Source organism: Phoenix dactylifera, chromosome 1 (assembly GCF_009389715.1).
Source record: "Phoenix dactylifera cultivar Barhee BC4 chromosome 1, palm_55x_up_171113_PBpolish2nd_filt_p, whole genome shotgun sequence".
Lineage (NCBI taxonomy): Eukaryota > Viridiplantae > Streptophyta > Magnoliopsida > Arecales > Arecaceae > Phoenix > Phoenix dactylifera.
The window spans coordinates 39,277,782-39,330,799 of record NC_052392.1 but is presented as its reverse complement, the minus strand read 5'-3'; the positions used below and the strand labels follow the sequence as shown (position 1 = coordinate 39,330,799).

The 53,018-nt window shown below is 37.8% G+C and overlaps 3 protein-coding genes and 2 long non-coding RNA genes across 13 annotated transcripts; 4 read left to right on the top strand and 1 right to left on the bottom strand.

Moving 5' to 3' along the window:
• The first annotated feature begins 7,409 nt into the window (after nt 1-7,409).
• On the top strand, nt 7,410-13,221 carry LOC103706122 (inactive glucose-1-phosphate adenylyltransferase small subunit 2, chloroplastic). The gene is made up of 9 exons (XM_039133251.1): nt 7,410-7,443; nt 7,591-7,895; nt 8,728-9,001; nt 9,197-9,420; nt 9,612-9,715; nt 9,809-9,920; nt 11,280-11,378; nt 11,811-11,933; nt 12,450-13,221. Exons 1-9 carry the CDS (start codon nt 7,410-7,412, stop codon nt 12,564-12,566), a joined length of 1,392 nt encoding a protein of 463 aa, XP_038989179.1. The 3' UTR covers nt 12,567-13,221.
• Nucleotides 13,222-15,873: 2,652 nt separating this feature from the next.
• On the top strand, nt 15,874-16,582 carry LOC103706080. Its single transcript, XR_005507895.1, has 2 exons — nt 15,874-16,025; nt 16,109-16,582. It is a non-coding gene; the product is annotated as an uncharacterized LOC103706080 (long non-coding RNA).
• Nucleotides 16,583-22,507: 5,925 nt separating this feature from the next.
• Nucleotides 22,508-23,576, top strand: LOC113462659. The gene is made up of 2 exons (XR_005515238.1): nt 22,508-22,914; nt 23,402-23,576. It is a non-coding gene; the product is annotated as an uncharacterized LOC113462659 (long non-coding RNA).
• A 3,686-nt stretch (nt 23,577-27,262) lies between these two features.
• Nucleotides 27,263-37,025, bottom strand: LOC103706081 (ankyrin repeat protein SKIP35-like). Of its 9 annotated transcripts, none has more exons than XM_026804284.2 (6): nt 36,947-37,025; nt 36,248-36,460; nt 36,003-36,122; nt 32,240-33,577; nt 31,423-31,852; nt 27,263-28,260 (listed from the first exon to the last, which is right to left on the bottom strand). In XM_026804284.2, the coding sequence occupies exons 4-6, from the start codon at nt 32,734-32,736 to the stop codon at nt 27,478-27,480; spliced, it is 1,710 nt and encodes a 569-aa protein (XP_026660085.1). In that variant the 5' UTR covers nt 32,737-33,577; nt 36,003-36,122; nt 36,248-36,460; nt 36,947-37,025; the 3' UTR covers nt 27,263-27,477. The 9 variants fall into 9 exon arrangements, with proteins under 9 accessions (XP_026660085.1, XP_008788288.1, XP_026660087.1 ...); XM_008790066.4 differs by lacking the exon at nt 36,947-37,025 and having other exon boundaries at nt 32,240-32,432; nt 33,503-33,577; nt 36,248-36,904; XM_026804286.2 differs by lacking the exon at nt 36,947-37,025 and having other exon boundaries at nt 32,240-32,432; nt 33,503-33,572; nt 36,248-36,904.
• A 4,342-nt stretch (nt 37,026-41,367) lies between these two features.
• Nucleotides 41,368-52,114, top strand: LOC103706083 (guanosine nucleotide diphosphate dissociation inhibitor 2). The gene is made up of 13 exons (XM_008790071.4): nt 41,368-41,650; nt 43,036-43,098; nt 43,846-43,929; nt 46,242-46,349; nt 46,482-46,654; nt 47,950-48,061; nt 49,227-49,307; nt 49,385-49,447; nt 49,783-49,884; nt 50,136-50,260; nt 50,385-50,595; nt 50,665-50,739; nt 51,798-52,114. Exons 1-13 carry the CDS (start codon nt 41,564-41,566, stop codon nt 51,846-51,848), a joined length of 1,335 nt encoding a protein of 444 aa, XP_008788293.2. The 5' UTR covers nt 41,368-41,563; the 3' UTR covers nt 51,849-52,114.
• The last annotated feature ends 904 nt before the right edge of the window (nt 52,115-53,018 follow it).

Below are 53,018 nucleotides of genomic sequence, written 5' to 3'. Positions count from 1 at the left end.
GTAGAAATATCTCACACAATGTTTTGTTGGCTCAGGAGATGATGTGGGACCTTCAGAGAGCATCGAAGCGGCGCAGCTTGATGGCCATCAAGCTGGACATGGAGAGGGCCTATGATAGGGTCAGGTGGAGTTTCCTTGAGCAGGCGCTGGAGGCATATGGTTTTCACAGACAGTGGATTGGATGGGTCATGGGGTGTGTACGGGGACCACAGTTCTCTCTCTTGGTCAATGGCACGCCCTCACTGTTCTTCGAGTCCACATTGGGGCTACGGCAGGGATGCCCTTTATCCCCTTATTTGTTTATCATTTGTGCTGACATCTTGTCACGAGCTTTGCAGAGAGTTTGTGCTAGCCGGGAGCTGGTGCCGTATAGTCCGGCACCGGGTGCCCGACCCCTTTTCCACTTAATTTTTGCTGATGATTGCCTTCTTTTGACCAGGGCACGAGTGGCTGATGCACGGGTTCTCCGCAGGTTGGTGACGGACTACTGCATGGCGTCTGGCCAGAGAGTGAATTTCCGGAAGTCAGCTATTACTTTCAGTCCCAGTACGGAGACCAGGGTTCGTCAGGAGATCCGGGGGATTCTACAGATATCTGAGCAGGAGGGGACGCTGACTTACCTGGGAGTTCCCATCAGTGGCCGGCGGCCGCGAGTGGCAGAGTGCTCGGGCCTGGTGCAGCGGGTACAGAGCAGGCTTGAGGGATGGAGAGCATCTTCCCTATCCATGATGGGGAGATTGACCTTGATTAGATCAGTGTTGGGATCCATACCTTTGTATCTCATGGCCAACACTGTTATGCCAAAGACGCCCCTGTTGAGGATTGAGCGTCTTCTTCGGAGTTTCTTGTGGGGCTCACACGGTGGGGCCATGGAGTGCATTTGGTGGCTTGGGAGCAGGTTTGCCGCCCTATTAGTGAGGGTGGTCTCGGGGTGCAGTCTCTGATGGAGAGGCGCGAGGCTCTCATCGCTCGGCATGCAGTACGGTTCCTACTTGAGCCACAGAGCCTTTGGAGTCAGGTGATGGTAGCCCGATATGGCCGAGGGGGCCTAGAGGGGGCATGGAGGGGCCGCCGAGTCTCTTTCATGTGGCGTGAGATTGGGAGACACCTACCGACTGCATTATCGAGCACCAGATGGCTGATCGGCGACGGGCGGAGCATTGATGTGACCAGTGAGCCATGGGTGGACACCTTGCCATTGAGGAGTTGGCCGACCATGGTTGATGTAGAGGTAGTAGAGGGACTACGGGTCAGTGACCTTTTGGCAGGAGGTGGAGCAGAGTGGGATGATGCTAGACTTCGACAGCTATTTGGGGTACATCTTGCAGCGAGGATCCGGTCCCTTCCGTTACCAGGATGTGGGGGGCGGGATGTCCGGGTATGGGGCACATCGAGCCAGGCCAGAGTCAGGCTAGGCGACCTCTCCCGTGTCCTCCAGTCAGAGCAGGAGAGGGGGCCGGATTGCACATGGATCTGGAGGCATGGTCTCCACCCGCGTTTAGCACTCTTCTTATGGAAGGTGTTCTGGGATCGCCTTCCGACGAGAGCAGCGCTGAGCAGGCGTGGTTGGGGGATCCCTGCAGAGTGTGGGACGTGTGGGGCCGTGGAGTCGGCAGACCACGTGCTCTTTCAGTGTATATGGGCGAGATTGACATGGCAGTGGGCCGGGATCCCGCAGGAGGCCCGGAGTGACAGGCCACAGTTTCTTCATATGATACGGCAGGGGCTACCTAGTTCGTGGACGTGTCAGGAGGCCATTAGAGCGACTTGCACAGCATACCAGATTTGGCTGGCAAGAAACGCTCGTACTCTCGGTGAGCGCAGGGTGTCACCGAGGTTTGCTGCGGAGCTTGCTCGTGTTCAGGCTTCTGAGTTTGTACCTACCACCTCTTCAGATAGACCTTTGATAGCTCGGGATACCTGGGGCCCCCCTTCTGCTTCGGCAGCCCACCAGATGGTGTTTTTCACCTGGGAGCCCCCACCCCCGAGTTTCCTCAAGGTTAATTTTGACGGGTCGGTGCTGGACAGTGGCATGCGGGGTGGTGCTGGCTTTATTATACGAGGCCCGCACTCCAGGGTAGTTGCAGCAGGTGGCTGTCAGCTGTTCGACACGTCGGTTCCGGAGGCAGAGCTTCGCGCAGCCTGGGCGGGTGTGCGCCATGCGAGGATGATCCTGCGGGCCAGGTCGATCATTTTGGAGGGCGACTCCACCACGGTTATCGGATGGATTCGGAGGGGGTCGACGGGTGATGGTACAGACCACCCCTTGATCCGCGACATAGGGAGTATGATGAGAGATGTGAGAGCCTTTCAGGCTCAGCATGTATTTAGAGAGGCCAATGGGGCAGCCGACTGGGTGGCGGCCCATGCGGCCCATCACTCAGGGTACACCCTTTGGTCAGGGGAGGAGGAGCTGCCACATGCGCTCCGCGAGTTGCTTTATTTTGATTTTCTTGGATGTATTCGTACACGTATTGTATGAAATACACGCTTTCAGCAAAAAAAAAAAAAAAAAAAAAAAAAACCTAACCTTTGCTTTGAGATATCTGAATAATATCAAGAGATGGAGGAATCTTTCAAGCTAAGCATATTTTTTAAAAAGCCAACAGAACTGCGGATTGGATGGTTACTTATATGGCCGGTCACTCCGACAATACTATGTAGGTTGAAAATGAAAAGTTGTTCTGGGTACTCTAAAATATTTTATTTTCTGGTTTTATTAGATTTATCTATAGTATAATTTACACACTTTATTATAAAAAAAATGGATGAAAACTCGACCAATGCACGACCTTGCCCGGCCTGAGTTTGGGAGACCCTGTATCCAAATCCGAGGTCAGTTCGTCGGACCTGACCTTTTTGGCTCGAGTCACTTTTGCCTAGCCCGTCTTTTAGATATGTATGTATGTATATAAGCCCGATTTGTCCTGAGCTACGCCTACTTTAATTTGGTGTCCCTCGTAAGGAACGAAAACGGTGATAATAACAAAATTAAAAAACTTGCAGGTGCAAACTTACGATAAGTTTCTTGGAGGTTGTGACACCCTATTAGGTGAATTTCAACGGTCTTAAAGAGGGCTCTCCTCCATTTATGATAGGTTTGATTATTTCTGAGAAAGGTCTTGAATTTTTTTCTAAAAAAATAAAACTAATTTTCTAGTTGTGATTTGAATTAACGCAATTTACTCCTAACCACCAGAGTACTTTATGGTGCCGTTTGGTATGAGAATGTATTATCCATGTATATCTTCTTAATTTATTATTTATAATATTTGTTTATTTAATTTATGATTTTATGGGCTATTAGGTTAATCTTTGTTTTTTTTTTTGGAGGTGGGTCAACAAGTCATTTGGTTGGTGGAAAAATCATAAAATATTACACCCCAAATTTAGGACATAATATGGCCATGCTGCCGAGGGACACAATCCATGGTAATATGAAGCCAAACATTTCGTTTAGCTTCCATATCTATTTCAAACAAAATATAGATATCCAAATTCAGCATCTTATTCAAATAATAAAGTCAACATCCGTTAAAAGCATCTATATTTAAACATAAATGCCTGACCCATAAATTGCAATATTTAGAAAACTACTAAGTCACAAATTTATAACTAAATAAGGAACTAAAAATTTACTACAAATCGCCAAGCTTGCTAGCACGATCTCCAACCAGGACAATAAAACCAGGACAATCCTTTGTTCTTGCTAATCCTAAACGTCTGAAGAGAAAAAAATAAAAAAGTAAAGATATGTAAGCGGCATAGGTCGATAAAAAAATAGAATAAAACTTTCTAGATTTAACTAGAATTTTTTCTTTTCTTTGGAAATTAATTTTCTTTTTCTTTTCTTTTTTTCATGTTTGGAGACCCCTAAATACTCTTATTAGACACTAGAATCCAACATGTGAAATTCAAGTATAGAAGAGGCATAATTATGCCAAAGACTCTGAACTTTTTGGGAGTTTTTATTTTTATCCTGAACTTCAATTCTTTGCAATTAGGTCATGTAACTTTCAAAATGTTGTAGTTACTTCTATTTGATGACCGTGATGAAAATGGTCATATGCGACACATAATAGACGTTAATGTAGTATGGAATTGGCTGATGCGGAAAAGATTGCCTTCAACTCCTTCTTTCCCCTTGTCCCCCTCTTCTAGCCAAGATTTTTTACTTCCCATTTTCCTCCTTCCCAGTCGGTGACTGGAGACCCTGCAAAATCTTTCTTAATGGTCTTCAAGCTTCATAATAAAACTTAAAAGACCAATTAATTGAGAAGATTATTCCGATCTTTGATGTTCCTTTGATCTCCAACTAAGCCACATTTTTAATATGCGAGGACCGGGAAGGGGGTGGACGATCTAATACCCATCCTCGTCATCTTTATATATTATCCATATCAAATTAGTGAATAAATTTTTGAGGAAAACATGCTCTGATTTAGTACATACTTCTATTTATAAGGAAAACAGGATCACCTAAACTGAGCCAATATAGGGATGTTTTAGCATTTTCAGAGTTTCTGGGAGCAAAACATATGGAAAGCAACTTTCTAAAATATTAACAATAGAATCAGTTTAGGCTTCCTAATAGTCCAATAGATTGTCTCTTCAGGAAAAGAGAGATGATGCAAAACCCATGCATTATGCTGGAGCTAACAAGAGAGGGATAGCCTTGAAAATTTAAGAGCAAGAAGTTATTGAGTATTCCTTTTTTATACTAACTTAGAAGTTTGTAAGTGAACTGTCAGATGGAAGTGACATTCAGGAAAGTAATTGCAATATTTGAATGATTTGATTACAACAAATTGAAGTTTAGGATAAAAATAAATATCTCAAAAAAGTTTAGAATTTTTGGCATGAATAAGCTTATTAAAAAACTCAATAATTTTAATTTCTTGAACAAGACAAAATATAGTGGAAAAAAAGTTTTTTTAGGAGAAAACATAAGAAAGCAACACTAACCTTTGTCCATGCAAGCTCCAAAACACAACCGGTCCGTTTATTTCTTGGGTTAAAAAAATCTACTCAAACCCAATCAGGACTGTAAACACCTGAACCAGACCTTGGCCAAACAAGGTCTGGTCAGATCAGTTTTGCCACGCTTTTTTGAGAGCTTTTATAGGCCACCAATGTTTCTCTTTGAATCAACGACGTCGCTCCAATTCAGTCTTTTCATTTCTTCGTAGGATATGTTCTTTGCGTAGCCTGCATCCTTAAAGATGCTTCTGAAGGACAGAAGGATAAATAAAAAAAAAGGGAGAGAAAGATAGAGGATATTAATTCATTTTGAGATCTTGTTAAAGCTGTAAACTATGAGAACTTATGAAGGCATGCTTAACTTGGTAAACACTCAATTCCATCTTCCACTTCTCTTCCAAGTAGCAATGTCACATAAAAGAGTCGTGAACCCCCTTGCAATTCAGTACATTCTTCTCCTGGTCCTTGTTCCCCTTAAAGTTGGCACAACTTTTTTTTTTCCCTTTATTCTCGGAAAAATGAAATAAGCTACGGCCTAGAGAGAAGTTTCACCGTTTTTGGGATAACCGCAAAGGAGCTCCAGTGAAGAAGAAGGAAAGCAACATATTCTCTTACACCTTTCTCCCTAGCTTGATGCATTGCACCACACAGTGAAAGATAAATTATGGAAGAACGCAGAGTTGATCATATTGTCCTCACCAACTAGTTTGCCATGGTGTTGCTGCATCCAGCTCTTTCCTTTCCTTTGATATCTCCAGCTAGTGCTTTCTCCATTCGACCTTCAGAGCTTAACTTCCATGGCGCATCATGGAAGCAGCCACGTACTTTCCATGGTTTTCACATTTGCAACTCAGGCCAGTCTCGGAAAGAAATGCCATTGAACCCTCCACTAAATCAGGCACGTATCAGTATTCTCTGTTTTTTCTCTGCTTTCTAAATTTTGGGTTCCCCCCAACGAGTTTCTTCACTGCTGTCTCATAACTGGAGTTATCAGATATGATTAGGTTAAGTTTAAATCCTTTTTCTTTTCTTTTCTTTTCCTTTCTTTTTGTTTGGAGAACCATAATGGACAGGAGCTCAGGAAAAAAGAAACTAAGCTAACTGGCGATCACAAATCCTTCTACCGACGTCAACAAGAGACTCCATCAACTCTCCTTGAATGAAATTTACGTCTTAATACTGCCATTTACTTGGCAGATGTTGACATCAATTTTTTTTTTTTTTATAATCCTTAAACATTAAGAAGTCTAAATTTGTCACAAGAGTTAAGGATTGATGCTATAAATTAAGCTACTATGTGGGCATGCAACAATTTTTCCGCATCCTTGAGATAAGGGAATTGTAATCAGCATATGAGTACAAACTTAGGACTCATTCGGTATTACTTTGTTTTCAAAAAGACATGAAGAAAAATGGGCTACACCGAACAACGTACACGAGAAACTTTTTTTTTTTTATTTGTTTGCAGAATCATTAGAGTTTTGGATAGCAAATAAGTATTGTTTAAAAAAAAAATGAAAATAAAAGCAAAAAGAAGCATAAATTTTATGCAAATGCTATATTCAACATCAATCTCTTTTGCCTCGTAGCTTTCAGAAACACTCCTGCTTTCTCATACCCACATAATTTCTACTTGCAATAATAGAAGTTTCGTTGCGTTGTGTCATCACACTGAGAGGTCTTTAGATGTTGAAAACATGTATATGAAATTCGAAATATGATGCCCTTAGATATATTGTTGCATTCTATGGTGATATTTTTTCCATATGATCAATAACCTTTTCACACTTTCAGGTGCCGGTTTGTTATTGCATGCTTTCACTTGTGAAACTACCAAATAACAATCAAGGAAAAGCAAAATAGATTAAACCTGCCAGAAAATGTGCTAGCTGAAATAGCTGTGAAAACAAGATATTCACCATCATTGTAATAACACCACATCTATATGTGGGTATAGTGATGGCGCATGGCCTGACTATATAGACACAATATCTAATTATTGCAACCAAGAAGCTGCAGCAAATCACTTTATTACATGGCAACCAACAAAACACTCAGTGCAATGTGTATTCTATGCATTTATAAGTTGATATACACAATATATGAAAAACAATAGCATTCGCAAAAAATGCAAATTATGAACTCTGTGTTGACCTCAAACATATTAGATAAAGCAGCTGGTTGTGGTAATTAATTTAATTATTGAGAAAGGTCAAGGATGATGAAGTTTAAAGTTACAACAACTGGCATCCAAAAGTTTGATGATCTAGAATTCAAAACATATATTTCAGTTGAATTAAGACATAATATGGTGCAGGGATTTGAATTTTGCTTTAAGTATTTTTGGACACTTGAAAAACTAAATATAGTTCAGTTAAAATATAAAGAAGTTAGGGGTTATGTACAAGTCAATCTCAAGGACTTCGACCATGGAAGGAGTAAAGAAGCTGCATATAGTTAGAGGTTGATCAATATCAACAATCCTTCCATAAAGTAAGTGGAATAAATTCAAGGATATACAATTTGTTTCACAATCCAATGCAATCCATTCATCTTACGATATACAGCTAAGACTGTTCCATATGTTGAAATATGAGCTAATTTTATAAGAAATTTGGTTACAGAGTGTTCTGGCCATCATACTTGATGATGGCTCGGAGACAAAGCTGTATCCCCTGACGAAGAGAATATCAAAAGGAGCTATTCCAATAGCAGCAAACTACAGGCTCATTGACATTGTGGTGAGCAACTGCATCAACAGTAACATTATCAGGATATATGCTCTAACTCAGTTCAACTCCACCTCCCTATATTCTCATCTGTCAAGAGCCTATTCTAACATTGGGCTTGGGAAGGATGGTTTTATAGAAATTTTGACCGCATGCCAAAGCCCTGAAGAGCAAGGTTGGTTTAAGGTCTGTACCATCATCAAGCCCAATTCTTCTCTTTTTCCTCTTCTATTTTAAAGCACTAAGATTGACTAATATTCCCCTAAAAATCTGTAAACTTTTATCTGGCACTTCTGATTTTGCATGCCAATTGCTGTAATTTGCTAACAACAACCATAAATGTAAATATTGTCCCACAAGACCTACATGAATCAATAAAGTTGCACCATCCTATAATTTTTTATCATTTTCGAGATCCCTATAATTTCCAAGAACTCAATCTTCTGCAGTACCACCTGCTCGTTTTCAAGCTACTAAGGTTCTAGGATTTCAAAAATCTTTCATTCAAACTGATACATCAAATTGTTGTTTGTTTTCATAACATGGAATATCTTGTTGAATTTCGTACTTCTATTTCAAATCTCAATATTTTCACAAAGAACTTCAGAATGTCTTGGCCAAATTTTGAGTACTAGCAGCGTGATTCTTATACAGCAGTTTAGGCACAACTTTCATATAATTCATGAAAAGGTTCCAATTTATACCAAAGAATAGCAAGATACCAACATCCTTTTTATGTTTCTATATCTGTAGAGTAATATTCTTGAACAAGACCGTGTCCCTATTTTTTGCCAAGACAATTTCTTCAAACCAACTCTTGGACAGCTCTTTTTAATCTCAGCTTGCATCTAAAAGTGTTTAGGCAATAATACTGACATCTAGAGTTGAATTGTTGTTCGCAGTGTAGTAGTTGCACTCATACTTAATGGAAAAACAAGTTGTTATTATCATTTTTGATATACTTGTATGACTTTTCTATGTTCTTAAAAATTACTGAAATGGATGTATGGGTTTTTAGGGAAATGCAGATGCTGTTAGGAGATGGTTGTGGGTATTAAAAGATCATCCAGTGGAGGAGTTTTTGGTTCTTTCCAGTCACCATATTTATGAAATGGACTATGCAAAACTTATTAAAGGACATAGAGATAGCAGAGCAGATATCACAGTTGCTGTTTCATGTAACAGAAGGAACAATAATCCCAGTTATGATTTCTTAATACAGAATCACCGAAAGAAATTTCTTGAAGTCAAACATGCACCAGATATGGATGAAGATAAATTTGCAGCAGTGAGTTTTCCATCCTTACTTTCATAGAAAGAGGCAAATTTAAGATCACTCTAGTTATAATTTACCGATAAGAAGTACAAGGAATCTTTTTTTTTTTTTCTGTTATCCACATCCTATTAAAAAGAAATAATTCTTCAGCTTTCATACTCCATGTATGCAACTAGATTGGAACGATTCTGAATTTTTCTTTAATAACAAGTAGCCAAAATTGACAATCTAGTTCCTATAAGTTACACCATAAGGATCTTTATGCATGGAATGCAGATAGGAATTTCTACAAAAGAAGAAGTTTGTGGTGCCAGAAGCATGGGAATCTTTGTCATCAAGAGAGACATGATGATCAAACTCTTAGAAAAAGTCCTACCTAAAGCCAATGATTTCAGAAGTGAAGTTATCCAAGGCGCAATTTCCATGGGATTGAAGGTTAGAATATTATTTGTTTATCTGCAGCTGAATTTCCTATCCAGATTTCCCTGTCTCTTTAATTTTACGGCGAAGCATTCAAATTTCTTTATTATTCATGTGCCCCTATAGCGTTGACCTTAATTTTTTTCTTTTATTGACCATGTCATGAGGGCTGGTAGTACCATTATTCTAAGTTTCTCATGTATCAGGTCCATGCTTATATGTTTGATGGACAATGGGAGGACATCGAAACAATTGAAGCCTTCTACCATGCCAACATTGAAAGTGCGAGGAGAACATCTCACGGCTTCAAGTCAGTACATAACTTAGATGACTAACAGCATCATTCAATGACAAATTTAGATACATCTCTCTCTACTAAATAACACCTACATCTTTGTTGTAGTTTCCATGACAGAAACTCTCCTATCTACACCATGCCACATTGCCTACCACCTACTGTAGTTACCAATGCTCTCATAAGAGGGAGCATTATTGGTGATGGTTGCATTCTACGTGTAGGTAACTTGGTACTATCATCATTTAAAATTCTGAACAAACATGACGTGTTTATGGATATTATATACATAGAACACACTTAATTCATTTTTCTGATATTACCTTATATCCTATGTACAAAGAAAGAAGAAGGCAGAATAACTGATATGATTTCATAGATGACATACTCAAATTTGAAATATACAACATTGTGCTCCTTCCAAATGAAGTGTTCTCCACTAAGCATGCATAGATATATGTCATTGAAGACATATAAGTTTAACATAGGGTTAACATAATGCATGTCCATTAGATAAGAGATGCACTGCCATAAATGTTAGTATGTAAATACATCAATCATAGACCAAAACATCATCTGTGACAATACCTACAAATATATTACCAAGGCCAAACATGAAGTTAATTGAAGATAATGCCCCAACAGTAAAACTGATTTTGTCTTATAATCTGCTCAAGCAGGTGGGTGAATTAGATAAAGAAAGAAAAGAAGCTTTTTTTTCTTGTGGCCCCTTTAACTATTAGAGGCCTATGAAAGAAGCAAACTTTACTCGTAACAAATGTTTACCTAGCTTGTTCTGTCTGGTCATTTACAAAAAATTGGTTTGGTGGATGTCTAAGAATGGTTTAGCTTTTGCTGAATGCAAACCATTTTCTTTGACTAGAATTAGAAAATTTTGCACTGAAAGAAGAAAGAACATTTTTACAAAAAAATAATACATTGGAATAAAGACTGGATATATTTTTCTTTCCTTTTTCCTGAAATAGTTAAGAGAGGGACTAAAGAGCATCAAGAAACAAAGGAGAGGTAAGATGGTGAATAGAACTTTAACCCACAGCAAAAAAGATTTTGCAATGAAATCTGTATGCCTGCCTTGACACTAGAAAAAAGAAAGACTATAGAAGAGATGGAGGCAGCTGAGCTGGTTGGCTAACTGAGCGTCCAGGTATAAACTGGTCAAAGGGGACGAGGTTACTTGATGACAGTCTAACAGCATGATATAAACTTTCTGTCCTAGTTTTGCACTGCTTAAATAACAATACACAATGCAGTTATTTTATAATGATGCAATATCCTAGCAGTATGATTTTATTAAATGAAATTGTCATAATGCTAAAAAGTTTCAGAGCTTTGCTTGAGTTTAAGTAGTGATCCACATCATGGATAATTGGCACATATTCATGCATTGCCTAAGAAGTCTGATATTTTAAAATAAATTACAATCTTGCTCTGTCTTTATAAATTTTCCATTACATCATCTATGATAATTGAATGTTGACAAAGTACCATAATATCATATTCAGCCATCTATTTGATGCTAAGTAGGCTCTGTTTCTATTCTTTATTGTTTTAAGAGTAGAGGTGCAAGATCACTGATTCCGTGATTGGCATGCGAACATATATCGGAGAAGAAGCAGTGATCGAGGATTCTGTGATCATGGGTAGTGACTTTTACCAAGTATGAAGTCTTCACACAACATTTCTTATATCTTTTATTTTCTTGTGATATATAAAAGAAACATGGTCACTTTGGTCCAGCACATGACCACCCTTGAAATTATATTCCACAAGTTGTATTTGCATTTATCCATAATCTATGTTGATGCCCAACATACATTGTGTCATATTGATTACACTTGGGACACGTCAAATAGGGCTTTTATACCATACACTTTTAAAACTACACCTAGTGCTAGAGGGTTTTGCAGTTTTTTTATCAATACACACCTGTAGTTTGGTAACTTAACCTGTTAATCTTGTCCTTCAGCTTACCTAGACAAATCTGAAATGTTGCTAATTGTTATCCGATATTAATGATGTTTACTAGACCTCAACCATCTGTACATGTTCTCACTTTCTCTTTCTAAGTTTTCCTTTTGTGATCAAATAGACAGATGTGCAATGGAGCTGGACAAAATTGCAAGGCTTCAATGTCCCAGTTGGGATTGGAGAACAAACTCATATTCGAAGGGCTATAATTGATAAGAATGCAAGGATAGGGAGAAATGTCAGGGTACTGAAATATTTGAAAAATTATACTATGCATATTATTGAGGTTCTTAGTATTCTCCTTGTTGCACTAATCAATTTGATCAATATTCATATTATTTCTCGTACTTCCAGATCAAGCTTGTTGCAGTTAACATTGACATAGACCAGAGTTTAGTGCCAACATTTTTAACTCATCCGTTGCACTTAATAGAAATTATCTTGCTTGTTGTTTTAACTTCATAATTATTACAAAATGGCGTTCTCATTTTATGGATGAACGAACATAATCTTTAAAAAAAATGGATTTTTTAAAGGGAGGAAATACATAGTTACAGTTCAATCAATAGCATATTAAAACAAGACTGTTCACCCAAAAAAAATGCCAAAATAAATGTATGGACATATTTAGCTGACAACAGAAGCACAAAACTAAGAGCTGTCACAAGAAAATGGCAGAAGTTACATAAATGGTTGCTACAAATGGCAATGCATCTCATTGTGTCTCTCTGATTATTTGATTTCGTTTTGATGATTGTAGATTGTTAACACACATGGGGTCCAAGAATGTGACAGGGAGGCTCATGGATACATCATTTCTGGGGGCATAGTTGTTGTTTTGAGTAATGCAGTAATTCCAGATGGCAGCATGCTCTAACTGGCCCATGATGCAGGGTAGGATTCTCTTATTATTTTACTTTTACAAGGAAGACTAAAAACAAGATTTGAAGATGATGTGAACAAGAGATTTATATACAGAATTACAATTTTCATCCATGTTTTTGTTTTTTTTTTCATCTACTTTTCCTTTTCTCTTTTTACAGAATAGGCAGAAAGCACCAGATCAACTCCCATAAGCAAACACACCGTCCAGTTAGCCCCATCACCATCCCTTGCATCCAAATTGAGTGTTGTCATGCCCATAGTCCCCTAAAATATTTTCAACTAAATCAAACTACTTGGATCATGAATGACTTGATGCTATAAATACAGCCACTGCTCATACAAGTGGTGGAAACAAAACGAGCTCATGTCCCAATTGATCCCTGCTCTCGCATTCAGCAGTTTTAGCAATAACCACTCTCACAAAAACTCCCGTCTCCACCAATCCTAAAGCCCTCTCTCTCTCTCTGTCATCCGACCAGCATCTGCTCTCTTATTTCCACCCCATTAAACAACAATAATAATTATTATAATTGAAGAAGAATCAACTATAAAAGTCCCCGAGATAAAAGACAGATCAACGGTCATGCAAACAAAAAAACTCAATCAAAAATAAATCAAATTGGCGATTTTAGGTACTAAAACTAGAAGAAAGCAGACGATGCCCTTACCTATGTCGCCCGATTTCCGATCTCCGGTCTATATTTTCCTGAAAAAACGGCAAGAAAAAAGGGGGAAAAGAATTTTCCAGAGGAAAGAAATGAATCAAAAGGGAGGAAAATATACAAAAAAAAACCAAGCGAAGATCGTCCCGAATTCCAAAGGGGAAGCGGACGAGGCTCTGAGAGATCTCTCGCGAGCTCTCTTTTGGCGAACGGAAGAAAAATAGGAAAAGATTGAGGAAGAGATGAAAGCCTGCTCGCCTGAGAGCATCACGTCGCGTATGTGCCACCGAAACGTGAGTAGAATTTTGGATGATAGGCACGAGTAGCGGCGCGGGTTTTGTCATTCGGAACCGAATATCTGATCGCTGGGGCCGTCAATTATCCGACACTTCAATTTCCGGTGCAAAGCTGAGAGCTGCATGATGCATGACAGACCTTCGTAAAACCTAACATGGCTTACAAGCCAGCCCTATCATCCTAGGAGGCCCTAGGGGTGACCATCTACTGCGCCGTAATATCTGAACTGTGGCGAAAAATGATGGGGGTTGAGGGGCGGGGACACAGACCACCCCTTGATCCGTGATATTGTGGCGATGATGAGAGATGGGATGGCCATCCAGGCCGAGCATGTATTTAGGGAGGCCAACGGGGCAGCCGACTGGGTAGCTGCCTACGTGGCCCACCATTCTGGTTATGCTCTTTGGTCAGGGAAGGGGGAGTTGCCATTGGCACTCCGTGAGTTACTGTATTTTGATCTTATTGGGTGTATTCACACACGCACTGTATGAAGCACCCGTTTTAAGCAAAAAAAAAAAAAAAAAATGATGGCTTTCAGGCTAAATATGTTTTTCGAAAAGCTAATGGTGTTGCAAATTGGATGACTGCTTACGTGGTTAGAAGATACTCTGTAGGCCGGTGACGGTGAGGTACTCGAGCACTTCAGGGCATTTTATTTTTCGATTTTATTGATTGCATTCATACTTGTCAGATATAAATCCACCCGCTCTAGCAAAAAAAAAAAAAAAAACAACAAACAACAAACGAGAGTTAAATTTTGAACTAATTGCGCGATCTAAGATCCCGCAACTATTTACCTCAAAAAAAAACTCAAAAGGGAGAAAAGCTAAAATATTGATCGATAGTATTTGACAAACGTTGGAAAATTCGAAAGTATAAAAATATTTTTAAATATTTGACAAACGTTGGTATTTAAAAAGTAATATTTGTATTATTATATTTTAGAACTATTTATTTAGTTATTTATTATATACTCAAAGTAGGGGGGGGGGGAGTCCTAAGGGTTTGAGGAGAAAAAAACCACATGAAATAAGAAAAAGGCTTTTGCAAGTATAATCCTAAAATCTTTCGTATTAGTGTTAGTTCCTATTTTTTCTTGTATACCATATAGGGAGGCAATCAATGCAAGAAAATATAAATAAAAAATATTTAAAATCTAACAAAATAATAGCTGTAAGCATTGCAACCAACAGCATAGCCCACTTAGAAGAATTAAACACTAAACCCTATCTTTTCATTATATATATATATTTTTCTAAAATTATTCTTGCATGAATCGATCCTTCCACTAATTTTCATTGTCCAAATCTTAGTTATAGTTAACTAGAACTGTAGAAGGACAAAATTACCTTCACTGTTAGGTGAATGAGTAGAATATTCAGTTGGATTAAGGATAACAATATCTAGAATATGTGAAATTAATATTAGTAAGAGAATATTAGTAGAATATCTAGTTATCACTTAGTTAACTTAATCTCAGTGATATATAAGTGAAAAAATATAAGATTTGATTAAAATATAAATATAGAAAATTTTAGCAATTAATATATAAATATAAAAAATATTAAGGATTAATCTAAAAAAATAATAAGAAAATGGTAGAAACTTGGGAAAACAACAAAGGAGGGGAATGATAGACAAGAATCCCAGGATTCGACTTAATGCCTCGAGTTAATTTCATGAATTAATTAAAAAATTTAAATTTTTGCAGCTAAAATATGTTTCATTCAAAGCTAAGGACTGTATTTTTTACTGCTAAAAAATACATAATATAGGCATATAATAATATATTGCATCATTTTAAGCATATTCTGTGCCACAAAATGGTCAACACTAATAAACTAATATCGATAAATCACAAATACTAACTATAAAGATACATTTCAGCAATATGCGCTCCTGACATACAAGTCTGTATATATACCATATAGACTTCATCGTATCTACAATGAAGTGACAAAGATAACCTTTTCGAGTTGAATCAAACTTACAATGAAACTTATGCATTTCATGGCTGCTTCTACTAATTAGGAAAATTCCACAAGGCGGCGTAGCAATGGATCCCCCTCGACTTGATCAAGAACATGAACCTTGTGGTCTCTCTCTCTCTCTCTCTCTCTCTCTCTCCACTTTTTACCTATTTCGTACTGGATTCCAACCGCGCCACAGGGGATGTCTTCTATCTTTTGATCCAATGGCCAAAGTGGTAGCTCTTAGCTTCCCTTGTCGGATCGGTAACTAGAAGTTAGGTCGGGCTAAACTAGATATGGATCGGGTTAGATATAGAATAATAGGTCAAAATTTATCAATCTGGACTTCTGGAGTTGACATATTTCGTTTTGGTTGGCAGTGTTTCGTGTCAGGTGTTTGACCTGGGTAATTCTCATTTCTTCGACACAATTAAGTCGAAGCCAAGATGAAACATAAAAGAAAATGCCATAGAGTGCAAGCCCAACTTTCCAATTATTCAATGGGTTTCTAAGCTAATCATAGTGAGATTGCCAAAGCTCTTCCATGCGATTAGATACATTTTAAGTGATGAAAGGATGCTTGTGTTTTAACCTATTGTTTACAGATTGTTTTACTCAGCTCATGGTAGAGCTACATTTTGCTGGGAACTAGGAGCTGTTCTGAAAACAAGCTAGCATGGGCTTATGACATGACCAATGAACAACAAAGAGGTTGATGATCTGAAGAGTTCCCGGCGGAAGCTTTTCTCCTTCAAGGCCTCTTCGTTCAGCAGCCTTCGCTTCAAAACCTTTGAGCTGCATTCTCGGCATATGCATTAGAACAGAATGCCACTGCATAGGCCATGGTATTAGTCACGCCATCTCTTATGTCCACGCGAGCACAGGTTATGGAAGTGTTCCCGGGACACAGCAGGCCAAAAAATTTCTATTAAATCCATGCATCAAGCATTTTGGTTCGCAGGATCAGCAAGGCAAAACACGAATTTTTTTTTTTCCTTTTTGGAATTCACCTCTTACATGCATCACGTATCTCTGGCTTTAGTAATTTAACTGGGAGCAGTATTCCTGCGTAAACATCATGCGAATTGACGTTTGTAATGATTTCATTTCTTACTCTCTTGTTAAGAATGCATTTGGTGTTAGTTAAGTATTAGTTTTGTTTTAGGAGAATAGTTTAAGTTGGAAACTTCGCCTACTCCCGAAACAACTATAACTCACTAAACTTAGTTGCAACATAGGTTAGAAAGAGAGGCTCCAGGAAATCGCTTGCGCTGCTTGGCCCCTGCCCCCTGGCCGCTTCGGGCCGGAGCCCTCTCCTCTTCTGGCTCGTTTCTACACTAAACCTTAGGTTAAGGCCTCTCTCCTTGCCAACGTACGGTTCTTGGAGGTGTTCCATTGCTTGGAGGCCCTAGGTTCTCTTGGCCCTGCTTCGAAGCGAATGAGCCACGAATATCTCTCATATTGGGTAGTATTGCCGCCGAAACTGAGTTAAGGCCGGAGTGTAGCTCAGATGACTCTAAGGCTGTCTGGAGATGAGCTGAGTAGGTTGACCAAGGTGCAAAAAGTTTACTTACCAGAGAGTTTTTGGTGGGAAACCCTCCAATGTCAAAATCGAGAGACAATCGTATAGAAGGAAGAGAATTTTAGCATAGTGTAGACTCTATGAATAATATTGCTTGTATACCTGAGGTCTTCTAAGCTGTTCCTTTATATAAGAAAGCTAGCTTTGTCATTATCTGGCCTGACGTGGCATACAATAATAGTCAGGCGACAGCCGGTAGTACAGTTGAGGCGTGAATGCCAGTCCGCGTGGGTGACGGGTAACGTCGGTGCGAAACAGGCCATAGTGCTGCCGCGAATGCGGGCTGCTAAAGCTGTCAGTTGCTAGGACTGTTAGTATTTGCTAATACGTATTTATTGTTCTCCTCGGCTGATCCACTTTTCGGTCGAAGCCGAAGTCGCTCATCTCGGTTAGTCAACTACTCAGCCGAGGCCGAGACCGTTCTCCTCTATTTACGTCCAGGGTTGAGGGGGCAGGTCTGGTCCGAAGTCGAGGTATCTAACATTTCTCCCAACAGATAGTAACCGGGTTGGGTTGGAGTGGATACGAATCGGTTTTGGATACAAAATAGATCAAAAATATATTAACGGAAACTCAACTTGTTTATTAATGGATCAAAAATTTGAAACTAAATCAGACTATTTTATAAAACAGGTAACCTAATCCGACTAACAACGAGTCGAATCAGGTTAAACAGGTTAAAATGAGAAGTACTGCCACCTGGCGTGATCCGGAGCACCAGACCATTTGGGCATTCTAGATTAGTGCTCATGAAGGCGAGACAGGCGTAATATAGTATTGGAGGCTGGGCCGTGAAACACGCCGACATGCGCTGCTATGGGATCGTTTGGGCGTTCCTCTTCCGTCTTCTTGCTCCAATGAGATTGAGGTCCCGTTTTTTGTACTCTGTGGCCTACCTTGGCTAAATTTAGCTAAAGTTAAACGGGTATGGTTATGCCTCTATCTCTATGTATTCTATCTCCTCAACATTTTTAATTCCTAGCAATCAGATAGCTCGTTAAAATTTGTGCTTATGTGAAATGGGGGAACTTGGCACCCTGGCAATTGTTTGATGGCCATTGCAAATTTTGCCCCTTGCACATAGCTAGGCTTTTCTTTACACACAATTAATCTACACAGCTATATTTTAAGTTTTTAACAACAAGAACTAAACACAAACGTAAACCAATCTAAGATGCAAACCTCAATTTCCTTTAGAACATGATAAGCAGCACCACCAGGCTCTTCTTTACTAGAAAAGAAACCAATGCTCCAGGCCGCCGGAGCCTTGATTCTCTTATGATGCAATTCTTCATTTTGACGCTCGTGGAAGAGAAAAATTATTGGTTAGACAAGGTCCACGAACTCGGTAGTGGACTAATCCTACCAAAAAGCAACATGTGCAAACACGGACAAAAAGGAAAGAGGAGAGAAAAAGGAGTTGGAGGAGGAGAGGTGTGGGTGTAGTTGTCTGTGTTGCATTCTGATTGCACCGGTCCATCAGCTCAACGGTAGATCTGCCTCAGCTAAAAATTTCTCCATCGAAGGCGTTTTCAAGTGTCAATTTCTTTTAATTGCTGTAACCACAATTTCTTTTAATTATGCACACCAAAGTCGTGGCATGGTTTGGACACAAATGTATGAGATGTAGGAACGGCAAATTTTAGGCACGAAGGCTAATGGCTTAAGATTCGGTCAGCATACCAAGCTTGTCGCCAGCCTAATTGGCCTCTTATGTAACACTTCCAATTAAGAAAGAAAAATTTCACAATCCCCCCATCAAATCCTTTTCTTAGATGATGTTCTTGAACAGATACTCTTAGGGTTCTTGGTAGGCGCTTGGGACAAGATCTCATAGTTAACATGCTTTGAGCCCAACGTTGTCACCACCAAGACAAAGTAATATCCACACAAGATCGATGCCTCCCATTTGTATCATTGGACAGCAGATGATCCGTCCAAAGCCCTAAGATCATATTGGGTGCATCCGTACACGTGTTGTATAGATTACCCAGTTTAGCAAAAAAAAAAAAGTCCTAAGATCATGATGATGATCAAAACAGAAGATTGGAATAGCACCAAATTAAGTTTCAATCAGCCATACCACAAAGTTATACATCACAGTATCCCAAGTTGCAATATTCTAGTAGATACATATCTTTCTTGTACATGTCCAGAAATTTTTGGTGGGGTCAAAGGTCAGCAGCATAGGAGAACGGGCTTTCCATGAAACTGAAACATTGAACGAGGATTTTATCGTTCATGTCCAGGTGCGCTTCATGTAACTTATCCTTCTAACCAGATCGTGAACTCGCCAATCTTGTGATAGAATCTACGTGACTCAAACTTCATCGGATCTCTCGTAATATCTTTTTTTTTCTTTTTTTTTTTAATTTTAATTTTGAATCAACTGCTCATACGATCTTAGAATAGACACACCGATCAGCATCAGGTATAAGAATATCCTTCAATCTCTAGAATAGAGTCCAAGAAAGATTATGGAATCTTAAAATTCCATATGAAATAAAGTAAAATCTAGATACAAATGCTAACTTTTTTTTTTTTTTGGCAATTCGACACAAATTTGCCGTTTGTAATCAATTGCTAACTTCAAGCAACTTAAAGCATGTTTCTTTGAGAGAGAGATGAAGTACAATTTTTTTTAGGTATGTAGTACCAAACTTTTTGCTTAGCATGCTTCTTATATGGCTGATGAGATAGGTGAGAGGTTAGTTTCTTCGACGGCTCATTTTTTAATTGATTTCTTAGTGGTAGATTTTTGTCCCATAGGAGAAAAGATAAGTCATCATCATGTTAGACTTGTCTGCGTTTAGATGACAAATTGAAGTTAGAATGGATAAGATTAGATTACGTGTAGGTGGTGGCACAATAATGGTTTGCAAGGGGTATTGTCCGTCACCAAATCACCATCAAGTTTTGGTTGTTTTCCTAAGATGGATTAGGGGACCAATTGGTGATGGAGGATTTGATGCGACAAAATATGGGAAGTAAGATTCTCAACTTATTTTTAATATTTTGGATTTTCTGTTCTCTCCAATACGAACAACCCTAATCATTGTCTCTCCTCTTACCTACCGATATTGGATGATTAATTGCATTTTTCTATTCTCAATTATACTTTGATTGCATAAATAATTGAACGTTGCATTCTATCCATGCCGAGGGCACCTTAAGGAAATCAGTTTGAAGATAATTTCAAATCTCTTCCGTACTTCATATTTTTGTGGGAAATTGTTAGCGTATGTATCCTCAAAAAGTCATATTTCATATGAAGTTAATCTTGTACCATTGATAAGTCATATATGTCTAACATCTAGCAAATATTGCTTGATGGATCGACCCATTTCCAAAGCAACAATTAGGATACTGCAAAATAGAAAAGAAGATCAAAACTTACAAATTTGAAGCAAATGAATATGATACTTTGGACATATGTAATTTGGTTCATTCAAGTCAAATTCTAACATAATCAAGTTCACATAAACGTTTTTAGGCCTAGCAAGTTAACTAGCTCCAATCATATCGAGTCCAAATTAATGAATAAAATTCAATGATTCTGAGCTTTTTTGAGCCGGTCTATTTGAGACCCAATTGATCTATCATTAAGACAGCTTGGCATATCCATGAGTTTAGATTTCGATCCACATTTGGTTAGTCCGATCTAAAGTTAATTCGAGACCATTCACAAAGTCATGATCATCCTTGTCATTTCCTCAAACCATCACTTTATTATTATAACCATCATTTATTATTATGATCATTATTTACTATTGGTGAATGAGTAACTTGCCATTTCATCCCTCCTAAAGTACAGGATAAGCTGTTTTTTTTTTTTTGATAAGCTGTTAGATTACGCATAGGATGCAAGGACGAGAGAGAGAGAGAGAGAGAGAGAGAGAGAGAGAGAGAGAGTTGGCTTGTGCTTCCTTGGGGAAGAGGAATCCAAGTTTGTGAAGCCCAACAAGGGCCGGCAAAACACAAGTGGGAACAAAACATTCAGTGAATCATTACCATGGAAGCGTCCGTTAGCCAAAAACTCTGAATCCGGTCGTCGGCCCACCCCATACGCTGTCAAAAAGACTGCAACTTCCCTGCAGCTTCCAGCTTCTAAACATCCCCACATTATAGAAACTCTTTTAGTTTAATTCAAAGAACAAAGACGACTTTTCTCCTAAAAGAACAAAAGATTATGAAAAATTGAGATATGTCCTGTGAGTTATCATCAATATCATCATATTATAACTCAAAAAAACTACTCGAAAGATAATTTTTAAGTTCCTTAGTTCTGTATAAGTATCCAAATTTTTTTGGCAAATAATTGATATGAGACTATTGATTTCAAGGTTTCTTTTGAATTATTTTTGCAATATTATTTACTCGATGCCACGTCCTTTATTTTTGCAAAATACCAAGAGGCCTAATATGGCAGAGCTATATTAGTTAAAGAATTTCTAGACTTGTTTTATTTAAAGACTATGGTTGATGCAATGTATCAGATAAGCCTCCCTGTACAGGTCAAAATAGGGAGCAAGTCACAATAGCGTCATGTGTCGGACCAAAAAGGAACAAAGGAGATGGGTTTGACCAAAAAAGGAAAGAAAAGTAAAGAAAATTAAGTGTGATGTCGTACCTTGCATTATAAATAGAAAACTTAATGGGAACATTGAAGCTACGCAAGGATCATGCAAATCACATGAAGCCATGCATTGTATCAGCAAGAGAATTGTGTTGATCAAATGTGTAAACCAATATACATATGAAACATGTGCCTCTTTTAACATGAGATCATTAAAAGATTTAATAACATTCTAAATAAACATGGGGAAATTCCAAAATTCTAGCCCCCGATACAAATCCAATGACGAAGCGCTAATCTAACACGCAAGAACATGTTCATCTATCACGTCCCATTTTGCATGCATCAATCCATGAGGGTGAAATATTGCCAAATGCCAGCAATAGCATGTAAAAGATCCCCCAATAAATTCCAAGAAAAATCATTTTTAGAATGATACTTTTGTTGGGATCCAATATTGGATATTCAGATTATGATCATTAGCGGTGTCAGCCAAGCATGTGTTCAGAAAAGCTAATGGGGCTGTAAACTGGATGGCATCGTATGTCTGAAGGTGTTCTATGGATTGGAGAGAAGGAGTTATTTAGAGTACTCCGAGATTTATTATTTTTTATTTTTTTAATATGTCCATGCTAAGATAATATAAATTATCTATTTTAGAAAAAAAAAAAATCATCGCTCGGTAAAAAGATTAAGGAAAGCTCTTGCTGGAAGATATTGTCAAAAAACGCCAACCGTGATTTTTTTTGGGCAGGAGTAACTAGAACTTGACCCTGGTGAGGGGCAAAGGAGACAAAATATAAGGAGGCCAGGGGAGAAGAACCTTGAAACATCGAACTTATCAAGCTTGCCTTCTTCCAAAGAAAAGAAAATCTCCATGACTGCCCCCACTTGCGTTGAAGGCTATAGAATGCAGTGCATCTGCCCTCAAAATCTCGAGTGCTCCGCAGGCACCGACTCAGCACAGCCCAAATAAATATAGGGACAATAAACCAACCCCAACCAAATTATCAGCATCACAGGTCTTCTTTATCTCTGATTCTTTAGAAGGGAGGCATTACGTTTAAACCACCCTTCTCCTCTCCACACCTCTTTCTTCCCTTATTCTTTGGCCTCCTGCTCTCCTTAAAAAAAATAAACTAAAAAAAAGGGAGCCTCAGATATCACATGTGCTGATCTCACATGTCATTGTTCTCTGAAGTTTTGGGCTTTGGCTTGAATAGTGGCAACTGGCAAGAACAAATCCAACTGAGGTAATGCTTACTTTCTTGTTGTTTCTCTTAGTATAATGGGTCTATGGAGCATTTTTGCTGAATCAGTTGGGTCTGAATCCAAAAGGGCTTTCCAAGAAAGCTTTAATTCATGTCATAAAGGTCTGACACCAATGTTTTGTGTCTGCTCAGAAAGTCATGAGTCTTTTGTGTCATTTTGATCATGTGGTGAGTTGCTAAAAGCTAGAGGCTTAGAGAGAAGGACTGGATTTTTATATATAAAGGAGAAGAAAATTACAATGGAACTGCCTGCATGTTAACTTCTTCAGACTCCAAGAGCCCAGTTTGTGTTTTTTTTTTTTTTAAAAAAAAAAAAACTTTTTGGTCTCTCCCTCCTCCTTGTCAAAAAAGGCAATTTCATATATATTATGTATATATATACCTTATTTTCCACACAATATATTGTTGAAAATTAAATCTTCAAGTTTCCTGGGTTGACGGGGATCCATATTCCATCCATTATCAACAGGTTGAAGGTTGAAGGTTGAAGGTTGAAAGTTGAAAGTCTAATCTTCTCAACAGCAGTGGACGACCAGTTTCCTTGAGGACCTACTTTGCTTGCTTGTCTGCGGTAAGTTTCAGTTGGCCAAACCTTTGTCACAAAACAGCATCACTAGTTGGGGATACTGGGCCATTGAATTCAATAAATATATTTCGATCGCAAGCAACATAGAGGCAAAGAACAAACTCAAGTTTGCAAGAACCTCAAAGTCGCATGTCATAGGGGAATTTATAAGCTTGATGAACAGATCTCTTACCTTTTGAAAGATTGATAAGCCTTCACGTAGCTAGGGAGGGAATTTAAAGGAACTTTGTGGCCTTTGGATGCTGAGTGCCAATTTTTTCAGAAGCTTTCGTTAGTATTATACAAGGCTAATTGCAGCGGTGTAATGGAAAGCAGAGTAAACAGGACAACATTGGCCAATGTACCAAACTTGGAGTATAAGAGGTCTCAACCGCAGAGGAATAATGGGAAATCCTTTCCATCGAGCTATTTCAGCACAGAAAAATTTCTGGTACTGATCTGCCTCACAGCCTTAATGATACTTCTTCCGCTTATCCTGCCACCATTGCCTCCACCACCTTTCTTGTTACTACTGCTTCCTGTAGGCATACTAGTTGTGCTAATGGTCTTGGCTTTTATGCCATCCGACATGCAGAATATTGCCTCCTCTTACTTGTAAAGAGCTAGACAAATTTTCAGTTCACATGAGTAGAGTGCCCAATTTTATTTTTTTCCTTCTTTTCATGTTGATGCCTGCTAATTACTTTCAGCTTTCTCAACAAAGTTTTGTCATCAATCATTTTTATTGCAAACGGTTGTATGTATTAACTTATTTATAATTTTTGATGGTGGTCAGTCTTCAGAAATGAAGAGCATGATCGCTCTGTCACATTTCTGTGTTTCGGATGACTCCATGCTTCCATTGATGCTGCTAACCATGCAACCTCGCTCTGACTGATTTAACAAAGTAAAAATCCACAAGATCTTTAGCAATCTCTGGTAGTGGGATTTTTATCGATTACTTGACTTTATTTATTTAATTTTCTCATTTGCTATGAATATCGTATGCGGGGAAAAAAGAGAATAGATGTTTCATTGGAACCAGTCTACCAGCTGTGAGGTAAACTAAAGAGAGAGCAGATAATTTAAACAGTGGAGATGAACTGAGTGAACTGTAGACACAACTAATTAAAGTGCCTGTAGATCTTTACCCAAAAAAGAAAAGGTGCCTGTAGATTGAGACCATGTTCCTAATAGGTTGGAGCTTTTGAAGCGAACTTGTTTAAAATAAAAAATGGACATTCTTTGCCTTAGTGCGGTACATACTTTACATAATCTGAAGCGTAATGACTGGTTGATATGGGAACCCAGTTCACCGGACAAAATAGAAGCTTCAGTCGGAAGAGTGCGGGGACAGACAGAGTTCGAACTCAGGACTTCTACTCTGATATCATGTTAAAATCAACAAATTTTCTAAATGCTTAAGTTGATAGGATGAGGTAGATTTTATTTATATATTTTATATTTTTTATAGCTACTGTCATCGTCTCAAACATCTTTATTTCTCATATTTCTTATCAGTTTCGTTTCTTTGGTGAGTATGATCTCTGCTAGGGATCGGATTTCTCTTTTTTTTTATTGATGATTAAAAAATCGGGGTATATAGCTTCTATTTATAATGTTGAGGTCCATTTTTATACAGTTTGGATCGGATTTCTCTTCCTAATTTTAATAGGGCTCTTCTTCCTAAAATAAACACTAATAGAAATATTATAGAAAAAGTTAAATTTTTTAAAAAGGTACATCTCGACTTCTACATCAACTTTGTCTGTTGTTATTTTTCTTAATTCTTCTTAGATAAAGAGCTACGCCTAGTTAAAGTCTTACCCAAAAAGGAAACTTTCAGTTTGATCAGTCTATTTCAGGTTGAAAATAATGAAATTTGGACTCTATCGCTAGGGATACTGTCTTTATAGGGCATGGTGACACATTGTGGATGTCGAAAAATTGCTCGAAAAAAAAGATCATTTTAATCGGACGTTTTATAATCAAGTTATGATATTTAGAAGTTTGGTTTGCGATCCAGCTTTCTGGAGCTGATCTCGCTCCTGGACCTTTTCCAACTCTGCTCGTAGTAGCCAAAGTAGTTCGCATCTAATATGAAGATTCTTGTCACGCATGTTCTTATTGGAGACGTCGGTCGTTTATGATTCAAAGGCTACCCACTCCTCTTCTGTTTCATTCAATACAGTCCCTCTTATAATGCTGCACTCATAGTCCATTATATGTCAAGTGAGATGGTTACTCTGCTCAAAATCAGAGGCTATTTCAAGGTGTTAATATGACCCATTAATACTCGAGTAATCTTGCTTTATGTCTCTCTAGTGAATTTCACGAGGCATCAAATGCTCTCTCTTAACAGCTTATGTTCTCCTGGATACCTCACCCACCACAAAATAAGTTGTGAACATCATTTTGGATGCTTCTTCTCGGGTGCTTTACTTTGCCCCCGTTCCATTGGCTGAGCTAAGAGCAGCATGGGAGAGCTTCATAGCAGCAACACAAACCCTAAGGTGGACTCTTTAAGAAATGATATCGTCAATGTATATGAAACAAGGTTATCCTACAAAAAAAGGTTTTATTTTTAAATGGATGCAATTGCCCTCCATGACAGCTTCAGTCGCCTCCATCACCATAGCTTAAGAAACAGGTGATTGATTTGCTTATCAGGATGGGAAGCGACTAGTGCTTCATGGAAGCAATTGGCCAAATAATTTTTCAGAAATCATAATTTGAAATATATTCTGCTATGCTTTCTCTCGCAGAAATCTTAGTAATTTTTCATGAGAAGACAGATTGGCAAGAAAAACAGTGGACAATAATTTCTTGTGTAAGAATGCCCATACCTCAGGTCGGTCCTTCATTAATTAAGGCCAAAATTGCTGACAGACAATTTCTCATTTGAGAAAGAGAGAAGCCCAAAATTCTTTAGAGAACCAGTACATGCCCAGCGAACCAACCACCTGTTCCTCAATTGCTCAGCCACTAGACAGCTAAGGGAGAAAATTCTTTAGACTTGAAACATTAATGGAATCCCAAAATTCCCTGTCAACTCTTTGGACAACTTGGAGTAGAAGGAAAATTCCATAATCTTGGAGACCAGGCTGGGATCACTTAATTATTGCTTTTTGCTGGGTTATCTGGAAAGAAAGAAATCATCAGATTTTCTTCCTGAAACACAGATCCCTTCTGTTATCCAACTTTTTGATGACTGGTTTCCTTCCAACTCTAGAACTGTCAATAGTTTATCTACTGTTGGAAATCCTCCAAAGGGTGTAATAACTTAAAAATGTAATATAGCTGTTTTGATTCATTCAATAAAACTCAGGTGGGTTATTCCCTTTTTTTCCTCCGAGAGAGTCTACAAGGAACAGTTCTAGCAAATAAAACAGAACAGCATTAGAGGAGACTCATGAACAGAACACCATTTATGATATTAAGACAAGGGAAGGAAAAAAAAATAACTGCATGATCATCAGAATTTCATTAAAGATGAAACTAGTAATTGTTAAAAACATAAGACCAACAAACGTATCATCCATTTTGGATCCCTTTGGTTTTGATGATCCAAGATAAATATAACCGAGGGATGATAATAACAAGCAAATTTTAACTAGCATATTGAAATGACAATAAGATATATTCAAAATGGATCACCCAGAAACAAGACAAAATCTGCCAAAGCTGATTCCGATCTATGTTCTCCAAGCAAGCTCCTAAATGGATTAACCACACATTCTTATGATATTATGATTATTAAGGCAATTTTCGGACAAAATGATTAATATGATTAAGAAAGAAAAACCACATAAGACTGTTTTGAACTGTCAGACATAGCACTGCCATTACAATAAACTTCAGACTAGATTAAGACAAAACTCTTACAACTCTATCTTTAAATTGTCAAATAAAACCCTCAAGGAACTGTACCAAATCCATGAGATCAAAAGATAAATTTGAACCAAATGCTGTCCAGGGAATCAGAAACATGGCATGTGCTGCTGCAAGATCTCTAAAAGCTCTCTCTTCTCGCTCATTTCATCCACTGCCCAATTGCTAAGCCTCCTCGCCGCCACCATGAGCTCCCCCCTCAGCCTCTGAGGTAGCAATGACCCACTGGATGCCAAACACTCCCTGTACAATGGCAGGTATGCTATAACAATTACCAGTGGTGGCGGCAACTCTCTCAGACAAATCTCCGACTTGCCTCTCCTGAGAATCCTCATCAAGTTCACATAATGGACCTCTCCAGCTCTCATTCCCTCAACAAATGCCTCCGCGGACCAATGTTCAAGTAAAAAAACCTTCAGCTCAGGTGTGATGGCCTCCTCATTTGATGTTGCAAGTCTGTTGGCAAATGCATACGTTGCAATAGGGTCTCTGAGAAAATCAGAACTAAGAAGAAAGTTAACACCTTCGAAGGAGTCAGGCCTCTCCTCCCCCACAGACTTCAGGATCTCAAAGCTGAAAAGGTTGAGCATCTGTTGGGGGATGCATTGGAGGAGGTAGCTGATGATGGCAACTTGGTTGTTTGAAGTGGCAGCAGTGAGGGCATAACAGAGCTCCATCTCAGTACATCCTCGCTTGACAAACCACTGGACAACTGGCATGCAACCACTCCTGGCAGCTGTCATCAGGGGCCCGAAGAAGTACGTTGCATGCCCCTCTGTGACGAGACACTCCATGGTGTTGATGTGAGAGTATTCAGAGGCAGCAAAAAGGGCAAAATTGACATTCACATGCAAACCTCTAGCTTGAGCTATCTGTAACAGGAGTAAAGTCAGAAATAAGAATAATTTTCCCTTTTACCCTTTTTGGAGAGGACTCAAATTAAGATCATGAAATTACCGAAAAAAGTTATTTTCTGGATGTCATTGCTTTTGTTTGAAGTTACTCATGTCCAGTGAGTCAGCATTTGTTCATCTCATTGAGAGAACCGATAGTACCTTTAACTTGCTGTACGTGTGTGTTTGAGTGTGTTTGTGCATATACTAGAGCTGCAAAATCTGTGGTAGCTTTTTAAGGCGAGCATGCACACTGTTAATTATGATCTACAATGTCTAAACTTCCTAGAAAACAAAAATCACGTGTTTTGGATGTCTCTTAATTATTAGTCAAGGTGGATACAAAATGGACACTTTTCATGTTATATGATACCATATATTGATTTGATTATAATTTTAAAGTATCTAAATCAATCCAATTTTGAATTTGTGTTTCAAGATGTGTAGATCAAGATCAATGATTCAAATTATTAAACCATCAAAATTTAATGTAGCTTAGCTCGCTAATTAAGTTACAACTGCCCATTTCATGTCTATTTGATACAAAGGCAAGAGACTTTCAAAACACTCAATATACGCATATATGTACATATTAGAGTAAGATTGGCATTCACTGGCTAAGCGAGGGAGATGAGAGGGGGCAACTACCTTCTGAACTTTAGCATTCCACCAAACATAACTTTGGACTGCTCCCATCATCAAGGACTCTGTTATAGGTGGAGAGATGCTTGCCCCCTATAATTAGGGAGAAAGGTTTCTCAATCATGGTATCAGACCTGTACAGGTACCATGTTGACACTCAGTACGCCCACATACTGAGTATTTGTTTGGTACTAGTATAGTATGGTTGCTCTATACGGGGCAATACACATGGGTACCCGCAAACCTTGTTAGGTAGTTCGTTATATGGAGAGAGTTCTTTTGTAGGTTGTCTCAAAAAATAACATATTGTTTGATGGTCAGCATAAGATCCCCCTGTAACTATTATTTGATATGTAAGAATGAGATTCCCTTCCTATTTTCATGGAATGTGCTAATACAAAGGTGTAAAGAATAAAATGGAAATATCACCAATGCAATGTATCCATGAAAGTTTAAATGGCTACATTTAACTAATGAAAAACTCTTGTTGTTTGATAAGATCCATGAACCAGGTCTTGATAAGAGAAAGAAGAGGCTAGCAGATAAGGAGTAGATCTTTTGGTAAAAGTTGAGTAAAGAAAACAAATTTTAGTAATAAAGAATACAAATGATGATAGTATTAGGGACTCCTACTCATGCCAATAGCAAATTATATTTTTCCTCCATTTTCCCTTAGCATTAGTAGGAGATTTTGAAAAAAGAACTTCCTTTAATCAAATTGAATTCTACCATTGCAACCTTTATTGAGTTTCACAATGCCGGCTAACCCTTTTCTATCCATCAGCATTGCTTATTGTTGACCATTTTTAACATAGCAGTAACCTTATTCAAACTAGTTGCAAAAATATAGTCCTATAAACCCTACCATAATATGAACATTTTCAGTCTACCATGCTTCATTTATAGAGGTCAGTTGCATTAGCCCATTTAAGCTTTCTCTTCCTCAAGACAAATATCATGATCTTACATTAAAAAATTAGTTTTCATAACCATGCAGTAAATCCCAAGGCAACATGATCTTAATAATCATTGTCCTCTCATCTCATCAAGTACCACCTTACACATCATTTGATGTTTTGTGTTCAGAACTCTAAAATAATCTGCTATCATCCTAACGACCTTATCCTACCTCCAAAATAGAATATCAAACATGCATTAGCAAAAATATGAGTTAGCCCAAGCCAAAAACATACCATCCTCACAAACATGTTTTGCCTCCCAAGGCCTGACCACAAACATAAACCTAGAATCAGATAGTAGGGAAAAGCTTTGCCTAGTTAACTGTGGAACCAAATGCTTTTTCAATAGGATTGACCATGGAATGCCGTACCGGTCCGTACCGGCCGGTACGGGCCGGTACGTACCGGTCCGGCCGTGGACCGGTACCGGAACGGATAAAAAACCGGTATTTCCGGTTTTTTATCCGAACCGGCCGGTACGGGTGCGTACCGGCCGGTTCGGGCCCGTACCGGCCGGTTCGGGCCCGTACCGGCCGGTTCGGAGCCCGTACCGGCCGGTACGCACCTCGTACCGGTGCGGCCGGTTCGCACCGGTACGATTTTTTTTTTTTTTTAGAACCACAGCGCCGCGCGCTGTGGTTTTTGAAACCACCGCGTACCGGCCGGTACGGAACCGGTACCAGCCGGTACGTACCGGACCGGACCGGTACCCGGACCGGACCGGTACCGTACCGGTCCGGCCGGCCACCGGTACGCCGACCGGTACCGGTACGGCGGACCTTGGGATTGACTTCCTTGGAGAGACAACTGGATAATTGCTTCTGATACTTTGAAGTTCATGTTTGTGATGCTACATAGCTTTTTTATAGTTGTAGATTATTGCATTTTCGATGGTTTGATCATGAGTTTTCCCACTCTAAACTCGACTCCTTGTTATTTTCGTTTTCCCTTGTCTTGTAGTTTCAAGTTTGAACACCAACCATTTAGACATTCACTATCAGGGGAAGGATCTCAAATTGAAAGTAGGGACTCAACCAATGCTTGGGTGGGTTGTGGATGGTTTCCTTCCATTCTCATCACTAAATGGTTCCACAACCCAGTTAAAATCATTGCATTGCACTTGTTTGCCCCATTTTATCAATACCCTGTTTTCTTTTAAACAATAAGTGGTGACTTTTTCGAACCCCTGTAACCCCCCCCCCCCCCCAAAGCTTAAAATTAGAGATGACATAAAATGATAAACAGAAGTGCTTGGCACTACCGAAGATATATGACCATCTAAGATAAGCACTTGCCAATTTTTCCCATGTTGTACTATCAATTAGGATAATTCTTTATAGCATGGATAACAACGAAAATTAGCACTGGTCTAAATAGTCATGTCCACTGCTTAGAAGCAAGCTGTGGTTTCAATATTATTCAAAATTTGACAAGAAATTTCAGCAATTATCTGCACGATTGTTACCATCCAACAAAAAGTAAAGGATAACAAGGGCTGCCATAGGTAAAATGCTTTTGTGCAAAAGTAGGATACCGTTACCTGCAATAAAATGCTTACAAGTTCTGTGCTCCCAAATCGAGCAGCTTTCATAAAGCATTGGTTGACAATTTCCACACTCCCCTCCACCAAGAAACCTAGTAACTCCAGTACTGCATCTCTTGCTACTCCAGATGACCAGCCATGGTTAACTGAGTTGGACAAGAGAGAGAGTGAAAAGCAGGCTGCATCAAAGGCCAGACCAAAGTTCTGTCCCATAATGTTTTCTCTAGCAATATTCAAAAAAGTCTTAAATGCTGACAATTGTAGCTGGGTTTCGAAGATTGATTGGATATCTTTGTCCCTATTTCCTTGATTGCGCCTATGGAATTCGATCAGATAAAATGCCCAAGAAATGAATTTTTCAAGATTGACACTCCACTTGGCCTTCATAGGCACAGCACCTTCATATGCTTGGAGGTGTTCTTTCACCCTATCGAAAATTAACAAGGAAGACAAATTGATTATCCATGAATATTAACCTCCATAGCTGTCATTATATAAATATCCCTTTGTAGCAAATTGAATACAACACTTCAAATTCAGTAACAAAAAATCAATTTTCCATTTCTACAGAGGAACCTGAATGAGTTCTCCACAAAATTAAATACATAATAAAGGACCCTTGATAACACATTTTATGGCACAAGTGCATGGAAATCAATGTGATGAGACTTCACAATCACAGGATATCATGAAACAGTTATCAATTCTTGATCTCTTCCAAGAATTAGAGTGAGTTATTTTACAAAATTAAATATAGAATACAGTGATTGCTTAAGATTATTTATGCAAGGGAATCAAAATAGTAAGATTTTACCTCTCAATCATGCCGGTTTTGGTATCTGAAAAGTTCATCATGCAATTTAGGGTAGCCAAAACGCACGATGCAAGAAAAGATGTCTGACAAGTCACCTTTGTGAAATCATGCGCTCCATTTGAGACGATCCTTTTTATCAACTGAGTAGCTTTAGCCAAATCTTGTTGAGTGTATAGAAACCAAATAGTACTTACTGCCATACAAAGCCCAATGTTACGGTATTGTAGATCAATTGACAAAATCAAGCTCTCAGCAAGATCCCAATCATGAGACTGCAATGCCCTTTGAAACCTCCCGTATACCCCCCCCAGCTTCCTACGCTTCCCTCTCTGAAATTCCTCATCATTCGAAGAATTGTCAAATTCCTCTGCCATGGGCGATTTCCTTGACAAAAGGCTTTTTCCCCAACGGGTGCAATTGATAGAACAACGATGGTCTTTGCTCAAGAATGATTTCCTCAAGAAAACTATATTTCTTTCCTCTCCTTTCTCTAGCATAAAAGATCGATAGTGTTATCTAAACCTCGGTGTCTCCGTCGGTATCACTTTCCAACTTTTTGAGCCAAGAACTGTTTGACGGTTTTCCTTCACCAGTTCATCGACCAACACATGCCCAACATCCATATCTCTGATGGCAGCAACCCTATAAACCACCACGTCCCGACAAAGTTCAAGCGATATGACCTAAGAAATATCTTGACTCTTCCATACAAGGAAGCATGATATCAATGCTATTAAAGAAGTAGATAAAATAAAATCTCTGCATTATTTTAAATTAAATGAAAGCAAATGGCAACCAAACAACCCTTGAAAATTCTAAGAGAAATTTATTTATGCCCCCTAGTTTAATTATCATTTATGTTCAGAACCTTTTAAGCAGAAATTTCATTCCCGACCCCTTGTTTTGTTGACCATTTTACTTCTACTTCTTAGGCCACCTAATAGTGTATATGGAACGGGTCATGTGTACAAAAAAGTTGATATGGCAAGAGTTGTTTTCTATGCTTCTGAAGCAATAAATTATGTCTCTATTTGTGCTAACCATAATATCCTTTTCCTAGGTTATCCTCCTTCGCCCATGCACTGCTATCCATCTAGAATAGAATAATTCCTTAAACCTTTGGACATCCTTTTAATCTCTCTCAATCTCCTTATAGCTTCCATGCACATCGCCTCCTCTAGTAGCTAGCTATAATTGGCCCCTCTGACAATGTCAATGGCCCACAAGCCAATGATCCCCTAAACCGCAAAATCTCTACCTCACCTTGTTCAACGCCCGCTATTGCCCCACTCGCGTGCTTTATTGCCTCCATGGCCGATCCTTTCCATGCTCCCTGTGCTTTACAAAATAAAAACATGGTTGATATAAGAACTTCATAAAAGTTGAATGACACACTCCCTATTTCCAAATTCAACCTAAATTAATATAACATATGTATATGTAAATGTGTGTGTATAATATATATCTTGAAAACTATATAAATGTGCCAATGTTTCTTCTGTGTGAAATGCTCATATTCGCAAAATATCCCTTTCCCAAAATGCTCTGTAGAATAGCTAGAGTTTGTCTCAAAGCATGCCTCCCACATTAATTACTCTTCTAGTCATAATATCCTTGTCTTTTAATCAACTTCCAACTCTCTAAATCCTGCAATCAACTCCCAAATCTCTCAACTATCTCTGTGACTCATTAATGAAAATGAATATTAACCTCAGATTCCATACGTGACTGCCATCATTTCTAGAATTGGTTCATATGCGGAAAGTATTCAATCTAGAGTTGGTATGTTAGACCCAATTGTACTCTTTCCATTGCATTTAATTGCAAGAGTTGGTGTTCTAATAGACAAAAGTGGCCAACTCTATTCTTAGTGCAAATCCTCTCCAAAGAACACTCCATTTCTTCCCTCACATGGAAATGCCAACTTGGTTGCGAAGAATTTGGACCTAGAAGAATTTTTCCTTACAAAATAGAGGGATTTCCATTGTCAAAGAACTCTGACTGTCTCATTGCTATGGAATCTTGCATGTTTCCTTCTCTGTCCACAGTAATACTTCCATCCTCTCACTATAGGATCAATTTATCAAGCTTACCACCAAAATCCTATCCTTTTTTTTCAAATATTGAATAAGCTATTTTTTCCAAGGAGCTATTAGTTGATGATGCATTAGAAAATTTTCCTTAATATTTTCTATTCATAAGATCTGAACACCAGATTCTCTTACTATTTTTAATATTAGGAAGATGTTGACGCATGCCATGCATGATTTTCTTTTTTCAAAAAAATAGCGGCTGGTCCTAATCGCATCGATCTTTTTTTACTATTGAGATTAGAAAGGACTATAATGTTTTTAAAAATACCCATCTCATAAGTAAAAAGATAAAGACAAGAATGTTCTTGTTATTTTTCTGACACTAGGAGGTGGGAATAGATAGTTTTCTGAAGAAATTAAATTACAGAGGTTTTAAGATTAGGCATTGCTCTTTCCTATACAATATTCTTACAATGGCGATGATATATCAACCAATGCATCAAGGTCTACTTGGTTCCAAAGGAATCAATCCTTACATTTCTCTTGGACATGTAAACCCCATGGACTACTAAGTTTGAAGAGATTCGCCTGCTCATGAATGTATGGTCTCTTCACAATAAGAAATCTCATTCATAAGCCTCAATAAAATTCAAGATATATGATAATATTAAATTTTAAAATTAAAAATTTAGCCGAGTAATGGTGGTTAGATGGCTGAGTTGTTGAGAGGTGAACTGCATGAGAAGCCAGGGATGCTAGCCTATAAAACGTGTTAATCCAATATGCTTGCACAAGAGTGCAGCTTTGGCCAAGTTTACCCAATCCTAATCCAACCAATTTGCAATTTAGGCTGAATTAAGTTGATATATAACTAACCTGGGTTATGCTCAATGTCAACCCAATGTAATTTTGGATCAACTTTAGGTTGATAAATTGGGTATTTGACTGCAATCCAAATTCCAATAGCATGTCAGTTTGTCCAATCCAATCAAAGACTAACTGATATTTTTTGCAAGGGTATCAACTCGAACAAACCTAAACTTTACCCATATTTTTACAATCAAGGCCTGCAAAGTAACCTATTTTCAACCTTGCTCAAGTGAACACAACCAAACTCATATAGTGTTTTAGTAGATAATATTGAAATTGCACTGTATTTAAGTTTGGGTGGTTTGTTGATCCTCAGGATGGACTAATTTTATGAATAAGCTTTTGTCTAGTATAAATATTGTTTTTTATATTCTATTGACATGATTTTTTTTTAAAGCAAAAATAGTGTTACTAATTCATGAATCATCAAAATTTTTCTAAAGTAGGCATGGGTGCATGTATGCATGCATGCTTAAAAGTCACTCTCCAATGCATGTTTCTCCAAAACCATAAATTCAAAAACCTGAAAGGAAGTAAAATATTAAACTTTTACACAAATATCTACATTCCAAGAGAAACTAGCTCGTATCCAGGTCGCTATTGATCATATAGTCAAAAAAGAGAATAGATTTAGAATGGCAATGCACAAAATATTCCTTGAACCAATTAGAATCAGAACAAAATATAAGAATTAAAACCTCAGCAAGCACTAAAGACCCAACATTTACACTAAACCACCAACAAGATAGCCCAAAAATTGCAATCTTGCCAAAACGCAACAAAAAATGAGGGAAAAGTTGAAGAATTAGCAATAGGGAAAGAAGAATCCAAACCCATCCTTCGAATAAGATGATACGTACAGAGTGTCGTAGTCTTCCCTCTTTTCCTTCAATCCCGGAGGTCCCACCCACTTCTTGGCGCCATGAGCATCTCTTTAACCCTCTACTTCCCGGCCCTCATTCAACTCCATGATGGGGATGCTGCAGGCGATGAGTGTGGCGGCAGGGTGCGGAAGGGAAGGAGGTGGTGAGGGAAGAGAAGAGAATAATTTAGAAAAGAAAAAGAATTTAGGCTCCCTCTGCGAACGGTACAAGAGGTTTATTACCGCTAGAGTGGTATTTCATCGAACGCTTGGTGTCCTCTTGCTCATGCTTTCGGTCTCTCGAGCCGCTTCACGCTGCCCAGCACAAAGAGGTAGAACACCTCGACATCCAATCTCCATGGGGATCTCGAGACTCGCGGTGGGCCCGGGTGGCAGCGGAAGGGCCACGGTTACCGTTCGCATCGCCGCCCCTCTCCGTTCTTTCCGCGATGCTATCTGTTCCATTTGAAGGCGATGGATAGAGAAAAGATTGTGATCTTTTTTTTGTTAAGAAAAGATTAGATTTTGGCAGTTTTATGAGAAACGGTTTAGTTCGATGGAATCAGTTCTTAGCATGGATATGCGAATGTTTTATCCTAAAAGATTCGATTGTTGGTGCTCCATTGATTTGTTTGAATTGTTGCTGTGAGTTGTCTTCTTGTGGTTCGGTTCCTATATACTTTTTGATAGCTCTCTACCTACTTGCCTCGCCGCTACGTCGTCCGCCGCCGCCGCTATCTGCCTATCGCCATTACCATCAAAATGGAGAAAAAAACCATCTTTTTCCTCTAAGTTGAAATGGCCATTTCAACTAATTGACGGATCCAAATGAAATTTTTTTAAATTGGGAGGTGGGGTTGAAACAATAATTTTTCCTAGAAAACCTAGTGCTAGGACCTTATTGGTAATTATGTGCTGGAATATAGGTTAGTAAAGGCTTACCTTAAACGATCACAATGGTTCATGCAAACAATAGTAAGTAAAGAAAAAATCAATATGAGATAGTTCTATCCATATCGGGTGCATGCGTTAGAGCATTAAGAGGATCTTTTCCTAGTACGGAAGGACTGAAAATGATGCACCTCTAGTTGTATGCCCATAGTAAATGCTGGGTAGCCAAGTATGGAGGGGATAACTATTGAAAATATCTAAGTACTTAACTGAGACAATGATGGATTCTCGACCCCTATGGAGATGGAGAAATGTGGAGTGTACAATTTGCTTAAAAGTTTATTTTTTCTTCTTCGCTTTAACATACCCCAAGCTTGCTTCATTCGAGACATTTAACCCTATACCCTTTCTTATTGGTCCCATTTCTCTTTATTGTTTGAGATATATGACTAATATAAATGAGTTGGTTGGCCGAGCATGGATCCATAAAAAAATAAATGGATTTGATTATGGATTTTTACTTCTCAAACCAATTACTAACGAGTGAAGTATGGATTGAGGGTTTTCAATCCAACCCCGGTTCAATCTGATCCTTTGGCGCCTCTAAATTAGATATGGTCATTACCGGCTGAGAAAAGAAAATTGTTGACTAATAATGAAGATTGGTGTTATGGTCAAATAAACGAAGAAAAGTTTCTGACTTTTTTAATAGAAAAGCAATATTGAGAGAGTTTCTTAAAGCTATCTTAGATTTTTCTTCTCACAATGCAAGCAATTGTTCAAATGAATGCACCACGTTAAAAGAAACTAAAATAACAAAAAAGAGTTCAAGGAATTAGGGAATAAGAGGGATAGCATACATGGACTAGAAAATGAGTATTGAAGGTTTTGTTTATTTTTAAAAATTTTAATGAGATTCTAACGGATATGGATAAGAGATGGGTTTAGTTTTTTTAGATAAAATTGAGTCCAACTAGTTTAGGATGTTTAAGAGAGACGATATAGATGACTGATAGAGACAAATAACGAGGATGTTCATGACATAGATTAAAAATTTAAAAACTTGACTCCATTCAAAAGTTAGCCAAGTTGAGTCAATTTCGAAGACTCCGCATAGTATCCAATAAGTCTTAAACATCAAGACTTGATAATATATATGATATTTATATATGTGGACATGTAAAGCCTTAAACCTATAATTTATTATTAACATACAATTAATATATTAATTTAATAATTAAAATAAAAACTTAAGATATCCATGACTTTTTGACATGCTATCAAATACTATTGTATGTTGGGATCGAGTGCTAGAAGGGGATGGCCAACAAAACCCTCTCAACTCATAATAGAATTGGAAATAATAGGATTGTCGGGTGCGTGAAAAATTTGAGAATGATAGGGGTTTCATGTAGGAAAGGAATACAAGCCCCCAAATTATTTCAACTTATATTGTTATATTTTATAATAAAAATATGAAGAAACAACCTCCAATAACTTTTTTTAGTAAAAATCTAGAAAAGATAATATTAAAATAGACTGTGGTCAGCGTTAAAGACTCCATTGAGTCAACCAACTTGAACCAAGTTTCACGTAACTTGATAGGTCAATTGAGTCAAGATTGATCCAAGATCGAAGTTTGGCACAAACCAAGTTTTCTATCAAGTCAACCGAAAAACTTATCATATCAAGTGGACATTCAAGTTGACTTGAAGTTCAAAACTACAATTCATGAAGAGGAGAACCAAGCACATTCTGGTCACGAAATTTGTAGCTAGAATCTAAAACTATATAATTTTCTCCTATTTAATAGTATAATATGGATATGTTTAAACCACAATGAAGTCAAAAGACTCAGAGTCGCAAGTTTAGACCAACAAATATTCAAGAATAAGAAACTTATCTAAATTAAAAAAAAAATTTAATTACTTGAAAAGTATAAATTATTGATAATCGTTGTAAAACAAGCAATCCAAAAAAAAGAAAAAGACATTACCCCTCACATGCAGCAACATAGTGCAACATTGCTCCACAGAGTTGTTAACATCATAAATTTTTTATTAGTGGTTCTCTTACTCCAATTTTTCAAAGTAAAATCTATCATCAAAGATTTTGATCATCTATAGATGCATTTCATATACCAAATACCTATTGTGCATGATATAAATGGAGGAGCTTTTATGTTGTCTAAAGCTGAAGAATATATTTTGCAAAACTATTAGTTCTAGATAATTAGACTGATTCGGCACCAACTTATGTTACGCCTACTTATATCATATCACTAAGACTCTTACCAAATGCAAAACCAAAACATATATCATCATTTCTATCTATCATTGCACAAACATCATACATTTTTTTCTAGATAATTTATTAGATCTACCATGAGTTATTCGAATACCAAACAATAATTCAAAGGACCATTGAGCTCTAGGGGGGAGACAAGAAATTATATACATTTCAAGAAAACATGAATAAGCTGGATAACACTAAGCTGAAAAAAAATGCCCCCCCCCCCTGCATTTTGTATAGAATTGCAAATATCTCTCTATATATCAAATTGCTGCAACATCAGCCTTACATTTTTGTACATTCCTGCAAGATGGTCCACCTCCTCCCATTTCAGATTAGGGCTCGCCGGAGATGCCTACGTGGTAGCTGACATGGAAGGAGTTATGTCTAACATGAACTTAGGTATCTATGTAAACTTAGTTGCCTAATGTAGAAGTTATCTCCATGAGAGCAAGGTTTAGGATTTGGGAGAAGGGAAGGAGATGCCATAAACTGGCAAAAATGGCACTCTCATCGGTGGTAGAGGAGAAGGATGGAGGGGAGGAGGAGGTGAGAGAAAGAGGGAAGCGCGAGTCTCTATCATTTGGAGGTCCAACCAAATGGCAGAAATCATCATTATCAGATGGTGTCGGTGCTGGTCTCCAAATGGTATTGTTAATGGGCTGAATTGGAGTCAGACTTGTACTCACCCTACAAATTTTCACCGTTAGTTGTTGGATAACGATGTTTTGATGATTGGTGGTTGCAAAGTGGATCCCTCACCCAAGATGTTCGTTCCTTATAGCAACAAGGTGAGGGAGGACCCTTGAATGAGCCAGCTCCCACCTCTGAAGTAGCAGTAACCATAGTCGTAGTCATAGCCATGGTAAATTAATTTTTAGGACAGAGTGACTTTGAGGGCCTCCGGGTTATTGGTTGTCCAATTGGGTGTCAGTGTATTCAAATGTGGAGGCTTCATGCATAAAAGAGCGGCCGGGGGCAATGGACAACTAGAGGCCCTGAAAGAGAGGCTAGCAACTGGCAAATGGAAGAGAGAAGCCCCTTAATCATGTCGAAGTTGAGCGTCAGAGGAGGGAGAAGCTCAACTAAAGGTTCTATGCTCTCAGAGCCATAGTGTCAAACATCTCAAGGACGGACAAGGCCCCTCTTTTCTTAATGATGCCACAGCTTACATTACTGAGCTCTAGAAGAAACCTAGGAAAATGGAGGCTGAGAGAGTGATGGTTGGAATCCACATTGATGGATCACAAGAGGTAGGTGTAGTGCCCAAAGCTAGGATGTGCACAATGAGGCGATCGTTTGAGTGGGTTGCCTAATGGACGCCCATCCTATTCCCAAAGTAATCCAAGTTTTCAAGGAGTCACAGATCAGTGTTGTGGATTCCAAAATCCAGGTGAGAAATAACACTATCTTGCATACATTTGCGGTGCAGTCGCAGGGATCCAAGCAACTAACGAGGGATAAGTTGGTCATAGCAATATCTTGTGAGATGAGTTCGTCGTAATGATCCATGATGAAATACTACGGCGGTGACAGTCTTTGTACTATGAGATGAATAGGAGAAATCTGATTGCTTTGTATAGTGACTTTGGAGGGGTGTTGAAGAAAGGCTTCCAAGTTCCAACTAGTATTACTACCGCCATCCATTTTTTTTTTTTTAGCTTTGTTTCTTGGTGGATTTGGTGAATTTAGTCTCATGGCTGACTAAGAGCTAGAACATATGTTGACCTCCTTTCCACCGCCTTCTCCTCCATTCCATCCTCCTCCGCCAATAGTGAGACTATCATTTTTATCGATTCATGATGTTTCTTTCTTTTCTCCAAACCTTAACATTTCTGGAGATAAATTCTACATCAAATAATTAATTTTATATATACTTCTAAGTCCACATCATATATAACTCCATCTATATCGGCTGCCACGTAAGCATCTCCGACAAGTCCTGATGCCAATTAGGAGGAGGTGAACCATATTACAGTAATACGCAAAATGCAAGATTGATATTGTAGTAATTCGATTTGTAGGAGGTATTTGAAGTTCTATATAAAATACAAAGGTTTTTTTTCTTCTAGCCCACTATCTATGCTAAAAAAAAGAGGAAAATTTGACATGGAGAACGTCTACATTCTCACCGTAGGTGACCACAACCAATATCTTGTCCATCATTTTCCCCTATAGTTTTGTCAACTCCCCTTCCTTCGGCTTTCCTTTGTCCGATTGAGTCCTCCGCTGGCTTCTTTAGCAGCAAGGCATCCACCTTGCTCTTGCTTTTGTTCCCTCTTCTCCTCCTCGTCTCTTCTCCCTTTTCCTTTCTTTTATTGAGACCTCTCTCCGCCTCAGTCTCTCTCATCTCTGTGTGCTCCCCTCGGCCTCGCCATGGATGAGGAATACGATGTGGTAGTCCTCGGGACCGGGCTCAAGGAGTGCATCCTCAGCGGCCTTCTCTCCGTCGATGGCCTCAAGGTCTTCTCTTTCCCTCTCTTGATCTGTTTTATTATTTGGATTTGACGCGATCCATTGTTTTGAATCTTGGGTGCTCTCATCATCTGTTGGCGATGCCGTTCATGTAATTAGAACTGGTGGCGGTCGAGTTTGGATTCCTAAAAGATCTTCTTTTCCGGCTGCTACTTTTGTGTTGTGTTGGTGATTATTTCTTTATTTTATTATGATTGTTATGATCGATAGCTGAAATGACCTTAAAAGATTGCATCTTGGGGTGTTTTTTGAATGGATTGTTCTGGTTTTGATCAAGATTTGATATTTCTTGTGGTATCCCGTTATCTACATGAAAAATCTATAGCAAGTATTCTATAAGTCGTTTGCATGAAGGGCGCGGTATCTATCAATTCACGTGATACTTGAGAAGTGGGATGACAGGTTATTGGAGTTCTGTTGGTGGTCCCTATAATATCTTTTGGTTTTCTAATTGATCCATAGTGGTGAAAATGTTTTAATCACTTGATTTGATATGATGCCTATAGCAGTGTTAGATTGAGGTCAGACTCTTGTTTACTTGCTGGTTTGTGATGCTTGTGCTTTCAATTATTCTGTATAGTCTTGGTTGAATGTGCTTTAGTGTGCGAACATACAACCTTAGTTTTCTTTGATGACCTTATTTTCTTAAGATATGTCCATTTCTCTCAATTCCTTCATGATACTTGCATTGCTAGCAGGCATCCCTGAACCCATGAAAAGCTATTCTACTGCCTTCAGAAAAATAACAATTTCTTTTCTTTCTGTGCTCAATCGTGCTAACTTAGCATTTTATCAAAAGAATGAATCATAACTTGATCAGTTTTATGTGCTGATTTAAAGGAACATCACCATTGTTATTGTACTGTTATAGGTCACCATGATCAGAGATTATCGTCAGATTGAGTAATATTAGTGTCCGCCTAAGTCATTTCTAATTTTATAAACAGCTAAAAAGAACCTTAGGTTGAGATAAACATGGGTGTTTCATAATTGTGTCATTTATTGGTTTCCAGCATGTTTTCAATCTGATGCTTAACACTTTCATTGCTGCCCAGGAAAAGTTTTGATCGATTTATCTAGAACAAACTAAACTTTTTTTTGATTTTGTTTCATTTTTATGACTCTTGCTGGTTTTCAGGAAAAGAAAAAAAATTAATTCAGCAGAGTGATTGAAAGATGAATACCTGATATTGGGTATTTACTTTATTCTAGCTATTGTTAAGACTTAAGAGCATATATACATGATTTGAAAGAAGATGTTGTGCGGCTATTCTGACGAGAACTTATGAAAATCTTCTAAAATTTGTAAAATTTATATCTGCAGTTTGCTATATTGGTTGCTAACAATATCTTTACTTGCCATTATGCATCAGGTCCTGCACATGGACAGGAATGATTACTATGGAGGAGAGTCATCTTCACTTAATCTCATCCAGGCAAGGACCTGGAAAAATTTACATCTGGGATGGTTAAATAGCTGATGCATACTGCACAGTATATACACATGCTTAAATCTATCTCCTTTATGGTCTTACGTTGTTCTCATACCATCTGACAAAAACACTGCTAGACTAAAGCAAGCAACAAGTTACTGTCAGTTACTATAATTTGGGACCATTTGGTGTAATATATAAATAACAACGATTCAGTAATTTCTTTCTTAACTTAAAGATGAATATCACTGTCTAAGCTTTTAAAGAGTAAAATATCAATCATCTTGGCGGATGACCAAGACTGAGGTGAATGGTTTATCTCATCTCTGATAGAAGGTCAGAAAACTTGGAAAGATCTAAGATTTTTGGAGTTCTCGGCTGATATATTAGAAGATATCAAAATCTTGATGGATAATGTAAATCTGAAATTTGCAAGTATTTTTACACATTGATTTTTGATATTTATTAGTCAAAACATCTATTTAAGGAACTAAAATAAGGTAGTTGGAAAATATTGGCCAATATATTAATGCTGTACATCCGATGTCTTGGAATCTATCACTTTATACTGGACTATATCATAAGGTCCTATATTTTCTATTTATCATATAGGTGGGTGCCTGATACTAACCAAGATGCCTGACAAAATGAAATCCTTGATGCTATGTATTAAAAATATTTTTTTTTAAAAAAAAATTACATTCTTATCCTGAGCAATATTAACTGACTAAAGCATCCTTTCTTGTGCAGCTCTGGAAAAGGTTTAGGGGCAGCGATAAGCCGCCAACACATTTAGGTCCTAGCAGAGATTACAATGTTGACATGATCCCAAAGGTCTGTTTGTTTGACACTCTTGCAATTCATGATTTATTATGTCACAGTAGTAAAAGCTGAATTTCACCTAACATGCTTGTAGACTACTTCAATAAGTTGTTTTAATAAAAATGATAAATGGTCATGATGAAACTAGTGATATGAGGTGGGCAGAGTGATTGACAATCACTTAAACCAGTATACAGTTTGTGTAGCGCCATAGATTTTAAAATTTTTCATTTATATTGTTTCCCTCTTCTCTTTCTTTCCTGGATTGCATTATTACAAAGTTTCAAAAAACTAAGGTTGTCTTGCTTGTTTATCAGAAAATTTAACTTTTTGTATATTTCATAATAGTGTGACATGAGGTTCCCAGAAAGGTGTCTGATATTTAAAACTTTTAACCTGAAGAACTTCTATTTATTATATTCCATATTCAATGCTAAATTTTTCTATATAATTTGTTTCTGTATAGGCTTTATAGTTGCATTGTGCTTCAAGATGGAACAGTATAGAGGAAGACATAGTTTCACAGGATGAACCTCTGTAGGTAAGTATTGCACGACTAGAATGTAAGTGAGAATGTTAGTGAGTGTTGTAAGAAATTGAACCTAGTCTAACAGAATGGCCTTCACACCCAAAGAGCTGGTGAAAATCAACTAAGTCAAAACTGGCATATCTAGTAGTATGAAAAATGTTCTCATATACATATTTTAGAATCGAAATATTTCTTGATTCTTCATATGCTATTATATATTTCTCTTGTAATTAGATGAGAGACGGTATGAAGAAAAATAAGTATTACATACTGTACGGATTATGGAAATATCATAAGAATCAAACCTTATCAATTGTTAAGAATAGCAATAAGTGAAGTTAATAATAAACATAGTGATATATAAAAGGAAAAAGAAAAAAAAAATTGTAATCTGTAGCAAACCTAACCTCTATAATCTCTAACCTTCCGAGATGACGGCTGGCACATTGGAACTCATCGGTATGCATATCTACTTAAATGCTCCATCTAATTTCAACTTAAATACAGCTGGATCCAATAAAATATTTTAAACATAAGTAAACAAACATATTCTACACAAGATAAGCAAGTTGAATTGATGTACTTTAGAAAAATGTTTCAGAAGTTTCATGGCTGTGAATTGATATCTGCTCAAGTTGCAAGTCGCTGTAATGCCTTTTCAATCAATCCTTATGACCTTATCAGGTCTCTTTGAGATAACCAAATAACAAGCCTGTTTATTTAAAGACATCCAAAATCCATTTATAAGTTTCATCTTCCGATCTTTATTTGCAGAAAACATCAGGATACCTGTGAATTATGAATATTTATTGAAACATTGGGCAATATGAAGGGCACATAGATGTGACATGTTTGACAAAGTAGAATATATTAAGATGTAGGAAAGCTAGGGAGTGTCAACTCAGAAATTTGTATATTTGGGGTGGTTTTAGTGTGCATTTAATCTATAAAGCCAACCAGCTATAGATTGCTTAAGGCTCACTAGATAAGGTATTGAGACATTTCAGACAGATTTAATGAGAGACTGCCAGTCTGGACATAGTCCGAAAGGATCCTTGGCATAACTTGTGGATTTAGAAGAGGGGTAGAAAAGGGGAAAAGAAAAACTTGGGTGGAAGCAACAAGAAGAAAATGGAAGCAATTTTCAATCTACAGTGCTTGGATTTACATGCAAGCTGTGGTGAATTACAATCACACGTTACACGAAACCCAATTAGATTGTATGAAGCTTGATATTTTTGTTGTCTAGCATAGCATGTGGACACTGTCTATGTGCCATACTGTTAAAGAGCTCTTTGCAGGTGAAAAATATGAACAAGTGCTATTAAGACTTTTAAAAATCTGTATCTTTTGTAGAGTTAACAAAATACAGCACATACTTTGTTATGTTACGGATCCACAACACCATCAGTCGAAGGTTCTGCTTATTTATGTTTTCAATAGTATATGTCTTTTTGCATTTTTCATAAAATTGATGTCTTTGCAGAAGAATAATCTTTAGGCAAGCAAATTGTGGTTAAAATGTACACCTTATAATGAAAGAATTCAACTTGATTAAGCTCCCTGATTTTAAAATGTTCATTTTGGGCAAGCCCATGTTGGTATTTGCAACCATGATTTATTGGCCGGACTTTCATATCAAAATGTCAAAGGGCACAACACAAGCTTACTTGCTTTGTTAAGTGCCTTATCAATTTAGCAGTGCTCACGACAATCTTGTTGATGTACATGTGTTCTATTATTATTCTTTTATTCTTTGATAATATAACTGATTAACTAATGTTTGTCTGACTAGTTCATGATGGCAAATGGTACTTTGGTTCGTGTTCTCATTCATACTGATGTTACAAAATACCTTTCCTTCAAAGCAGTGGATGGGAGCTATGTCTTTAATAAAGGAAAGGTATACTTGTTCTCGTGCTTTATTAGTTGCTTCCATGTTTAAGCAACCTTGCATTTTGCTAATTTGTTACCATTTCTGAGTGTTCGATGATTCTTTTGTTTAATACTTGCTGCTCTTTTTTTATTGAAACAGATTCACAAAGTTCCTGCAACTGATATAGAAGCTCTCAAATCTCCACTGATGGGTTTGTTTGAGAAGCGCCGAGCTCGGAAATTTTTCATTTATGTCCAGGATTATGATGAAAATGATCCAAAAACACATGAGGGATTGGATCTTACGAGAGTGACAACTAGAGAACTTATCTCGTGGGTACCTAATTACTGTTACCTATATCTATCACTTCCACATTATGAAGCTCTGCTTTTTGCAATATAATGTTTGTTTGTGATATATTCTGTGGAATTCCTTGTTTGTCTTACATATTGCTTTGCTGAAAGAATAACATTACCATGGCATTTTAACGAGTGAAAAAGGAAGGCTCAATTTAATAAGTCAATCAATAATCGTGGAATTCATTTATGAGCAATAAGATATTAAATTTTAAGAAAAACCAGCCAAAAGGTTCTAGAACTTGACTTGAGAAATTTTTACAGTTAATCTGAATATATTTTACAATTAAACTACAGTCTAAAACAAAATATTACTCATTGAAGGTAGGTGTGGAAAGTTTTTCTTTTTTTTTGAGAAATTGGGGGGGGGGTAATCCCTACCTTTCCTGCCTTATACCAACCCACCCTTAGGTGGCTGACTCCACCCAGAATTGAAGCCCTGCTCCCTTGCCCAAATTGCAAGAGGTGATACCATCCAAGCAAGAGCCCTGTAGTGGAAAGTAATAGGGGATTAAAATTGATATTTACATGAGATTAAAGAAGCTTAGGAACATGCTAAAAGGGATCAACTTGAAAATTCAAAAACGAAATAAGGAATTTAAGAAGAAAGAATCTTGAGGGAGACAGAGAGGATAAATAATTATTTTATAAAATCGCATCTTTAGAAGAAAAACCATCATGATACAACCCTTGCCTTTCTTGAAACTGCAATCTGCTATTCAGCTGGCATCATGCCTCCTCACCAAAATTTTCTTGAGGCAGCTTCTTTAAATCCTGTATAGCAGAACTACGGAGGCACCTCTATCCACCACACATTCTCTTGCTTTTGTTTGATCTCCATAAGATATCATAATGTCACATGTTCTAAGAGTGCAACACCTCCATCCACCAAGCAATTTTCTGCTCTTGTTTTGAATTTCATAAGATATCAGAACATCACATGTTTTCTTAAGAATACCTCCATCCATGGCACATTCTTGACTCTTTTTGTCAAATGCTCTCAATCTAAAATAAGGTTCTTTCTGTTGCAATTTAACTATATCTTAACCAAATCCTGATTGCCTTTATATGTATCTGTGATGAATATTGCTGTGTTGTTGCCATTGGATTCCTGTGTTTAATTTAGCCTGTTCCATGTCCGTTAGTAACTTTCTGTAAGAAACAAATGAGCAGGATGCTTTGATACCACAATAAGATCTAGTAGTATGTTTATGCCTTGTTCTTGCAATTCATTCTGCTTCCTTTTTTCCTTTGTTTTTTTTTTCCATCAGCAAATATGGGCTGGATGACAATACAGTGGACTTCATTGGTCATGCGCTGGCTCTTCATAGAGATGATCGCTATCTAGATGAACCTGCACTTGATACCGTAAAAAGGATGAAGGTAGGGGTTGTCACTAATTACATACACTCTTCTTGATTGGTTGAAACAACCCTATTGTCCAGTAAGATTTTTTATTTGTTAAGTTTTTCTTTTAATTTTTTTATCCATTCATAATTCAACTTTTGTATTTTTGGATCCATGAAGATGGCATTCTCTTTCTTTATTTTGCACATGCTCCCCAGTGGGTTTAATGGATTTTAGACTTACCCAATATATACAACCAGCTAAGCAGTTAATTGTCTAGAAATAGGTTCAGAAAGCACAAGAAACTTAAATTATGAAGTCATGCCTCCCAAGTCTTAGTCCATTGCCATCAAGCATCCTCCATGTTACCTGATTACAGCTTTTATAGAAAAGCTATTGAACTAGTTGCATATATCATCTTTATTTTGTGGTACATAGGTAACAATTATAAAACTTAGCCATCTGAGTTTTTTGAGGAGGAAAATAAGTTGTGTAGCTTCTTTGGACATTTCAAGACGCAAAAGTAGGAAAGTGAGTGAATCCATTTGCCGCATATCATAGTTAACGATTTGGCCTTCTTATAAGAATGCTGTAACTTTCACTCATACAACGGATCTTTTCTTTGTATTTGTTTTCAAGATTTTTCATGAGAGTGGAGAACTGGAGCTGAAATGTATTATCAATATATGATGCATAACATACAAACATTTTTCTTGTGCTTCTCTCATATGTATCTTAATTCTTTTTGAGAATGTGCATGGATTATCTATGCAATTATTCTATAATGTAGTCTTGCTCATAGGTGGAAATGCTTTCCAAGGACATATTTTAACTTTATGCCCTAGTTAGGATAGTTAGTTGCTTCTCATGTTTCAGGGTTTAAATCTTGAAATATGGTAGCATCTGTCTTCCATTCTCCAAGTTGTTTCTCGGATATAGATATTTGTTGGATACTTCATAGGTGCTTTTCTGTTTTTCCTTTTTTTGAAAAAAAAACTTAGCAGAAGAGGCCTTTGTATTCAAAGCCTTCATTTTAGCAAAATATGCACCATACTGGACTCAACTGAGCTGCCAAGTACGTGCTTTGAGTTTATCACTACTCTTTGTTCATGGGCATGTGCTCTTCCTAGGAATCATCCTTCTTGTATCTAATCAGAGGGATAGAATTGTTGCTAATAGTGGTGGCTGGCATTTGTGACAGCTTTATTCAGAATCTCTGGCTCGTTTTCAAGGAGGGTCACCATATATCTATCCTTTATATGGATTAGGAGAGCTACCACAGGTTGGTCATTTCCAGAATGCATTCTAATTTTTATAATATATCATCTATTTAACTCGAGGTGTTTGTTGGACTTACAGGCTTTTGCTCGCCTGAGTGCTGTTTATGGTGGGACGTACATGTTAAATAAACCAGAGTGCAAGGTGTTTTATTATTTACATGCTCATGTTTTTTAATGTGTTACGAAAGAGTAAAAGAAGGGTGTCCCAACGCATTAGGCTCCTACCACTATAGAGTTTGAGGAGGGTCAGATGTATGCAGCCTTACCCCACGTGTGGAGGCGCTGTTTTTGTGTTTCGAACCTGTGACACGCAAGTCATAATAGAGCAACCTTACCATTGCTCCGAGGCTCCTCTAATGATTTATGAATGTATAAATGCAGTTATAAATGATCATACAAATATTTTGGAGTGATACTTGCTTGTCCTGCTTAATGAAGATCTTTCCTGATTGATTGAATTAAGTTCACTTGGGCCAGGTTGAATTTGATGTTGAAGGAAAAGTTTGTGGCGTGACATCAGAAGGGGAAACTGCTAAGTGCAAGAAGGTTGTATGTGACCCTTCCTACTTACCAAACAAGGTAAATATTCTTGTTTTTTTCACAAACTCTATCTGATGCCATCTTAGATTGTACCCTATCTGTGATTTATTTAGGATGTAAATATGTTTCCATTATTTTGGGACAATATATGCCACTATATGAGTTGATCAGCAGCATTTGCGTTTCAAAACATCATATTGCAGCAGAACTAGTGATAGATTATATAGGAAGAGTTTTGAAGATAAATGACCATTCACTAAAACTAAACCACTTTCACTTGTTGGCCACAGGTCAGGAAGGTTGGAAAGGTTGCAAGGGCGATTGCTATTATGAGCCATCCCATCCCAAATACTGATGGCTCTCATTCAGTGCAAGTTATTCTGCCACAGAAGCAGCTGGGACGCAAGTCAGACATGTCAGTCTTCTTCCATGAAGCACTAATCAGTTTCATGTCATGCATTGAATTCTTAATAATATTTCTCTACCATTTCTGCAACACCTATCATAGTCAGTGATTTCCATTTTTTATGGTTTTATAGGTATCTCTTCTGTTGTTCTTATTCACACAATGTTGCACCAAAAGGGAAGTTCATTGCATTTGTCTCAACAGAAGCTGAGACTGATCATCCGGAGATGGAACTAAAGCCAGGAATTGACCTTCTTGGGCCTGTAGATGAGCTGTTTTTTGATACTTATGACAGATTTGTACCTGTCAATGAACCCTCACTGGATAATTGCTTCATCTCAACTGTAAGACTTGATGATACTTATTCTAGCTTTGATGTTGCAGACATTCACTGACAAGTGCACTCTCTGCAGAGTTACGATGGTACCACACATTTTGAGTCAACTGTCATGGATGTGCTTCACATGTATCGCATGATCACTGGAAAGGTAATGACCTTGACATGTCTTTATGCCCTATTTTCTCTGTAATCCTTCTTCTTACAAGATAATGCTCTCAAGTGAAGCCAAGCATGGCAAGACACATATAAATACTTGTCACACTGTTGTCTCCTTAGGTTTCTTTCTCTAAGCAATTGTCTTCCATAGAACACATGCATGCAATTTCCCTGGAACCCTTCTTTCTCTTACAGAGTAATGCTTTGAAGCCAACCAAGCACAGCCACGCACAAATACTTATCACACTATTAGTTCCTTGGGTTTAGTTCTTTAAGCAACTGGCTTTGCAATTGTTAAGAGTCCAGTATATCAAAAGCCCACCAAATATGGTGCCTGATCTAGAATACTCTGCCCGGTTGTCTTTGCAATTGTGATGATTCCAATATGCCAAAAGAACCACCTAAGAAGGTGCCCGACCTAGAGTACTCTTCCCTGGTTACTGCCAACTTTTTGATGCCTTACCTATGCCGTGCTATATGGTCCCCTTAAGTTCTGCTACTGCAGCATTGTTGCTTGGTCACTTACAAATGTATATAAATATTGAGATGGAACTGCATATTAAATTATCTGTAAACAACCGCAACCAAAACCAGTAATCAATATTTATTTTTTATGGGTTGGCTCTAAGTGCCTCCCTGCTATCTGGGATATCCATGTAGCGTTCTTTGCTTGTTTATTCCTATCAAGGACTAGATCTTCCAACAAAACACCTGCTCTGTAAACTCCGATCCAGATGTTGGCAGATCTTCCCTTCTGTTCTATTAACCAAATCCGGACCTGTCCTCCTCTGGTTTTTCTTCATATTATACCATCTCAAGATGATACCTGTTACTTGTTCTCTTTTTTCTGAGTCTATCGTACTTCTACTGGGCATCTTCGAGATTTTTAGTTTCTAAAATTTCTGCTTTACTTTATAATGGAGCTCTTTAGTACCATCCTGCACCTGTAACACTCTTGTTTCACTTCATACTGAAGTCTAGCATATATTCTCAATGAGTATATAATTAAGACAAGTTTGAGTAAGTTCTAATGCTCTCTTATCACTGCAGGATGTGGATCTCAGTGTGGATCTGAGTGCGGCAAGTGCTGCCGAAGAATGATAATGTGGTAGGAGTGACAAAGATTCTCTCATCTCTCCTATATTTTCAGCTGATCTTTATGGTATAGCATTGTGCAGAACAAAATGTTATGATATTTCTTATGTTCCTCGGATATCTTCTGCCACAAGTCATTTTCTTATTAACATAACAATCTTTTAAAATGCTTGGTGTTAAACAATTACCTCCGCTGTGTTGTGGAGATGTGGAGGATTATGCCTGTGAAATCATGTTTCTGCTCATAATGCAATTGCATTATTGAACTCTTTCTTGCTTCCAAGTTGCTAAAATATTTGTTAAAATAAACATGATATTAAGTATAAACATCTCAGCCCTGCAGATCAGATGCTACAATGTGCTGGTGGGGCGCTATGTACCAGATGATATCCGGTGGGATCTGAATCGATCCAGATATGAATACAACTTTGAGCAACCGACTAATATCTAATTTTATGTATAATTTTATATAGGTTTTATGAGAAATAAGCTACTATATTTAATATATTATTTACTTAATCTATCTTTACCATGGTGATATTTTTTATTTGGTGGTCATAATATTTAATTTTCTGACTTATATCCATTTTAAACAAGTTTGGTTATGAATATATCCAATGACGCAGATATTGATGGTCCTGATATCCGATTCATATTTGATCCAAATTTAACATTTTGCTTCAGGGCTAGCCCTGTGTAAATTACTTCAAACTGCATATTTTTGCAACAAAGTTTAGACATAATGATGAAGCAGTGTCTTCACTTGATTTCCACAAATTGGCTGACCTTGTCGTAAGACCAATGCGTTGCACAAAACGAACATTTGACCAAGGGAGCAAGCAGGGCCTGAAAGCCCTAACCGTCCTGTTCTAGAGCTCCTGCATGGTTCCAATTGCTCAGGTACGTTCCAATTGGATGGGGCGTGAAATTGGTCGAATTAAATCTGGTGAAGTTGCGTCTGATTTGTCCAGATAAAAATGAGTTGAAAGACGTGGATCTAGCGTGATATATTTAAAAATAAGACCGACCCAATCTGCTCTCAGAAAACAATCTATTTTTGTTTTAAAAACTGAGAGAAGTGAAAGCTATTTGCAAAAGGAGCTGATTCCAAAAAATCATCATCATCGGTGTCATCAAAAAATATCAAGCATACAATGAATAAGTAGCCTGTCGAAA

Coding starts and splice junctions, on each gene's coding strand:
- LOC103706122 (XM_039133251.1), top strand. CDS start 7,410: ATGGAAGGAGTAAAGAAGCTGCATATAGTTAGAG. Junction 7,896..8,727: donor AAGAGCAAGGTTGGTTTAAG/GTCTGTACCATC, acceptor ATGGGTTTTTAG/GGAAATGCAGATGCTGTTAG. Junction 9,421..9,611: donor CAATTTCCATGGGATTGAAG/GTTAGAATATTA, acceptor CTCATGTATCAG/GTCCATGCTTATATGTTTGA.
- LOC103706081 (XM_026804284.2), bottom strand. CDS start 32,736: ATGCTAGAGAAAGGAGAGGAAAGAAATATAGTTTTCTTGAGGAAATCA. Junction 31,853..32,239: donor AAAACCGGCATGATTGAGAG/GTAAAATCTTAC, acceptor AATTTTCGATAG/GGTGAAAGAACACCTCCAAG. Junction 28,261..31,422: donor TTGTAAGCATTTTATTGCAG/GTAACGGTATCC, acceptor CTCCTGTTACAG/ATAGCTCAAGCTAGAGGTTT.
- LOC103706083 (XM_008790071.4), top strand. CDS start 41,564: ATGGATGAGGAATACGATGTGGTAGTCCTCGGGACCGGGCTCAAGGAG. Junction 43,099..43,845: donor CTTCACTTAATCTCATCCAG/GCAAGGACCTGG, acceptor TTTCTTGTGCAG/CTCTGGAAAAGGTTTAGGGG. Junction 46,655..47,949: donor ACAACTAGAGAACTTATCTC/GTGGGTACCTAA, acceptor TTTTTCCATCAG/CAAATATGGGCTGGATGACA.